This window comes from Henckelia pumila, chromosome 4 (genome assembly GCF_033568475.1).
Source record: "Henckelia pumila isolate YLH828 chromosome 4, ASM3356847v2, whole genome shotgun sequence".
NCBI lineage: Eukaryota > Viridiplantae > Streptophyta > Magnoliopsida > Lamiales > Gesneriaceae > Henckelia > Henckelia pumila.
In genome coordinates, this window is record NC_133123.1 from 144,200,855 (window position 1) to 144,272,707 (window position 71,853).

Here is a 71,853-nt window from a genome sequence, read left to right on the forward strand (position 1 = left end):
GGCGTACAACTGCTCATCTCAAAGAGTCTGCAGTACCAACCGCAAGTGAGAAACATGCTCTTCCGTATTACGCAAATACACCAAGATATCGTCAATGAAGACCACGACAAACTTGTCCAAATACTACCTAAAGACACGGTTCATCAGATCCATAAATAAAGCCGGCACATTAGTCAAGCCAAATGGCATCACTAGAAACTCGTAATGCCCATATCGAGTACGGAATGCAGTCTTGGCTATGTCCTGATCTCGGACTCTCAACTGATGATACCCAGATCTCAAGTCAATCTTGGAGTAAACTGAAGTGCCCTGCAGCTGATCAAACAAGTCATCAATACGAGGCAAAGGATACTTGTTCTTCACAGTGACTCGATTCAGCTGCCGATAGTCAATGCAAAGCCGCATCGACCCATCTTTCTTCTTTACAAAAAGAATAGGAGCTCTCCAAGGAGATACACTAGGACGAATGTACCCCTTGTCCAAAAGGTCCTGTAGCTGATTCTTCAACTCACACATCTCTGACGGAGCCAGATGATACGGTGCTCGAGAAATAGGTGAAGTACCCGGTATCAACTCTATGCCAAACTCGACTTCCCTAACAAGAGAAAAACCCGGAATCTCATCAGAAAATACATCTTGAAATTCATCCACAACAGGAATACTCTCTATCCCAATACTTTCAGCGGACAAATCAACTGCATAGATAAGGTAGCCTTCCCCGCCAGACTCTAGAGCTCGACAGGCTCTCAAAGCTGATACCAAAGGCATCGGGGGTCGCGCTCCCTCTCCATAGAAAAACCAGCTCTCACTCCCCTCCGGATGAAAGCGTACTAATCTCTGATAACAGTCCACTGAAGCTCGATAGGTAGTCAACATATCTATTCCCAGAATGCAATCAAAGTCGTCCATCGCAAGGACCATGAGATTCGCAATCAAAATGTTACCCTCGAACTCTAAAGGGCAACCCATCACTAGACGCTTAGCCAAAGCAGATTGGCCCGTCGGAGTAGAAACAAACATCACTACGTCTAGTGAAATGCATGGTAACTTATGCCTCTTAACAAAACGTGAAGAAATGAAGGAATGAGATGCACCAGTGTCAATAAGTACAAGAGCAGGTATACCATAAAGCAGAAATGTACCTGCAATGACTTTCTCATTCTCCTCCACTGCCTGATCATGTCTCAAGGCAAACACCTGGCCAGAAGCTCGTGGCCTCAAATGAGAACTCCCAGCAGGCTGTCCCTGCGACCTCTGCTGAATGGTGGCCTGAGAACCAGATCCTGAACCAGAACCAGAACCGCCTCCCCCAGATAGTGGACAATCCCTTCGGATATGACCAGTCTCTCCGCAACGGAAACAAGCTCCAGAAGCTCTATGGCACTTGTCGGATGGATGGTTCTTCCCACAGTGATCACACTTGTCCTTCTTTCCGAAATGGACAACACCAGCAGAGCCAGAGGAAGAAAAAATAGATCCAGACTTCTTGAAATATTGGGCACTGGGACCCAAAGAACTAGCAGGTCTCGACTGAGAGAAAGACCTATTCCATCGGATGCTGTCCTCCTCCTGGTGACAACGGCTCACCAAACCCTCGTAGGACATGTCGTTACCAACCGCCACACGGTCATGGATCTCAGGATTAAAGCCCTGAAGGAACAAATTATACTTTATCTCGGAGCTTTCGGCAATCTCGAGGCAATAGGATAGCAGATCAAAGAACTTCTGCTGATACTCATCAATAGACATGGCTCCCTGTCGCAGACTCAGTAGCTCGCCCGCCTTCGACTGACGGAGTGCAGGAGGAAAATACAGCTTCTGAAAAGCTGTGTGGAACTCGGCCCAGGTGGCCACTCCTCTCGCCGCAACAAAAGGTGCAGAATTAAACCTCCACCACCTGCGCGCACGTCCATCCAGAAGATAACCAAGGGTCTCCATCTTCTGCTCCTCGGTGCATTGGAAAGTCTTAAAAGTCGTCTCCATGCGGTCTAACTAGTTCTCCGCATCCTCCGGAGACTCACCTCCAACCAAGGGCTTAGGCCCTATCTGCAAGAATCGACGTACACTGAAACGGTCCTTATCTCGATGACGATGGCGGCGTTCCCGACGAGGCTCCCGGTCGGAATCACTCCAACGCCCACCAATACTGCCATGAGAACTCTGGTCGTCACGATCTGCCATCTACAAAATTAACCTAACGGTTATCTTATGTAGAATCTAAATCCCAAGAATATTTTGCATGCTCTGATACCATAAATGTAGTGACCCTTACCCGGATCACCTACTAAATAGAACTTAGGCATGCAATTAACTTAATTAAACGGATATCAGAATTCAACTACGGAAACCATAAACATTATAAAAACCCAAGGCAAGGAATCTGTAAATACCCAAATATAATACAACCAAATCGAATAGTTGTATCAATCCCATAACAACAGAATAAAACCTAGGCGAAGCTCCAGCTGGCCAACCACTGCCTAGCCCCTCTTGGATCCACCCGCCTCATCCAATCGCAAACCTGCCCCATGGAATAGGGTGTCCAGAAACACAGAGTACGAGACGCGAGCATAAAACGCTCAGTACGAGAGTATGACTATACATGCATGCAAAGTGAACTCCCTATAAACTCGAGGTCAAAGATCAAATAACAGAGACAGACCGGACCCTGGTATGTAGCACGTTGTGCCGTTGCTTCAGGAGGTGGCTCCCATACCATAATACCAGTGGATTTACCGGACCCAAAGCCATGGAAGTCCATCCACTAACAGGATAGGGTACAACCCTACTAATATACATCTCGAAGGAGATGGCTCAATATGCAAATGAATGCAGCGTAAATCATGACATATAAATCATGCAGTCACATAATACATGCATACTCAGTCAGGATATCTCGAACAGTACTTTCGTACCTCAAATCAGTGCAAGCTCTACCAACTCTAGGTCTACGCCTATAGTCTGCTCTACACTGCCAAATGATACTACTATCATTAAAGTTCTCTAAAAGCCTTAACTAAGCTATTGCATACTCCTAAATATTTATAGGAAGCAAAAGCTATACATTCGTCCGTCGTTAGCCCTTTGATGTCGAGTGCCTCAAAACTAGGACACAGCTCCGCTACGACGCCTGGATCGCTATGCCACTTCCGGATTCCCCACGGGACGCCTAGAATTCCCTAGATCTGAGTTAGAAGGCTAAGGAATTGAGAGAGAAGAGAGGAATTGGTGCACTCAAATGTGAGCTCGGCACCCCTTATTTATAGACGACGATCGGAACCTCCGTTCCTCGATTGGAACGTCCGATCACGATCAAAACGTCCGATCCCGACATCGGAGCTTCCAATCTCACTTATCTGCCATGTGTCAAAATCTCACTGGTTGACTTCGGATAGAGGTGATCGGAACTTCAGATCCTGATCGGAGCTTCCGATCCTGCCACACGTCATGCCTGACGTAATTCAATCGGAGCTTCCGATCGCTCCTTTGGAGCTTTCGATCCTGTTCGGAGCTTCCGAACTCACCTTCGGAGCTTCCGATCTTGTCCTGAGCTTCCGATCCTGCCTTCGGAGCTTCCGAACCCTTCCCAAGTAATTTTATGATTAATTCCTTAATCATTGATTTTGGTTACGGGCTACTACAAATATTCCCAGTAAAAGAGACTAGCATACAATATCACTTAATATATCAAAACATGATATATAATCAAATTCCACATATACCTCAAGTAATTCATTCGATTGCGGAATTAAAATGATATGCATGACTTTAAAACTTCTGGATTATCAGACTCAGATAATTAAAAGGAATTCTTCTTTCTTTCTTTGGTCTGGGATCCCGAGGTTAAAATATCCAACAATCACACCGAACTCCCCTTTCGAGGTGGACGAGGTATATTTTAATCCTCTAGACTCTAGGGCATTATAGTGAGTTAATCGACACTTGTAGTAAATCGCCTACCAAGGCCACTCAACTATAATCTCCAGATCGTCTAATTCAAAATGAATAATCAATTGGCTCAAAATGAATGCATATGAAATCTCATGCATTCAATTATCAATTCAATCATAAGTTCAAATAAGCATAAAAACATGCAATATGTGATTTTTTCTAGGACACTCGAATCAATCCGGATTCAAGTTAATCGTCCTATTTCATTCCAAAGTCATCTTATACCTCTTCTCGTCGTTTCACACTCTTCAATCTGTAAAGCAATAAATCCTCATTTCAATATCAACTCAAGTTCATCAATCGATTTAGAAAGACATCGAAACTATACCGGCTCAACTCTTCCAAACTGACAAAAGCTGCAACTCTAGCAACTCCAAGGACTCCCAATCAATCTATCAGAAGAAGTCACAGATCAATATCTACATCAATACTCAATCAAACTCGATACGATCAAAACATCGAAACGATATCCAAAACTCAAACTGACGGCATAACGACTGTAAACTGATCAAATCGGAAACACAGGCAGCAGGATATCAATTCAATATAATAATTCCGATCCTCAAACATCATATCCAACACAATACCAACACATCTAAAAAATCAGATCTTCGAAAATAATAAGAAAATTCATATCAAATCTGATCGTCGTTAGATCTTCGAACCGTCTTAGATATACTGTCACCGCTATCTAATAATCATCCTCTCCGAATATAAATTAATTCTAACAACATTCAAAAATTCAAACCTCTCAGAATTGAGATAAACTTACATCCAAACGGAGCACTCGAAGCTGTGATCGTAGATATCAAGTCAGAATTCAATTCTATCGGACGGATTGAGCTAGAATCAAAATCACAAAAGCTTGGAAGCTTTTTGATCGCCTAAAATGGTGAAGGAACGTTGTGGAGAGGATGATGGAGTGATACAAGGACTTAGTCAAAGTTCAAGTATATAACAAAACTCAATTTTGCGTTTTAGTCCCTGAAATTTCTGAAAATTGCAAAAAGGTCCCTGATTAATAAAAATCGGCTCTCGAATTCTAAAATCACTTAATATCTCAAATAACATCAAATAAGATAAAAACGGGGCGTTACAGGATTCATGTATATCTTTTTCTTCCTAAAAATATTTAGAAGTATGCAATAACTTAGTTAAAGCTTTTAGAGCATAAATATTGATGCATGAGTATTTTCATTGTAGAGTTGGTGATAGGCGTGAAACCTAGAGTGGGACTCCTAGGACTGCCTTTAGAAAGGTACGTAAGTACTGACTGGGATTTCCAGCGGGTATGCATGTTATATGTTGCATTTATGTGTCATAATTGCATGTTTATGTTATGCTACACGTGCATACATCTTGATTAGCCGGTATTATTGGCTTACCCAGTATAGGGGTTGTTCAGCCCCATTGCATGTGTGGATGGATACCATGGTTAATTTTGGTTCCGAATATGTCCACGGGTTATATGACATGGGAGCCACCTCGTGATGCGATGCCCTAGCGTGTTACATTCCATGACGCCTAGACTGAGCAGGATATTTTCCCAGTATGACACCTTGATTTACATATGCATGCATCATGTTTGTATGTTACCCGTACTAGCGTATTAAGCTTAAAGCTCACATCCAGTGTTTTGTTGTTGTTTGGATACCCCATTCGACGGGGCAGTTACAGGTGCAGGTAGTGCGCCTAGAGACTCGGAGTAGTCGGTGACCAGGAAGAGGCAGCATGTGAGACCTCGTTTCTAATCCACTAAAATCAGAGAAGCGAGCGATATGTAAACAAGAAACCAATAATTTATATTTTTTTTAAAAGGAGGCTCGCGCGCCCGCGCCTAAGCCCCGCAATTACAAGCGCGCCCGCGCCTAAAGCCGTGCGCCCGCGCTTATGCTGCGCAAAGACTAGCGCGCCCGCGCTCTAAATAAGAGCGCCCGCGCCCAAACCTCGCAAGGAGGCCGCGCCAACAAACGCGCGCCCGCGCCGTTTCCTCGCCCAGAAAAGTGAAAGCACTGAAATTTACCCAATCAAAACCTAAACACTTGCATTAAGAGTATTTGACATGCCAAAACAATACAAGAAAGGTTTAGGAAAGAGAAACATTCAATATGGTAGTACCTACATCGATTCTTGTTTACAAAACAATTACGAGAAGTTCGAATAACTAAACATGTTCGCAAAACATAACTAGGTTGACATGCTGATTCGACTTCTAAACGAGTCTCACTTCTATCTCTTGCTCTGGACGTTAACCAGGTCTATGCTGACTTGATCCTGCCCTTCCTGTTGCCAAGTACACATAAAAAAACAAAGCAACAGCCGGATAACTGGTGAGAATGATAATCCTAGAAAAAGCAACATATCAAGTAATACAACAATAACCATGCTTTCAAGACAACAACACAATCAATAACAACGTAATGAAATGCATGTCTTTAAACCGGGATATCAAGTCTGATAAACAAAGGATTGCTGCTGTGCTTTTGGGATCCCGAGGATGAGATCATGTGACGACTCACCGACTCTCCCAATCGAGGTGGTGCCACATATCTCGCTCCTCTAGACTTTGAGCAACCATAATGAGTATGCTAGCACTAGGCGATACGACTACGACCTAGGCCACTCAATCATAGTTCCCAAACGTCCACACAAAAAGGGCGGTTCTGCCCGCTGAATCAACGTAGGCTCAAGATGAATGCAGAACAGAAACATAAACATAAGCCACATAAACAACTCAAATAACAACCCAAAATACATGTTCCACATGCTAGAACAAGTATTGATGCAATATGTGATTTGAAAGGGAAACTCGAGAACCAACTGTCCCGAGTATGCTATCCCGCTACGATGACTGCTTTTACCTTTCAATGTCGTAGATCCAACTCCGGAAAAGCTACAACAAAAGATTGTATCAACAACTATACAACCTAAACAACAACAACGGTTCAAGGTAAAACTCTTTACCGATATTCGTCCAACTCTTGACGATCAAAATGTTGTTAACTCTGGCTTGACAAACTCCAAACGAATCTGTCCAGATGAAATACAAGATCAATAACCAAGATCAACTTACAATACAAGTTCAACAACTTCAAAAACGGTTCAAATCTCCAAAACTCAAACCGATGGCATAACGGCTATAACTGAACAACCCGACAATGCAGACAGCAGTTCAATAGCGATATAACCTCAAACAATGCTAAGACAACCAAACAAAGCAAACCCATCAATCTCAAAATCCACATTTTCGAAAATGGCTTCCAAAAATCATAACAAATCCGAACGTCGCTCTAATTCAAAACCGACAGATAATAAACGATCAGAACTCTGTAGAGAACAACATACTCGAATCTCAAATGATTCTAACAACATCCAAAAACTATAATGTATCCGATCAAAGAAGAACTTACAATATAACGGAGCTCTCGCTGTAGTGATCGATAATCTGCCTTCAGAAATAATTTCCAACGGCCGGATCGAGCCCGGACTGAAATCTGGGAGCTTGGAGAAACGTTTAAAGCATTTCAATGGAGGGGAGGCGGCTAAAGGAAGGTGATGAATGAATAATACAAGTCATTTCCCTTATAAATATCTAATAAAACCGATATTTGCGTTTTAGTCCCTGAAAAATCCAAAATTTGCAAAATAGACCCTGATCAAAATCGAGTCGGCTCGTGAACTCTGTAATCTTCGATTAACTCAAATAAACTTATTTAAGATAAAAATGGGGCGTTACAATTCTCCCCCACTAAGAAGAGATTTCGTCCTCGAAATCAACAAGAACCACAACTCATAAGATAGAATAAAGAACTAAAGACAGTAAGAAGAACTCACGTCATCCGAATAACTCCGAAAATCGTTGTCTCATGTTAGATTCTGTCTCCCAAGTCGCTTCCTCGATGCCGTGACGGCTCCACTACACTTTCACTAACGGGATCGACTTGGTTCTGAGTTGTTTCTCCTTCCGATCAAGGATCTGAATCGGTCGCTTAAAGTAGCTCAGAGTCTCGTCTAACTCGGCTTCGTCAGGCTGAAGGATATGAGAAATATCTGGTTGATACTTTCGCAGCATAGAGACGTGAAAAACTTCGTGAATACCAGATAAAGACGGAAGAAGTGCAAGTCTGTAGGCAAGATCGCCTATCTTCTCGAGAATCTCGTACGGCCCGATGAATCTCGAAGATAACTTCCCTCTCTTACCGAATCTGACAGTGCCTCTGAAAGGTGAAATCTTCAGAAAGACTCGGTCTCCCTGATCAAAACTCAGAGGTCTACGCCTGACATTCGCATACTTCGCCCGTCTATCTTGAGCTGACTTCATTCTGGTCTGAATGATCTTAACCTGCTCTGCCATATCTCTAAGAATCTCCGGTCCCAAATCTGGTGACTCGGACAATTCATCCCAAAACAACGGAGATCGGCACTTTCTACCATACAAAGCCTCAAAAGGCGCCATACCGATACTCGCTTGGAAGCTGTTGTTGTAAGAAAACTCGACAAGAGGCAAAGAATCCTGCCAACTAGTGCCAAAGTTTAGCACTACCGCTCGCAGCATATCCTCTAACGTCTGGATAGTCCGCTCTGACTGTCCATCGGTCTGAGGATGATAAGCTGTACTCAGATGCAATCGAGTACCAAGTGCCCCCTGAAGACTGTGCCAGAAGTGAGAAGTGAATCTAGGATCTCTGTCTGAAACGATCGACTTCGGCACACCATGCAGTCTCACAACATTGCTAACATACAACTCAGCCATCTGATCATGACTATACGTCATCCTGTACGGAATAAAACACGCAGACTTCGTCAATCGGTCGATCACTACCCAAATGGCATCGCATCCTCGAATGGATCGTGGTAGCTTCGTGACGAAATCCATGGAAATGTGATCCCACTTCCATTCAGGAACAGATAGACTGTGCAACAGACCTCCTGGTCGCTTCCGTTCTGCTTTCACCTGCTGACAATTCAAACACCGAGATACAAACCTCGCTATGTCGCTCTTCATTCTCTTCCAACTGAATCTTCAAATCGTTGTACATCTTACGACCCCCAGGATGAATACTAAACCGACTGCAATGAGCCTCTCGAAGAATACGCTGCCTCAACTCCGAAATATCAGGCACAACAATACGATTATTCACATACAGTACATCATCTCTAACCTGGAATTCAGACTGATGCCCAGATCTGACTTTCTCTACTAAAACCAGAATGCTCGGCTCAGACTTCTGTGCTTCTCTGATTGCAACAAACAACTCCGGTTCGGCTTGAATAGCAAACACTCTGATAGTCTCCATATCTGTTTCAAACTCTAAACCAGAAGTGCAACAATCATCGATCAACTGAGAAACACCAATAGTAGAAAGAGATAAGGAACAAAGCTTTCGGCTCAAGGCATCTGCAACTGCATTCGACTTCCCCGGATAATACTTGATTTCACAGTCGAAATCCTTCAACAGGTCTAACCATCTTATCTGTCTCATATTCAGCTCTGCCTATGAAAACAAGTACTTAAGGCTCTTATGGTCAGAAAAGATCTCGAAAGACTCACCATAAAGATAGTGACGCCAGATCTTCAGAGCAAAGACGATCGCAGCTAGTTCAAGATCATGAACCGGATAACGAGTCTCGTGCGGTTTCAGCTGTCTCGATGCATACGCTATCACATGCTTATGCTGCATAAGAACACAACCCAAGCCTCGGTTAGAAGCATCACAATAGACTGTGAAACCTCCAGTACCCTTCGGAATAGAAATAATTGGAGCACTGGTCAGTCTCCTCTTCAGATCAACAAAGCTAGCCTCACAATCTGCAGTCCAGACAAAAGGCGCATTCTTCTGAGTCAGCTGGGTAATAGGCTTGGCAATAGACGAGAAACCCTCGATGAAACGATGGTAATAACCAGCTAAACCCATGAAGCTTCGGATCTCCGGCACTGAAGTAGGTCTAGGCCAATTCATAACCGATTCAATCTTGCTGGGATCGACAGAAATCCAATCTTCAGAAATAATATGACCGAGAAAGACAACTCGATCTAACCAGAATTCACACTTAGACAGCTTGGCAAACAACTGCTCAGCTCGTAAAATCTGGAGTACGGTCCTCAAGTGCTATGCATGGTCAGTACGATTCTTCGATTAGATAAGAATATCATCGATAAAGATAATGACGAACTCATCTAAAAAACGCTGAAAGATACGGTTCATCAAACCCATAAAAACCGCTGGAGCGTTAGTCAAACCGAACGGCATGACTATAAACTCAAAATGACCATACCTCGTTCTGAATGCGGTCTTAGGAACGTCTTCCTCTCGCACTCTCAACTGGTGATAACCTGACCTCAGATCAATATTAGAGTAGACAGAAGAACCCTGCAGTTGATCAAAAAGGTCATCTATTCGGGGTAAAGGATACCTGTTCTTAACTGTAGCCTGATTCAATTGGCGGTAGTCGATACAAAGCCGCATAGAACCATCCTTCTTCCGAACAAAAAGCACAGGAGCACCCCAAGGCGATACACTAGGCCTGATGTATCCCTTGGCAATCAAATCCTCAAGCTGCTCCTTCAACTCTCTCAATTCAATAAGTGACATACGATAAGGATCTTTTGAAATAGGTTGAGTACCTGGCACTAAGTCAATGCTGAATTCAACCTCTCGAATGGGTGGCAATCCAGGAACATCTTCCGGAAACACATCAGCAAAATCTCTAACCACTGATAAGTCAACCAAAGCTGGGCTAGATTTCAGTACATCAACCGCATAAACCAAAAATCCTTCTGCACCTCTCTGTAACAAACGAGTCATAGATAACACTGAAATCAAAGGAATTCTAGATCGAGAATCCTTACCAAAGAATTTCCACTCGTCTGCCATTTCAGGTCTGAACCTGACAACCTTCAGAAAACAATCAAATGTTGCCCTGTACTTGGTCAAAGCATCTATACCGACAATACAATAAAAATCTGACAACCCAAGCACAATACAGTCGAATTCTAACAAATTTCCCTCAAAACAAAGTTCACAGTTCCTGACTAGTCTGACAGAAACAATTCCTCCACCCAAAGGTGAAGTAACAGCTACTACTGTAGGAAACAATTCAGTTGTCAAAGCATGCAATAACACAAATTTCTCAGAGATAAAGGAATGGGAAGCACCTGTATCTATCAAGACATAAGTAGAATAACTGAAAATCGAACAGTTACCTGCTATAACATCATCAGGTGCTGCTTGAGCCTGATCCTCTGTCAGAGCAAAGACTCGTGCTTGCTGTCTCGGAGGCTGGTTCGCACTAGTGCTACCTCCCTATCTGTTATGCTGTTGCTGAGGTTGGAAAGAGTGCACTGCAGACGACTGCCTCTCCGGCTGAGCTGCAGGTCTAGAAGAACTCCCACTCTGAGCTCTATCTCTATTACGTTGAGGGCACACTTTAGAGAAGTGTCCCGGTTGCTGACATGTGTTACAATTACCGAAGACTCCCACACACTGATCCGGTGAGTGTCTTCCCCCACACTTGCTGCAGTACAAGGCTGAAGATCCAGAACTCTGTCCGGAACCGAATTGCTTCGAACCACTGGAACTCGAAGAACTGTTCGCCTGCCTCTTGAACTGTTTACCTCTTGCTTTGAACTGATCTTTTCTGTTTCCCCCACTGTTTCCACCTTCATACCTTTGCTGCTGGTTTTGATGCTGCGGTGGCTGATTCTGATACTGAGATGGTGGGTTCAGATACTGTATCTGTTGCTGAGGTGCTACCTGGTTACCTCTTTGCCTCCACAAGCCTGCTTCCGCTCCCTTTGCGTAATTCATAGCATCCGCAAAGTTGTTAGGCCTGTTGGTGTTTACCAACGTGAAGACGTCGGGGTTCAAACCATTGATGAACTGATCTGCCTTAGCTTCTTCATCTTCAGCAATTAGCGGTGCAAAACGCAACAGACTATCGAACTTAGCCACGTACTCTTCAATGTTCAGATTCCCTTGCCTCAGATTGGCAAACTTTGCTCCCTTATCTTTGCGATACGAGATAGGGAAAAACCGCTTATAAAACTCAGATTTAAAAAGAGTCCAAGTAACTTCCGTACCTCTACTCTCCATTGCTTACTTTGTCATGATCCATCAGCTCTTAGCAACCCCACGTAGCTGATGAATGACTAACCTGATTCTGCGGTCATCTGTGTAATCAATGGAATCGAACAGCTGATCAATATCATCCAACCAACTCTCGCAGTCAACTGGATTTTCTGAACCCATCAATAACGGCGGATTGAACGACTGAAACCTCTTCAGCAAGGTTTCCATAGGCGTTGCTGAAGCATCCAACTGATCAAATTCAGTCCTAGCCTGCTCAGTCGCAGGGATAACTGGCGGTGTGTTTCTGTTTATCACTCGACGAGGACCCATCTGATAATCAAAGGTTAGGACACGAGATATCTCAATCGCTACAATCAGTGCCCTTACAACCGCTTGGAATACCGGATACCAGTCGGTAACAGAAACAGTTATATCTCAAGTAGATCATGCTTTATAAATTAAATCACATAACCATGTAATTCAATAATTCTCAATAATAAAGCATGCTCGCATGGAATTAAGTATAATTCAAACACATGCGAGGAGTCAATACACGCAGACTCGATCTACCCGCTCACTCTAGTTCGACCAAGAATCTTAACGCTCTGATACCACTTATTGTGAGACCTCGTTTCTAATCCACTAAAATCAGAGAAGCAAGCGATATGTAAACAAGAAACCAATAATTTATATTTTTTTTTAAAAGGAGGCTCGCGCGCCCGCGCCTAAGCCCCGCAATTACCAGCGCGCCCGCGCTTATGCTGCGCAAAGACTAGCGCGCCCGCGCTCTAAATAAGAGCGCCCGCGCCCAAACCTCACAAGGAGGCCGCGCGCCCGCGCCGTCCCCTCGCCCAGAAAAGTGAAAGCACTGAAATTTACCCAATCAAAACCTAAACACTTGCATTAAGAGTATTTGACATGCCAAAACAATACAAGAAAGGTTTAGGGAAGAGAAACATTCAATACGGTAGTACCTACATCGATTCTTGTTTACAAAACAATTACGAGAAGTTCGAATAACTAAACATGTTCGCAAAACATAACTAGGTTGACATGCTGATTTGACTTTTAAACGAGTCTCACTTCTATCTCTTGCTCTGGACGCTAACCAGGTCTATGCTGACTTGATCCTGCCCTTCCTGTTGCCAAGTACACATAAAAAAACAAAGCAATAGCCGGATAACCGGTGAGAATGATAATCCCAGAAAAAGCAACATATCAAGTAATACAACAATAACCATGCTTTCAAGACAACAACACAATCAATAACAATGTAATGAAATGCATGTCTTTAAACCGGGATATCAAGTCTGATAAACAAAGGATTGTTGTTGTGCTTTTGGGATCCCGAGGATGAGATCATGTGACGACTCACCGACTCTCCCAATCGAGGTGGTGCCACATATCTCGCTTCTCTAGACTTTGAGCAACCATAATGAGTATGCTAGCACTAGGCGATACGACTACGACCTAGGCCACTCAATCATAGTTCCCAAACGTCCACACAAAAAGGGAGGTTCTGCCCGCTGAATCAACGTAGGCTCAAGATGAATGCAGAATAGAAATATAAACATAAGCCACATAAACAACTCAAATAACAACCCAAAATACATGTTCCACATGCTAGAACAAGTATTGATGCAATATGTGATTTGAAAGGGAAACTCGAGAACCAACTGTCCCGAGTATGCTATCCCGCTACGATGACTGCTTTTACCTTTCAATGTCGTAGATCCAACTCCGGAAAAGCTACAACAAAAGATTGTATCAACAACTGTACAACCTAAACAACAACAACGGTTCAAGGTAAAACTCTTTACCGATATTCGTCCAACTCTTGACGATCAAAATGTTGTTAACTCTGGCTTGACAAACTCCAAACGAATCTGTCCAGATGAAATACAAGATCAATAACCAAGATCAACTTACAATACAAGTTCAACAACTTCAAAAACGGTTCAAATCTCCAAAACTCAAACCGACGGCATAACGGCTATAACTGAACAACCCGACAATGCAGACAGCAGTTCAATAGCGATATAACCTCAAATAATTCTAAGACAACCAAACAAAGCAAACCCATCAATCTCAAAATCCACATTTTCGAAAATGGCTTCCAAAAATCATAACAAATCCGAACGTCGCTCTAATTCAAAATCGACATATAATAAACGATCAGAACTCTGTAGAGAACAACATACTCGAATCTCAAACGATTCTAACAACATCCAAAAACTAGAATGTATCCGATCAAAGAAGAACTTACAATATAACGGAGCTCTCGCTGTAGTGATCGATAATCTGCCTTCAAAAATAATTTTCAACGGCCGGATCGAGCTCGGACTGAAATCTGGGAGCTTGGAGAAACGTTTAAAGCGTTTCAATGGAGGGGAGGCGGCTAAGGGAAGGTGATGAATGAATAATACAAGTCATTTCCCTTATAAATATCTAATAAAACCGATATTTGCGTTTTAGTCCCTGAAAAATCCAAAATTTGCAAAATAGACCCTGATCAAAATCGAGTCGGCTCGTGAACTCTGTAATCTCCGATTAACTCAAATAAACTCATTTAAGATAAAAAACGGGGCGTTACACAGCATGACTTAGCTTTAGGATTTTGTTAAGATTTAATTCGATTGGGTTGTATATCGAATTGTTTTATTAGTCGGTTGTATTCTGCCGACCAGCATTTATTTAAGCTTCTGCGTATATTTTTTGATTAGCGTTAATTGCATTCTTAATTAAGTACTAATATCTAATTAGTAGTAGATTCGGGTTGGGTAACTATACTATCGGTTCAGTTTGTTCATAGACAAGCAAACGTAACAACTCCTTTTTTTTTTTTTTGCTCAAGTTGCTCGTTTATATAATACTCTTTCTATTTTATTTGAGATTTCACACTTTTTCCTTGAACATTTAGATGATATTTATAATTAATTACATGATTAATGAAATTTCCTTAGAAAAAGAGAGAAAACATAACACAAATTAAGATGAAAATAAAATAATAATTAGTTTAAGGACAATGCTTTATGTATATAGACTCTTACATAGAGATGTACACACCTTATTAAATTAGGAAAGAATTTCAAATTTTTTTAAAATTTCTTTTTTTTTTCAACCTACAATTTTTGTCTTACTCAAATAAATTTTTAAGAAAATATTATTATTTTTTATTACTTGTACAATTAATTTTACTTAGTTCCACAAAAATAATTATTTTATAAAATTTTAACATATAATTATTAATTGAGTTAAAAAATAATAATTTTCTATTTTTTTATAGAAAATATATTTTAAAATTAAAATTTTAAATTTAAATTATATATAAGCGAGATTTATTATTATATATTTAAATTTATTATGAACAAAAAATATATATTTAAACTAAAATATATTTAATATTATTATGTGTAATAATTAATTATTTTGTTAAAAACAAAATAAAAATCAAATCATATAGGTTTATGTTGATCGTGTTAGTCGAGTTCGAGTCAATCACTATTGATTTATTCGGATTTGGTTTGAGAAATTTATAAAAAGTTTTTGTACTTATTTCTAGAATTAAGAAATAATTACTATATTTTTATATATTGTATGTTTGATAAAAAATATTGTATATTGTATAATAGATTTTAAACATGTAATAATTATTTTGTAAAACATTGATTTTTAAAAATAATTTTTATTGTGTGTAGTAAGTTTATTTTGAATTTTGTATACTTGGACTTTCAAATTTAAGTTATATAGAACTATATATATAAGTGAGATTTTGTTATTATGTATTTAAATCAAAATATATTAATTATTATTATGTGTATTTAATTATTTTGTTAAAAATTTTAAAAAATCAATATTTCGAGTCTAACATGAACCCCAAAAATCAACCTTAATCCGATAGTAACTGATCAACTTGGGTCGGGTTCAATTTTGAAACCCCTTAAAATTTCACAATAAATAATTAAATTAATAATAATAATATTTTCGGTTTGAGTTTTTTTGAAAAAGATAAACAATTGTAGGTTGAAAATAAAAATATTTTAAAAGAATTTGATATATTTTTTTGAGCAAGACAAAAAAATGTAAGTTGAAAAAAAAAAAATTTAAAAGAATTTGAAATTTTTTTCTAATTTAATAGGGCGTGTACACTTTTATGTAAAAGTCTATGTACATGCATTGTCCTTAGTTTAATTAACGAAAAATGATGCAACGCCCGCAAAAATTTGGAGAAATGGAAAGATACCGCAAAAGGTACGATGGAGGCCATAATTAACATTTTGTCCCCCCATACTTTTCTGAGGCCGTTGCATGTTCTCTTGTATTATTATTTTTGTTTTGTTTTGTTTTTTTATTTTCCCCAAAAATCATACTATATATCTCGTGTAATCTATATATGTCACGCATAAAACGCCAAAGAAATCCAGCGAAGCATTTATATAACATTAAAAGTTAGCCTCGCTCGAAGCACCGGTGTTATATTCTCTCTCATTCTCCGGCGACACTTTATTGCTTCTGCCCTTCTCTTCAACCCGCATTGCCGTAAATTATGGCGGATCTCAGCCTTTGGGCATCTGTTTTGGCTGCCCTTTTGGGCGTCCTCATTTTTTGTTATGGGTTGTCGAGCAAAAAGAAAGCAACCGAGGAGGAGCCTGGAGCTGCCACCACTACCACTACCACTACCGCCACCGTCGCGGATAATGGAGATCTCGGATTGAGGAATATCGGAGATGACGTCATCATCGTTGGTGCTGGTGTCGCCGGCGCTGCCCTCGCCCACACTCTCGGGAAGGTACATCGGTTTTCCTTCTTCGATTCGGTCGAGGTTTTGCTCTTTTTTATGGATGTGCGAACCGGGAATTGGTTTTTTCTGTCATGACCGTATGTCGATAAAAGTTTTTGCTTTTTTATTTTTTAAGCGATGTGCTGAAATTTTGAAGTTTGAATGTGCATATGAATCAATGCATGTTATGCATGTAAAAACAGGTTCTTTGAAATGAACTCCGATTCTTATTCTGCATATTTCCAAATCTTGATTTTCCATCTAACTTGTTAATGTCTGGGTGTTTCTTTTACTCTTATTAAATAATTATTGTTTGCAAAATTATTATTATTAATTTTTTTTACAGTTTCAGCAAATTATAATTCGGTGCTGTTTTATATTAAAATAATGATCATAATTCATAATAATAATAATAATGATGATCATAAAAGATATCTGAAAGAAAACAAGGAAACAAAATACTGATATTTGTTTCAAAATTTTCTATTCTTGAACCTACTCCAACAGAAAGATTAAACAGTAAAAGTTTCTGAACAACCTCCTTATAATTTGGTTGTAGGAAGGGCGTCAGGTGCGTGTGATTGAGAGAGATTTAACTGAGCCCGACCGAATCGTCGGAGAACTGCTGCAACCAGGTGGATACCTTAAATTGATCGAGTTGGGATTGGAAGGTAAATTCTGCATTTCTTTTGCTAACAAATTGTATATATATATGTACACACTGAGTGGTTTTCATAGTTATGTAATTGTTGAAAATGTGTTTTTGTTCTTAATAGACTGCGTGGAGAACATTGATGCTCAGAGAGTTTTTGGTTATGCTCTGCTCAAGGATGGAAAATCTACACGGCTTTCTTATCCTTTGGAAAAATTTCACTCCGATGTATCAGGAAGGAGCTTCCACAACGGACGCTTCATACAACGGATGCGTGAAAAAGCTGCATCTCTTCCTAAGTATGTCTTCTCCTCCCTGTTTTTTTCTGATGACTTTTCCGTCATTCTCTTTTTAATAAGGCCTAGGCCATGTGTTCTTTTCATAATTTCCTCTGCCCCACCAACTTCTGGGATTGATGGGGAATGAGACAGGAAAAAATGACTTTATTTAAAGTTTTAGTTTTTACTATCGTATTTGGAATTATTTATCATACATGAGGGAGTGAGGGATGTATCAAGGCTTACTATGGAGTCATTGTAAAGCATGTTATCATTGACGATGATTGAATGCCAGAAGTTTATTCTTCTTCAATATATGTATCAGCTGATGGAGGCAATTTTTGTCTCTTTTGTTTGCAGTGTTCGATTGGAGCAAGGAACTGTAGTGTCTCTCCTAGAAGAAAATGGGACTATTAAAGGGGTGGAGTACAAAACAAAATCTGGTGAAGAGTTGAAAGCTTATGCACCTCTGACCATCGTATGCGACGGATGCTTTTCTAACTTGCGTCGTTCTCTTTGTAGCCCAAAGGTAAATCTGCTGCAAGCTTTTGCTGTTTTGCTGATTCTCACCTCTAGTCCAATCATTTCTATTCCATTTTTGTTAGTTCAGTTAACACTCATTGTATCTGCATCAACAATTATATAACATTTAACTTGTTCGGGGTTTTCTGTCTCTGTTTTCTTTTGATCATTTACTTGTTATATTGTATATCATTCTGCTCGACAGGTTGATGTGCCGTCCTGTTTTGTTGGTTTGGTTTTGGAGAATTGCCAACTTCCATATGCAAATCACGGGCATGTTATCTTGGCCGATCCATCTCCTATCTTGTTCTACCCCATCAGCAGTACAGAGATTCGATGTCTGGTAGATGTTCCCGGTCAAAAAGTTCCCTCCATATCAAATGGTGAAATGGAGAAATATTTGAAGACTGTAGTTGCTCCTCAGGTATTATATACAATGCAAACACACACACGTATTATTCACTTATAATTATATGCCAAACATCTATTTATTTTCTTATTATTTTTGTAGGTCCCTCCTGAAATACACAATGCTTTCATCTCTGCGATCGAGAAAGGAAACATCAGGACAATGCCAAACAGGAGCATGCCGGCTGCTCCTCATCCCACTCCAGGAGCATTGCTTATGGGGGATGCATTTAACATGCGGCACCCTTTGACCGGTGGAGGAATGACTGTGGCTTTATCTGATATTGTTGTACTACGCAATCTACTGAGGCCACTGTGTGACCTTAATGATGCACCTGCTCTTTGCAAATATCTGGAATTGTTCTACACATTACGAAAGGTGAGTCAAATTACTATAATTTTTAGTCTATATCATTTGGCTATCTTACAGTATGATGCATTTACCTTTGGTCACGCGTTGTCCAATCTCCCCTAAAGAAATTTTTTAAATTTATTTGATTCCAAATGACTTTTTGAATGATGAATTCATTACCTCACCTGTATACAACCTGCAGCCAGTTGCCTCCACGATCAACACATTGGCAGGTGCACTTTACAAGGTCTTCAGTTCATCACCAGATCAAGCACGAAATGAGATGCGACAGGCGTGCTTCGACTATTTGAGCCTCGGGGGTGTTTTTTCAGATGGGCCAGTTTCTTTGCTTTCTGGTTTGAACCCTCGGCCACTGAGCTTGGTGTGCCACTTCTTTGCAGTGGCTATTTATGGGGTTGGTCGATTGTTACTCCCATTCCCTTCCCCCAAACGGATGTGGATCGGTGCTAGATTGATCTCGGTAAGTACATACTGACTCCATTATCATGTTCTTATCTTAATTGTCTCCAAAATTTCCATCTTTTTTATCTGTATTTGTGGAAACAGAGTGCTTCGGGAATAATCTATCCCATTATTAAGGCGGAAGGAGTTAGGCAAATGTTCTTTCCCGCGACTGTACCTGCTTATTACCGAGCTCCTCCTGCTATGTAAGTTTCGGATGTAAAAGCAGAGGGAACTGTGAGTTTCGGCGTTGGAGTGGTTTAAGATTAGTTGGTCAGATTTGTGCAACTTGTGGAATAGTTGCACTTGGGCTCCTCCTCGTCCTGTTTTCGGTTATGTGGTTGAATTGGTTTCGTTTCTTGAGTTCGGAAGTACATATGTTGTCCCTTTTGTAATGCCAGTATCTTTGTAGGAAACAGATTCCGGTTTTAGAATATGGAGCGAAGGGCCGGCAACTATTCCAATCATTGGCCCATGTTTGAATTCTGACGACTCCTACAAATTTTTAAATCTTTATTTTTTTCTAATTCTACCCAACTAATGTTTTTTTTATCCCATCGCTTGACGATATCGACAGTATAAAAGTAGAATGGCACGAGAGAAACAATCTTTTATTATAATAAAATAAGCTAGCTTACAAACTACAAAGTATTCTGACATTATAAACAACTTTAGCTTAGCTTAGTGTTTTTTTTTAATAAAAAATAAATAAATAAATTTTCATAATCGAAACGGACTATTTTCCAGCTCTTTGTGGGCTTTTAACAAGTTTGCAAACCTGTAAACTGCTCATCTCACACCTTCAGATCAATACATAAGCTTCCCTTTTAATTAAAAACAAAATATTTAATACTTCATAGCTATTAATATTTCTATATTTACACTTTTCCATTCATTTAAATTATATTACTTATATATGATTAAAAATAATAAAATATACATATATATATATATATATATTTCCAAGTACAGTGTGTTTTGTACACTAATATAAAAAAAGAATAATACTTTCAATATATCGTATATTGATATATATTTTAAATTATATAATGAGATTTTATTATTATATCATGATATATCATGTGATTCAATAAATATAATTTTTATATTAAAATTTTTTGTGAATATAAAAATTAACATCCAAATACATGACCGAAAAAAAAAAAAAAAAAGCTTGATCCGCAGTGGATTTCGTTCATTCTTGTTAGATTCGGTGGCATGAGATGTAATTGGTCGCAAGCCCACGCGCCAATCGCCTTGACGCCGTTCCAACGCGCCAATTTCGGTCTCAAAACACTCTCCCGTAGATTCCATTCCGAGCAAAGTTTTTTCTTCAAACAAAAATGGCGATGTCGATGGCGAGGAGGCCAATAAATCCATCTAGACGTACATCAGAAAGTGCCGCAGCTCCATTTGCATCTTCTCTTCGTTCAAGATCTCGTTCGCATCCTTACCTACCCACTGCTTTCATTATTCTGGTATCTGTGATCTGTCTTTCGGTTATCTACTGGATTTCGATTATAATGTGCTCTTGTGATTATAGATAATTAATCTTGGTGTATTTGACGGAGGCGACGTGTTTCAATTCTGATCAGAGATTCTAATTTCCGAATTTTCAGGGGGGGTTCCTTCTTATAGGCTATTTCTATCGCGGCAGAGGTTGTTAATTCCTTCTCTTTTTATATTTGAGCTAAAGCAATACTTGAGCAGAGCAAATAATTTTGCTGCTGATGTTCTTTGAATAATGGATGGCCGTGTAACATTTTAAGTTGATTTGCAAAACAAATGAGCTAGGTTCAATTTTAGGTTAGCTTAAGAATTGTAATTCTTGCAATAACATAGATAATTATGTGGAGTTTGTGCTGTGAAACGGCTGAAGGTTTATGAAAGTGATTTTCCAGTCACAAAATTAAGTTTAGATGATGTGCTTGTTATTACACTTGGATCACATTGAGTCCTGCAATTTTTTGTTCATGATACAATTTTAGGCTTGATTCATTTGTTGAATGGTTGTGTTTTGACTGACGGGCGATGGTTTGCCTGACAGGTACTGGAGCTAATAAATTTTTCAGTCGAGTGGAAGGTAATGACACTGGTTTGCTAGCCATATATATCCTCTGGATTTCTTGTCTCGGTGTCCTTCTAACTCCCTTTTGCAGTTTACAATTTAAAATGAACAATTGTCCACAATTCAAATACACTGCTCGATACAAAGTCCCATAGATGATACTCGATATTTTTCCTTCCACTGAAACCATGCACTCTTTTAAATTGGTGTCAACATTTGGTAAGAAGTTGTGGTTGTGCTGGCATCAACTTGAAGGTTATTTTATTCTGTTCTTTATCAGGTGATTTTTCATGTACCGTGGAAGTTCAACGTGCAATTCCAGTTCTAAAAATGGCATATGGCGATAGCATGCACAGGGTTTTGCATGTCGGTCCGGACACTTGTTCTGTAGTTTCTAGATTGTTAAAAGAGAAGGATACAGAAGCTTGGGGTGTGGAACCATACGATATAGAAGACGCTGATCGTAAATGTAAGAGTTTGGTGCACAGAGGCATTGCTCGAGTTGCTGATATCAAATTTCCTCTGCCCTACAGGGCAAAATCATTTTCTCATGTAATTGTCTCAGATGCATTGGATTACTTGTCTCCAAAATATCTCAACAGGACTCTTCCTGAATTAGCAAGGGTATCAGCAGATGGTGTTGTCATTTTCACAGGTACAAGAAATGATGCCACTTGTTCACAAGATTTTGGGCATTTCTAAATTAGCGCATGACTTGGTTAAGCTTCTTGCCTCAATAACCATGTCTTACAATTGTGCCTGTGGGAGAAAGTCCTTCAGTATTCTCCTGGTGTTGGAATTATATGCAATCTGGCTCGGAGATAGAAATGATGAATTAATTCAGGCCCTGCTCCTTTAGGCTTTCTTTTGCTCTCAAGTGAATGAAATGGTGAGAGTAAGAATATAGTGCTTTGTATGGTTAAAACTGGGATTACATGGGGCCATGATTTTCATCGGGTACAACATGAATTATAACTATAAGTGTATTGTTATCACAAATTATTTAAGGGAAAAAGAACAACTTAATTTATAATCTTATTATGTCCACAAAACTGAATCATTGAATGTTGAGAGAGGCAGGTTCCACTAAAAGATGAATAAAGAAGAGCAACAATGATAACCCATGCATCTTCATGGACTTCTATTCGTAAATTTAGATCCTGTAATTACGAATACTAGGACGAAAGAACAAAGAAGATACTACTGAAAATAGAAGAGAAAAAGCTGTGGCGATGGCATCACATGTTGCTAAGAATTCCCGCCAAGGTTCACAATTAAATTGAAACAGGAGGATTCCTCAAGATACCTGTCTTGTGCCGAAGCAACATCTATTGGTCACGGTGCTAAGTCGCTGTTTTGTGTCAGGGAGCTCTTTTGCTCCTTATTCTTCATAGTCCTCAACTTGATTCATATTTAAGCTATCCAAACATTAAAAATGACATTTCCGGCTAAAATTTGTTCTGTCAGGTTACAAGTGTTCCCAAAAAGGGTGATGTTCCTCCGAATTTTCTGCTTTATCCTAGGTCTTGTTCTCAAATTATCTACATAAAATTTCTTCTTTGATGCTAGATACTGTTTTTCTATGGCTAAATTGCTGTTTACGGTTTCTCTACAATTGATATTTGAAACATTGCTTAGTTGCTTATCTTCTTATTTAAATTTCTAGGGTATCCCCATCATCAAAAGGCCAAAGTTGTTGACAAAGCCAAGCATGGACGGTTGGTAAGTCATGTATCTAATATCATATGTACCTTGTTTTTACTGTTGTTCCTGGACTAATAGGATGTTGGAAAACGGTCTTAGGATGTTAATATTGTTGTGCAATGAATATTATGATGAGGAAACAACGGTACTTGCCTTTCAGTTTGAATCTGTATGTTTTTTGAGCACCTGCCATAGGTCATTACTGTCATAGATAATATAGCATAGCTTCTAATACGGTTCCAGTAGCTTTCACTGCACTCTGCTGGGATTTTGGAGTTAGAACAGGAAACTGCAGAAGAAATGCATTATTATCTGAAAGGAATATGAAATACTTTCATTATCTTCTCTAATAAATGCTTAATCTGGTCCAGAATTGAAGTAGAAGTGGAAATATCTGAAAATTTATATTCCCTCGTAATTTCAAACATTTTTACAAGCATTTTTTTCCAAGTGGCCTTTGAAACCAACGAGTTACTAAAGTGTCTAAGCATTTTTGTCTCAAAAATTTGAGGTCCAAATGCAATCCTTTCCCCCACCTCTGAAATCACATTATTCTGGGAAAAGAAAAAAACGAGTTGTGCCAATTTGGAATTATTTTTCTGATAGGCCAAGTTGCGGAGCTCAATTTGGTGGATCAGATATTTTGTTCAAATGAGCTTAGAGGAAAATGAAGCTGTGATCAAGAAGTTTGAGCAAGCTGCTGTGAAGAGATCTTATACTTCAAACTGCCAAATTTTCCATCTCAATTCGTACCGTTGATGTCTTAGCCGAGAAACATAAATCCTTAACTTTTCACACGTCAATCCACAAAGTAAATGGATTCTACTGGCATCAGGTAAATGATTCTTTGGGGAAGATGCTTCTTACATCTGTTGGAGAAGTATCATCTTAAAAAGTTATTGTCGATTTCACTAAATGTTCATATTCATATTCTTTTATTCAAAAAATCTATGGGGATCATTGCACAATAATTCTCCTGTGGGTTTGTGCTGAATAGATTAATTAGATTTGGCAGTTGGCAAGTAAATCAGATGACTCGAAATGCTGCCTATTATAAAATGTCGAGTTTCTCAACGGAGCTTCTGTTTTCTGCTCTACATTGTTGCTGCGGCCTGCGGGTCGTGCTGGTGCTGCATGTTAGACATTGTTAGTAAAATTCCATATTTTCGCAGTATTCTTTTGTTTATTTATGACACAAATTAAATTGGGACCTAAAATAAGCTGGTACAAGGGCATGTTAATCAAGTTTTTCCCACAAAAAAACGGAATTTATAATAAGACGTCTCAAAATCTAACACAGATCGAGATAAAAATGAAAAAAAGTTTTTGAATAATATCACTATTATATAAATAGATAATAGTTTGTTTAGCTTCAAAAAGTTTACAGAAATCTGTAGACATGCATCCTCAAAAATGTACTTGTCGTGTTATTGTATACATTATATTCATTCAATTTCTAAGAGACACGTTTAATACAATTTAATTATATGGCATCTATGCTGAGTTAAGACCATGAAAAGAACAAAAACCAAATATTAATCATCGATTAAAGTTTTGAGTCGCATTATTGGAATCATGAAATATTTTCAAAGACAAAATTATGAGAATTGTAGTTGAAGACCAAAAAACATTGAAAGTTTGTGATCACCACCGACTGCTCTTTAATTCGATAATGGATCAGTTCGACTTATTATTCCCACGTACATGAGGTGATAATATCATACATGCCCAATAATTGGTTCCATTTTAATTTATTAAAGGATATATTAATACTTATATATATATAAAGACAGAATTAAAGGACATATTAATACTTTTATATATATATATATATATATATATATATATATATACTGTATATAAAAGTTGAGTCCCTCAGAGGGAGAAGACTGCACCAACTTTTTTTTTTTCGAAATTGATCTTTCAATTCATACATGTAAATTTGAATTTATTTGTATATATTTTTCTCAACTAACAATTATAGATAGAATAAATAATTTTTTTAAATTTAATTATAAGTAAAGATTTTATTTTTGAATATTTTTATATTTTTCTCAATTAACCATTATAGATATGATATTGATAAATAAATTTTAAATAAAATTTTATATAATTTAAGAAATTAAAAAAAATTAAATATGATTAAAAAATAACATCTATATGTAGTACACAACATTAAATATTATATGGTTTTATACATATGCAACACGTGTGTGCGATTATGTTAGTATAAATTATATTATATATAAAGACAACCACATCAGTATTGTTCAGTTTTAGGTCTCAGCCACAACAGTACGATGCATAGTCTCTTCACATCACCTTCTCCATAATTAATTAATTTGCCAAAATACGAACAGTAATTATATATACTAGCAACTTTGGCACACGCGATGCGTGTACACAAAATATAATAGATGAACGATTTTTTTAATAAACAAATATGATTATATAATTATGGCGGAACAAATTCAAACATTATTTAACTAAAGAAAAAGAAAATAAAGTTTAAATAAATAAATTAAAAAAATAAATCAAATTTGAATTAATAAAACAAAATCCACAACAAATTAAGGGTATATTTGGAATATTAAAAAAAGTCTCACCAAAAGTAGTTATTATTAAGCTTTCTCCCTCTTTATATATATATATATATATATATATATATATATATATATATATATATATATATATATATATATATATAAAATTTTGATATTTATGTTCATTTTTTTAGTTTTTTTTTATTTAGTGGTTGCCACAAAAATCTTGCTCACTAGTGGAGCAACAATGACGTTATGCCTAACATGCACAACATGTTAGTATGTTACATGACATATTTGCATAATTTTAACCATTTGTCTCGTGCACTGCGTCAATGTAAAAAAATTCACTAGAAATTTTAGCAATGCATTAATTGATGCAATTTATTTTAATATTAATATATTGTATGTATTGTATAAGATTAAATAAAAAATATATTTACAAAGCTATATATATATATATATATATATATATATATATATATACACGTGTGTGTGATCAATATCATATTGCATGCTGTGCAACATCGATTTATAAATAAATTATGATATTTCAGATTTAAATTCTCAGGACTAATTAATGGGTACATATATATGTATATTTCAGTTCCCATTATATTTCCTGCCCGAAGCGACAACACAATTGAATATGCATCCAGTGCTAGTCTCGATTTTCATCTGCGTATGCAAGTACAAAAGTAAAATTAATGATCACTGCAATTGCAAACCCCAATAATTTATAATTTGTGTAAAAAATTTCAAAGTTTGCCAAAACTGTGGACACCGAGCAGTCGTCGTACCTGCAGCTCCGCACCTAAAACAAGCTCAAGGATCGCAAATTTTTCTACCCGCAGACTGTGTACGTTTAACAGTAATTTTCTACAATATTTCTCAAACTCAGAGCAGAATCATGTGTATATATATATATTATTATTATGTTGCCAAGTTTGAAAATGGGATCCATATTACCAAATATAAACGAGGGTATTTTTCTGAGAGCCATCGTGCATTTACTAATGCACCCGTTTTGGGAAAGAGTGGTGCTGGCAACGCAGGGAGAAAGATTGGAGGATATGATATATAAGTCCGGTTAACTTCATATTTAAAAAATATGTCTAATTCCTTCCCAAAAAAAATAAATTGGGTCTATGAAATTCTAGCTGACACGTGTGTAGTTGAACCAAAATAACTGAAAATTAAAAATTACTGTACCAAAACCAAATTTTAAAAAATTAATAGACCAAAACGAAAACTTGAACAAATTAATTGACCAAAAAGTATTTTCCAAAACAAAAGAAGAAATATGTCTAAAATTTGAAAAAATTATTTTACCTTTACTAAAAGGACGATATGAGATTTAAAAAAAAATAGAGATTATCAATTTTGATTCTTCTATGAGTTTTCTTTCATCATAAGTATTTTAAAACTCATCTTCTCAAATGAGTTTTCTAAACTTTCCATCTTTTGGATCTCCTCAACTTGCTTCATATTTTTCTCTTTCTCAATTTTCATTATTCTTCCGGTATTCATTCTTTGTCCGGAGTTCTTCAATTTAAATAATAGTGTTTGTAAGTTTTCAATTTCCAAACAATTTTTTTTTTTCAATTCTTGTAAACTTGTTATGTTTCTACCTATTTTATGTTCATGTCGACTGAGATTCAGTTCATGTACACTACCCTTGTCTACTTTTTCAGTTAGTAGATTGTCTACTGATTCAACAGAAATTTTAAAAATGTCTATTGAAGGTCGGTAGACATATGTACTGAAGTAGTCGACATGTCTATGGAAGGTCGTCTACTGCCTTCAGTAGACATGTCTACCCACCTTCAATAGATATTTTTTTAGGATTATTCTATGCTATATATACTTGAAGTATTTTTTCTCCTATGATATGATCAAATGTTAGCTTTTGGATTATCAACACGTCAACTTCCATAAAAATATGAGGAACCGACATGCTCTAATGATATTAAAATATATAGAGGGAGAAAAACTCTCGGCGTAGCATAGACTAATTTCATTTTTAAAATGTCACTCAGTCTGTGGACAATTTACTGATAATAAAAGTAGCTCCACATGAGTTTTCTTTTCTTAAAAATTGGTCTCAACTTTAAAAGTTTATATTATTTTTAAGAGAGTGTTTGACTGAGCTTATAAGCTCTTGAAAACAACTTATAAGATGTTTCAAAGCTTATAAGCACCTCCAATTTGTTTGACAATTTTTTTGTCAAACAACTTATAAGCTGTCAAAATAAGCTGTTTGAGAGCTTATAAGCTGTTTTTTAAAAAATAAGGTCACCCCTAATTTTTAGAAAATATATTATTTTGATATTTTACTTCTTCATATTATCCTTATATATTTTATTAAATTTTTTTCTAAATTAAGATAAAAAATAGTTTTATTTTTTTAAATATATGTTTAACACTTATGATAAATTTAAAACTATTTTTGTATGTATATTACTATTTATATTACTTTCATAGTATTATACATTTTTTGGTAATTTCGATAATAAAAATATCTTATAATACCAAACACATCAACATCTTTAAATTATTTAAAATAAATTTATCCAAACACTTTAATAAGCTTAACCAAATACCCTCTAAGTAGAAACTCTTAATTTGACATAAATAAAACAAAAGGCGAGTCTCTTTGACTTCATTAAAAATAAGATGTAGCCTATATATTAAATGTCCCCAACAATGCAGGGCTGCCTGGGCTGGTAAAAATTAAAATATATTCAGTTATGGTAATTATATTTTATATATATAGGTTGAATTGTTGATACACATAGATAGAGATATAGAAAAATTCTTGTTCCCTTGTGCCCAAAAGCTGATAAATATTGCATGTACTTGTGTTCCCTATCATGCTTCCAAATACACGCAATAACAAAAGAGAATGCTCACTTTTATTGACTCGCTTTTAATTAATTGTGCCGTTTGAAGTTTGAGTGATTGAATGCTGATGACTATATACGAGTAGACTTGTTCGTTTTACTACTGTTTTCTATTTCAACTTTAATTTCTCCACATTAATGCTATCTCAAATCTATAACTTCACACCCAATTTATTTGGAATTTTCTGCTATTAATTTCTTGAAACTAGGCAAGTTGTTAGTTTCATATATACATTAATATATATGCCTGTGATTAATTTTAGGCTTTATTTTATTTTGCCTTCTCCAGAACTCTCGTTTAAGATTCAGTTTTTGGCTTAGATGCGCAGAAAGTTTTATTTTATACAATAATCGGACTTAAAATCCAATAAAAAGAATTATTATACTGTTTTGGATATGTATACATATAACAAGAATTATTATAATGTTTTGGATATGCATGTATACATATAACACGCAGTACATAGACTTCAACTATATATATATCTCAAGGTGTGACATGTAGAAACCAAGGTCCCTTTCATAAAATGAATGAAATTAACATTCTTACAAAATCTCATCTTCAAAAAATTTTTTGGTCAGGTTGTTAGTTGTTAATTTGTTGTTGACCATTAAAATTATCATGTATCCCACTTGATCATCTTGTATATGCTAACTAGCTAGCTAGGTCGCACCACTAACACAGTAACTTTGGAGCTAACATGATCAGAATTAAAAAGAATCTGTGGCCTACAAGTTGTATTCGCAAGTACTATTAGTTTTTTGAATGTACTAATAATGGTTAGTGCTGCATTATTGGTTTCGTTCAAAGCATAGACATATTTCAATAAAAGACACCGTTAATGAAGGAGATGAGGTTTGAGTTCTGCTTGAAATCATCATGTGTCTCTAATTATTTTAGCACCCGATTTGGAAATGTAAAGACTAGCTTTATGAACATAGCAATATCTAAGGATATATGAAGACGTATGATTCTTGCAGATATACACAAAGTGAAACAAGGGGAATGTTGAAATTCAAATAATGAATCGATGGAGTGCACGTACGTATATTCATTCGATGTCGCTTACTGTTGATGGGGTGGGGATATTTTGGATAGCGATGAATTGGTATCATGTTCTATAAATCCAAGTATGTATATATCTATATATATCACTATATTTACTATTTTATAATAGTTGAAAGTATTAGAAAAAACTGTTTTTGGTATAGCTTGGACACTGAGCCGGCTCTAGGGGGAGGCCACTTAGGCGACTGCCTAGGGCCTTCCCTATTGGTGGGGCCTTAATTTTTTTTTAAAAAATATATATATTATATTATATTATATATATATATATATATATATATATAATATCTTCTATTAAACCCTAGATAGGTCATGGGTTTTTAATTATTTGTTTAAAAAATATTAAACATTGTCAATTTTTGTGTTGTTGCTCCTCCCCTTTCTTTGCGTATGAAAGAAAAAAAATTTGGATTTGGATGTTGTTGTAGTGGGTACTGATCCAATCTTTATTGAGAGTGTCAATTATCAAAATTTGAATCCTGAAAATATAGTTGCAGATCAAATTTTAATTGAGAATATAGTTATGAATGATGAGATTCAAGTAAATTATAGTCGTGAAAGGACTAAATTGAAAAAAATAATAATAATGGAATGGGAGATGTAGATGATACTAGAAATTTGAATGAAAATATAGATATGAGTGGTGAAGGATTATATGATTTGTTCGATTGGGAAATTCATAGAATAATATGCCTCAAAGAAAAATAGATTTGTTAATAGAGAAATGCCCAAAATGAGTTATGAATATCGTGTATTTGGTTAATGACCAAGGTAGAAGCTTCAATGATAAAATTTGTATATTAAATTAGATGTTGGTAATCATTATGTTCATTTTATTATTAGTTCGTACGTATTAATATTTGTATATTTTACAAAAAAAATAAATTATATTAACGTTAACTTAGCCTAGGATCTCCAATTTTCTGGAGACGGCCTTGCTTGGACACCAAAATTTATATATATATATATATATATATATATATATATATATATATATATCTACACAGCATAAAAATTTATTGACATTTTTTTAATAAATAATAATAATTTATTATACCCGAATCACTCATATATATAATACGTATGTAAAATGAAAATAACACATATAAGGAACACATAATAATATGTATAATTACCAGAAAGATTATATTATAAATGTGAACGATTTTTTTATGCGTGAATTGGTCCATAATAATAATAATAATAATAATAATAATAATAATAGGGTAACAAACATAATCACCGTCCCATGGTACCATGCAATACACATTGTCGGGTAACATGCATGTCTAAACGAATGCGATCCTTGTATAAATACGCATGCATGCATTTCGAGCCTTAGTATCTACCATTTGAAGTTGTGATATATCGAAATTATTATTATTATGTTGTCTAAGAAAGCAACATGCAAGTCACATGGCCAAGACTCTTCTTACTTCTTAGGATGGCAAGAGTACGACAAGAATCCTTTTGATCCCGTTGCAAACCCGTCTGGAATTATCCAGATGGGCTTGGCCGAAAATCAGGTATCTACGTACATTTCATTTCAAATAAATTAAAAAAGCCCAATTAATTAATGACCCAGGTTAATTTTCGATCGTCGTCACATGTATATATATATGTATGATCAATATATAGGTTCTTACGATGGCAATTAGAATCCCTTTTATTTTTTTTTTATTTTTTTTATGCAGCTTTCTTTTGATCTTCTGGAATCCTGGATTGCTAGAAACCAGGAAATAAGTGGATTCAAGAAAATATTTAGGGAGTTGGCTCTTTTCCAAGATTATCACGGGTTACCAGTATTTAAGAAAGTACGTTATAAAAATAATTAATTAGCTGGTTAATTAATTAATTTTGATATATATATGCAATTATGCATGCGCCTAAGTATATATATATATATAATTATAAATTGCGCGCAGGAGCTAGCAGCATACATGTCTGAGATCAGACAAAACAAAGTAAAATTTGATCCCAACAAAGTAGTACTCACAGCCGGGGCAACCTCTGCCAATGAAACTCTCATGTTTTGCTTGGCCGAACCCGGTGAAGCTTTTTTAATCCCCACACCATATTATCCAGGGTAATTAAACACATACAACTAATATAAATTTCTATTTAATTTTTATTTATTGATACCCAAGAAAATAATTAATTAATATATATATATATATTAATGAGTACGTGCGTCTTAATTATTCCTGCAGGTTTGATAGAGATTTGAAATGGAGAACTGGAGTTGAAATCATACCTGTTCACTGCCACAGTTCAAACAACTTCAGAATCACTGATTCTTCTCTGGAAGAAGCCTATAAACAAGCCCAAAACCTTCAACTAAAAGTTAAAGGAATATTTATAACAAATCCTTCCAATCCCTTGGGTACCACATTAACTATAAATGAACTCAATCTCATTATCAACTTCGCCATTAACCAAGACATCCACATAGTAAGCGACGAAATCTACACAGGCACCGTTTTCGACTCACCCAGATTCATAAGCATCATAGAATTAATTAGCTCTAAAGAAGAGTCCAAAAATATATGGAGTCGGGTTCACGTGGTTTCCAGTCTTTCCAAGGATCTTGGAGTTCCAGGGTTCAGAATTGGCATGATCTACTCAAACAATGATACCTTATTAGCCGCAGCCACTAAAATGTCGAGTTTCGGGCTTATTTCTTCACAAACCCAGTATTTAATGTCCAAGATTCTGGGTGATAAGAAATTCATACGGAATTATGTGAAGGAGAATCGGAGGAGATTGAGAAACAGGCAGAAAATTCTGGTTTGTGGGCTGAAAAAAGTGGGTATCCGGTGCTTAAAGGGCAATTCAGGATTATTTTGCTGGGTGGATATGAGATTAGTGTTGAAGTCGGATACATTTGAAGCAGAAATGGAAGTGTGGAGGGAAATAATTGGTGAATATTTGATAAATGTTTGTCCAGGATCTTCGTGTCATTGTGTGGAACCTGGTTGGTTCCGTGTTTGCTTTGCAAATATGGCGAAACAAACACTTGAACTTGCGGTGGCACGGATCCAGGCTTTGGTGATCAATTTTAATGCTACCTAATAATTAATTAGTGCGTGTTTTGTATCGTGGCTTAAGCCAAATAATATATATATATATATATATGAGACTAGGGGTGGTTTTTTTTTTTTTTTTTTGTGCTATATATCAAAATTATAGCAAGTTAATCAATTTTAAGCAAACGTGACGTGGTTGAATAGTATATGCATCTGATTGGTGGCGGTTAGTGACGGTTATTTGTTTGTATTCCACGTGGCGCATCCAATGGTGGATGATTTAATTAAGTAATGTTTGGCATGTAAAGTTTGCATATCATATCCCGCGCACCCCTTTTTCCATTTCATGCAACCCTTTTCTCCCTCTTTTCTTCGCCACGATCTTAAATCCTAAAAATAAACTCATTTTTAGGGTTTTCAATTTCAATTTTAATCTAATCGCAATCTTTCCTTACACTCGTTGCCTCTTTCCAAGTGCAAGAAAAGTTTGCTTGCGTACCGTCAAATTAATTGTTACGGTTTTTTTTTTTTTTTTATGGCAGAATCAGGTGCAAATTTCTTGTGATTTTTGGAGATACGGCATTTTTATTTTCTGTTATTTGTATGAATTTATTTTGTAATCATTCATTATCAGTGGGTTGAGCCTTGAGGTGTACGTGTGACATATGTCTGTTGTAATATTGTGCGTTTCGTCAAATTGAAGTGCTGTGAGTGCAAGTTTTTGGAATCTCAGATTTTCTGGTGACTTCTTTCGACGTGTAGGCTTCATCTCATGAACTGGACCACTTAAATTTTGGGTCTTTTCGTGTTCCTTTTCATTCTCATATATGGACAATTTCTATTGGGTGATCCTATTTTATTTGTGGCTCAGATATGCTAAAGTTTGAAAGAGAGAGATTATCATACCCGCGAATTTTTTATTATTGGTTATCAAAATGTTTTTAGTACAGATTTTGTCTCCATGGAAATCGTTTACTTTAAGATAAATTGTTGTGATGGAAGAAACACACTTTCCAATTAATGTTCACTATATGCGCTCATAAAATTGAAATTCTCACACTGTGGTGGTTTAGGCTCGTTTCATGACCATATGTTGATTATTTCTTCTTGCTAATCACATAGCTAGAAACTAGGAATTCATTGATTTAATTTCTTGCAACCACAGGATGTATTTTTGGAGTTGTTCATGTAAGAAGGTCCTGCGTCTCACTTCTGAGTGATGGCATGCCATAGGTTTCCCAGTGTAGCGAGACAGAGATGGACGTCTCTTCTCTTTTGACTTCTGCTGCTATCAACACAGCTGTATGTGTGGCGCTTTTCTCCTTGTACTCTGTTTTAAGAAAACAACCTAGTCTTTTGAGCGTGTATTTTGGGCAAAGGCTTTCTCAGGTGAGATCAAAACGCCATGATCCTTTTTGCTTCGAGCGACTCGTTCCTTCTGCTAGTTGGATAGTGAAGGCCTGGGAAGCCTCAGAGGACGAGTTATTCGCCATTGGTGGTGTGGATGCTGTTGTCTTTCTCCGTGCTGTTGTCTTCAGGTCATGACATGATATTTTCAACTGCAAATTTTCAGTCTTTAACATACAGATTAATTGTATTCAGAATCTTGTTTGGAAAAAAAACTAAATATTCAGAATCTTATACACAGCTTTTTGGCTAATGAAATGTTAATATTGCTAATCTTCAGGCACTTTTGGTCATGCTGTAAACATGAATATACACATAATATTAAAATCCATGCCTGCTTTTCTTTGTGCAGTGTCAGAATATTAACCGTTGCTGGTATTATATGCTTGTTTCTTGTTCTTCCACTTAATTATAATTTTGGAATTGAGATGGAGCACAAACAATTCCCTGATGAGCCATTGAACGTGTTCACCATTGGGAATGTGAAGGAAGGGTCAAGATGGTATGTAATATGTGTTTCTCTATTATTGTGGTTACATCAGGAATCACAGTTAGTGGCTAAGTTCTATTGAGCTTTAAGCTTGGTTAATATATTCAAATTTATTTATTTTATTTGTCAGGCTTTGGGCTCATTGTCTTGCTCTTTACATCATAACATGCTGCGCTTGTACTCTTCTCTACTTTGTAAGGACAACAACTTTGATTCACAATTTGTTTCCGTTCGATCAAGTCACCCAAAGATTCGATCTGATGTCATTTATTTCCATGATATTGTTGTTTCTTGTCCACAGGAATATAAAAACATCACAAAAATGAGATTGGCGCACATCGCTTCTTCTGTTTCCTATCCAAGCCACTTCACAGTGCTTGTTCGTGCGATTCCATGGTCTCGGGAAGAAGCATATAGCGATACATTGACAAAATTCTTTACAAATTATTATTCGTCGAGCTATTTATTGCACCAAATGATCTATCAATCTGGAGCAGTCCAGAAAATGATGGTGTGCATCTAAAATATTTTTTTCTTGGTTGATAATTGATTGAAAACCATGTTTTTTTCTCTAATTTAAGTCAGATTTTTTCATATATCACTGGTGATACTCAGATGCTGTTATTTTGTTTGCAGAGTGATGCTGAGAAAATATACAAGATTCTGAAGACCACTGGCATGGAGCAAGGCTGTGGATCAAAATTTATGAGATGTGGCTTTTGTGGGGGAACTAGTGCAGCATCTTTCAAAATCCTTTCAATTGAGCCCGAAAGTTCCAAGGGAAGAAGCAGCTTTGATGGCTCAGATACAAGGAAGAAGGTTAAAAATTGTGCACAACTAATTATAAAAACTTTATTCATCTACTCATAAAAAGTCAAGGCAAAGATATCGAAAATAGTTTGAAATATAATTAGAACTGTAAGCGTGGTTGGCACTCTTGTTCTGATGCCCCTATATCAAATTTGGACTTGATTTAATTCATGGAGAATTTATTGTCAAAATATCTCAAAAATTTTCTGCATGCAAATCTTTCCTGCAGGAATGTGGAGCGGCTCTGGTTTTTTTCAGGACTCGTTATGCTGCATTGGTTGCTTCAGAGGTTCTTCAAGCACCAAATCCCATGTCTTGGGTGACTGACTCTGCTCCCGAACCTCGTGACGTTTACTGGTCAAACTTGTGTGTACCATATCGGCTCCTGTGGATCCGTAAAATTGCTGTCCTTGTGGCGTCAATCCTTTTTGTGATTTTCTTCCTTGTGCCTGTGGTGTTTACACAAAGCCTTGTTCATTTAGAAAAGCTAAAGAAGATTTTTCCATTCTTGAGGGATATTGGACAGAGGTAATAAATATATATGTTTGAAGTGATTCGATTACTTCAGTACAGGGTATTCTCTGAATGCTTTTGCTTATGTTGAGGAACAACAAATGTTGTCCCACAGTGGTTTTAGTACAGAAGCAAGTATTTGGTCCTAGAACCACCCCATTTTATCAACAGTTCTTAGGGCTCACAACTCTCTGTTTAACTTTTGCAGGAAGCTTGTGGAACAAGTGATAACTGGATATCTACCAAGTGTTATATTCATGATATTTCTATACTTTGTTCCCCCACTTATGATGGTCTTCTCAACATTGGAGGGCTCAATTTCTCGTAGCGGCAGGAAGCGAAGTACATGCATTAAAGTTACTTACTTTGTCATATGGAATGTATTCTTTGCCAATATTCTTACAGAGACTGCCATAGACCACTATCAAATTTCGATCATGAAATTGGGGGATCCTAAAAACATACCAAACTTGCTTGCTAAGGCAGTGCCTTCAACGGTGACTTTCTTCCCCTTTCTTCCCGGTTAGTCATTGGCATTTGTTATCATAAAAATTAATCCAGACGTGGATGTTATGCAGGCAACATTCTTTATGACTTATGTCCTAACATCAGGCTGGGCAAGCTTGTCCGTTGAACTCATTCAGCCATTTCCTTTAGTCTGCAACTTGTTTTACAGGTTCATTCTCCAAAACAAGGACGAGACAACCTATGGAACATATACCTTTCCGTACCATACGGAAGTACCAAGAGTCCTTCTTTTCGGACTCCTAGGTTTCACCTGTTCCACATTGGCACCTCTTATTTTGCCTTTCTTGCTGGTATACTTTGTCCTAGCTTATTTCGTGTACCGAAATCAGGTTAATATGAGTCTTTGTTTCGTTTTCTTGCTCCCTTCATATATGCATGTATCTACTGTTCACGTTTTCTAATATGGTCTCTTGATATGGAAATGTTGTTTCAGATACTGAACGTATATGTAACGAAATATCAGACTGGGGGACTGTACTGGCCTGTGGTGCACAACACAACAATATTCTCATTGGTGCTGACCCAAATAATAGCATTGGGAGTTTTTGGGATCAAAGAATCGTCAATTGCTTTAAGCTTTACCATTCCACTAATTGTTTGCACGCTACTCTTCAACGAGTTTTGCAGGCAGAGATTTCACCCAGTTTTCAAAAAAACACCAGCAAAGGTGGGGGAGAGAACTCCTGCAATGGTTACTCTTTTACTTCAAAACAGTATAATCCCTTTTGATCATGTATCTTGTTTGATGTTGCTCATAGATTATTATTGAAATGGATCGGCAAGATGAGCATTGCGGACGGATGGAGGAGATTCATCAGAAGCTGCAATCCGCATATTGTCAGTTTACTCCAGTATCCCATGGTTTGCAAAAAACCGTAGAACAAGACAGCCATCCATGCGATTTAGATAGTGCGGAGATAGGCAACATTTGCATGCACGAAGATATAGAGGACGTCACACCTGGTTAGCTCCCTTTTTATAATTTGATGTTTTGATAACCGATCGTTGTATAACATGAACTTGTATAGATACACCACATATAATACTTATGCTGATGTTATGTTTTTTCAGGGAAGAGAACCATCCGATTGCCTGGGTCCTTAGTTGGACGACCTCATCTAGAACTAGGAGAACTGCATAATAAATAGGATTTGAATCATTGCCGGTAGTTACACATATATACTAAGAATCCATTTTATTAGGATAGCCAGCTTATATAGAACTTCTGATAACAGCACTATTTCAGTGAGAACGAAGCTTTTAGACTGCCACATATATGGAGATTGTCGATCGAGGGATACATGGAACTAAATGTATTAATCCTTTACAGAGAACTTCCCAAGTGTTTTGTAGAGAAATGAGAAATCGTTCCCTTCTTAATGAGAAAATAGTGCTAACATTTGAGTTTACGCTGCATATGCGGCGCCATTTCAGGGAGCAGACTGAACATCTGCTCCAATCCATTAATTTATTTACTTTTCAATAAAAGTGGTAGTTGGTGCCTATGACTTTAAGCAAATGAAGATGAGTATTATCTGCGTCAGTTTGGCCTAAATGTATTAAATTATATACGCAAATTCTGGGTAAAACATATACACTACGACCCCATAATCCTTCAGTAATGGCTTTGATCATGTCTCCTGGAGGTTTAGCGTAGATAGCTATCATGTGATCCATAAAATATTATTTGTGGTGTTAATAAATCAATAAATTTTATGTGACAAAGAACTCCTTGATGGTTCAATGATTGAGGAATAGAGAATCGAACTTTTGCAGGCCTCAATTGTTGTGCTTCACATGCAATTGCTTGGAAGATTTGTTCGAGTGCGTGGTTTTAAAAGCATATAAAAAAAAGTCATTTAACATGCATATTAAAAGATTATATTCTACACTAAAACAGACACGGCGTGAGCATGAGCATGAGCATGATCAAATGGCTCTTTTTTCTTTTCTTGTATGCAGCAAGCCTCGAGTACATTAACTACATATTTCATACACATCCTTGGGAAAGCTCCAAGAAACCCATAAAACATTTGAACCCCAAAAGCGCATTGATTTACTCGCTCGCTCAAGTAACAAGTGCAGAATGTTGTATCATTTATACACAACAGTAGCTCTTAAACATACAAACTCATGAAAAGAACCAAATATATAGCAAAGCTCAACTAATTGCCAAAAGAACAATCGATTCTTATATTTGAAAACACACTAACCAGGCTTGGTTTCTTCAATGATTCACGGCCCCAATCTGTAAGGACCTTCACCCATATAATGACCATCCATGTAGATGGCAGCATTTTGAGGATGCAAGCCATCCATCACCATAAACGGCATGTCTTCTGATGGTTTCCAGTGTCGTTTTCTTTGGTTAATGAACCAATTATTAATCTGTTTCTGGTCTAAACCAGTTGATTCAGCCAGCGCCACCTTCTCCGACTCCTGTTTCAATGAATTTACACACCTTCACCTTCAGGTCACATCCATACATAATAATAAAAATAAATGGACAATACGTACCGATGGATATGGCCATTTGTAATGTAATTCCCACCAGCTGAGTAGCTTCTGCCTAGCATCTTTTGGAAGTTTGCCTTTCTTCTTCTTCTTGGAAAGCTCTTGCTTTAGACTGCTTAAATATCCACTATACTTCCTCAAGAGGTGGTTTTTCAATTCCCTGTCTTCTGCTCGTGGATCAATCTCTGCAAGTTCGGTTTCTCCACCGCTGTTTTCTTGGTCTTCTTCAGACGAAACAACACCTTCACACTTCTCCTCTGTCGTTTACAAGACGTTCAAAGCAAAAAATATTGTACATAAAAAGATATAAAACAATGCAAACACTAATCTCCTGTCGAATAATTCGTGACAGTACTTTAAAGTTTACTCTTCAATCGAATGGTGCGACAAGTATGATGGTAGCATACGTGATTTCAGTTCATTGCCAATGACTTTTATCATATGAGCCGTGGTTTTAAAGGAAATTCACACTCCTATTCAGTAGTTATATATAACGTTAATGTAATATATTTGTACTCATTGTTGATTGTTGCTGTTAGCAAATTAATTATATTGTATCCTAATTATTTGATCAAATTAGATCATGCTTTCAATAATTTTCCTTTTTATTTTTTATTTGTCACAATAAACATTTTTGCCTCTTTCAATTCTATAACAATTTGTATTTAATAAATGGATAAAAATCCATTGAGAGAGTATAAAATTTAGAATAAGAAGAACAATTAAAGAAAAGAAAAAGAAGAATAAAAAGAAAGACATACATGAAAGAAAGAAACATAAACAGAAGCCTGACAAATTTGCACAGGCTAGCTATATATGTCATGGGGTAGCAGTGAACACTGATAGGAACAGCATCCTATGTTTCCCATATTTTTCAAAGACTAAATGCAATCTGTAAACTAAGAAATGACAACATATATAAATGGTTGGTTGGTTTTCATCTGTGTCTAGGTCTGCAGCACGCATGCACGTAACACACGACCCATCAGATTCAAATATATAATATTCATTAGTTTTACAATTATTATTAGATTGGTCAGTGCGTGGGAACCCAACCCATAAGAGAAGGTAAAGTATTGATTAAAAAGATGAATATATTAACTCATATAATTTCTTAATTATGCCATAAGATTGGATTATTGGTCAGTCTATCATTGTTTTTTCTCATTTAATTTATTTTATATATAACACATAGCAATATAATATATGTTATTCCTGTTTAGGGTTTTGTTGTCATTTGCAGTGGTAAAAATGCATTGGAAAACGATGGAGTTTTACGGGAAAGATCAAATTAATTAGGGACAGCATTGAATGCATGTTTAAATCTTGGCAGAGTGGAGAGTAAAATTCACATAATAAACCCACTACTACTCTTTGCCAGTTTCAACTCTCAGTAATGCATTGCACCAGGAAATAGACAGAGGCTAGCTAAGGCCACATTCATCACTGAACATCAACACTTGGGAATCAAAACTGCCTCTGCCATTTTTATTCTTGGTGTTCTTTCCATCATAAAAGAAACAACCATGAGAGATATTTATCTATCGCTCTCACTCACTCCCATTTTCTCTCTATCTCTCTCTCCATACACCTATACACACACACACACACATATCAAATAGAATATTGTATATATATGTGTGTGTTTAATTCTTTTCAAAAAAAGGAAATTAAAATGAATATGTGTGTGTGTAGTGAAGAAAAATTTACCAGAATTTAAGATCCGGACAGGGCCGCAATTAGTTATCATGTTAAGTTGTGATTCAATCCGTCTCATGAACTCCATGGCTTCTTGTAAAGGTCTGGTTAGCTCCTCCCGATACTTCACCAGCATATCATAGTAAGCCTCCTATATATAAACAGAATTTCAATTTCGAGACCATAATGTCAGATCCCATGAATTAAACAATATGTATGAAAATAAAATAATGACCCATTAATTAAACCTAGGTAAAATTCCAAAAAATATTTTAGCTACAAGAAAGAGATTTAGCTAGCTAGAAAAACTAATTAAGTTCCCACGCGCTATATTATAAAAAAAAAAAAAAGATGAATATATATATACCATAAACTGATCGAGTTCTGGATCCTTGGAAACATCTCGAGCAGCTGCCCCAGCCCGCTGCCTCGCCTCAAACTCTTGGCGGATCGCCGTCAGACGCGCCACCACCTCAGGCGGAGCTCCCACCTGTACATATATATATATATATATATATGGTGATAGAGGGAGAGAGAATTAATGGGGTGGAAATATATATATATATATATATATATATATATAATGGATCGGAGTAGTAGTACCTTTTGACAATCCATGTAGGCTTCCAAAAGATTAGAATAGTGAGGATGAGCAATAATCTTGGCTTTAATGGCATCAACTTCAGAAGTAGTAGTTTGTTGATGAAGAGGTGTATTGATGATGGAGGGATAGTTAAATATTGTTAGAGGATGAATTATTTGTGAAGCAGCTTCAGTTTTGACAGTGGAAATATTGTGTTGGGATTCATGATCGTATGATTGAAGATGAAAGCTACTGCTACTACTCATCATCATCTGGGACTGGGAGGCACTAGTGTTGTTGTTTGTTCTTCCATAAACCGGAGCCATATAAATAAAATTCCCTCTAGAATTAATATTGGAGTTGTCGCTCAGATGCAGATTGTATTCATGATCCATTGCTAGCTGCAGGTATCAATCAATAAATTAAGTAATTCGGAATTAAAACGAAGAACAAGCTGGAGATGGAAAAATTGAAGTGAAACCCTAGCTAGCTTTAGCCAAAAATCTAATCACTGTTTTATTTTTACCTAGCCTCGCTCGCTCATCCATATATTTTTAATTTTCTTGTTTGTTCGTTGTAGCAACCAAACCATGGAAATAAATATATATATATATATATTAACAAGGGCATAATTGGAATCCACAACACTATCACTATGTGTACATACTTTGCCTGGCTGACAAGACGTCCATCGTTCATCCATTTATAATAATTTTCAAACAAATCATAATAATATTTAATTTTAATTTTTTGAGAAGTGAAGCACACCTCTAGCATCATATATATCAATAACAATGAACTATGAAGGCAGTGAGTGCCTATACAAATAGGATGAAATCTTTCGAGGTAAACATATAATATATATATATATATATATATTTGTATTCATTGTTGAATTACTTTGTCGGATTTGTTTTAGGGGTTATGACTACGTATATGTTGGAATTCAATCACATTTTGGATTCAACAATTCAAAGTTCAATCATGGTGGCTACCAAACTTGATGTCATTCACACCATGGTTTCACACTTCAACAACCCCCAAAATTTGCCTATAAATAGATCACAATCCTTTGCTTCAAAAATCATCCCAAGAAATCCCAAAAACACAAGAAATAAAAGAGTGTTTTTTGTAGCCTAATCATTTAGATAAATTTTAGTATGCTCTGTGGTTGCGGCGATGTTCGATCTTCCACATCAGAAAGAATTTTCTACGTGATTAGATTTGTGTGAGTTTCACTTGTAAAGTGAGAACGAATGTGTCATCCAAGAATCGTTGTTCTTGAAGTTCTTGGTATCCCCTAAGTTGTTCTAAGGAGCGTTGTTGTTATCTCCTATTATTCTAGGAATGTGTTGTACCCATTATTGATATAGTGGAGATTTTCTTGGTGGACTTAGGTCCCGTGGTTTTTCCCTAATTTGGGTTTTCCACGTAAAAATCCTTGTGTCGTTTTCTTCGTGCTTATTATCTTGATTGATATTGATATCATGGAAACACTTTGATCCGATAGTATCACTGAAGGGGAAAAAAATCAAAAGCTTCCGCTACATAAAAGTCAATTAATTTTGGCTATCTTTCCCAACAAGTGGTATCAGAGCCACGTCCAATGGAGGAGCCCCTTGGAGGGATGTTCAAACTGAACGGGTCAAACTATTCTATATGGAAGGCAAGCATGTTGGATCTGCTATATTGCAAAGATATATACTTGCCATTGAGTGGTGATGAAGCCAAGCCAGAAAATCAATCAAATGAAGAATGGATTATACTACATCGAAAAACTGTCGGTTACATACGACGTTTTATCGAACATAGTATATTCCATCACTTTGCAAACGAAGATAAAGCCGATGTTTTGTGGAGAAAAATTGAAGCTATGTTTGAGAGAAAGAATGCCTTGAACAAAGCCTCAATTATCAGAAGTATCGCACGACTCAGATACAAAGAAGGTGCAAATATGACGGAGCACCTAAATACTTATCAGGGTTTAATCAACTAATCTACCCCCATGAAGATTGCCCTAGATGATGAAGTTACAGCCTTTTTATTACTGAGCTCTTTGCCAGACAGTTGGGATACTCTTGTGGTATCGCTCAGTAATTATGCTCTTGATGGAAAGATGACATTACAAACAGTCAAAGATTGCCTTCTTACTGAAAAGTCTAGAAGAAAAGAGCAAGAATATAACTCTAAAACCAAGACATTGGTTACAGAAACGGCTGATAATCGAGGACGAAGTTACACCAGAGGTCCTCAGAAAGGAAGAGACAAATCCAGGGGGAAGTCTAAGACCAGAAAAGAATTCAAGTGTCATTATTGTGGAGGTCCAAACCATTACGAAAGAGAATGCAGGAAAAAAAAAGAGAGATCAAAGGAATGGTACAAAGTCAGAAGAGAAAGACACAGCTGCAGTTACATCTGATGGAGATATTATCATTTTTTTGGCGATGAAGCATGTTTCAACGTATCATGCCAACAAACTGATTGGATTATTGATTCTAGAGCTTCATATCATATCACCCTACACAGAGATATGTTTGCGTCCTACTCAAGTGGAAACTTTGAAAAAGTTAGAATGACCAATCAAGGTATGACAGAAGTCATTGGTATGGGGAGCATTGTCTTGAAGACAGATACAGGATCTCGTCTCACTCTCAAAGAAGTTCGCCATGTTCCAGATATTCGACTTAATATCATTTCTGCTGGAAAGCTTGATGATGAAGGTTGTGTCAGTCACTTTGGAGAAGGAAAATGGAAACTCATCAAAGGTTCTCTCATTATCGCTAAAGGTGTGAAGCAAAACTCTCTCTATCTGATGCAGGCCAAGGTATCCAGTGGAGAGGTTAATGTGTCTACAAAAAATTCCACCATTGAATTATGGCACATGAGACTTGGCCATATAAGCCAAAAAGGAATGGAAACTTTGGCTAGAAAGAAACTCCTACCTGAAGTATCTGGTATGCACTTGGAAACTTGTGTTGATTGTTTAGCTGGAAAATAACACAGAGTTGCATTTCAAAGTTTTTCTCCATCTAGAAAAACTCAACGCTTGGATTTAGTTCACACAGACTTGTGCTATATGAAAGATAGAACTCTCGGCGGTGCTCTATATTTCGTGACCTTTATCGATGATTTCTCCCGAAAGGTCTGGTGCTTTGCGTTAAAATCTAAAGATCATGTTCTTGAGATCTTTAAGAATTTTCACGCAAAAGTTGAAAGAGAAACTGGATTGAAACTGAAATGTGTTCGCGCAGATAATGGTGGCGAATACAGGGGTCCATTTGAGCAATATTGCTCAACTCATGGTATCAGGATTGAGAAAAGTGTTCCAAAAACACCTCAGCACAACGGTGTGGCTGAAAGAATGAACAAAACAATTTGTGAGAGGATAAAGTGCATGTTATCTCAGTCCAAATTGCCCAATTCCTTTTGGGGTAAATCTATGAGAACTGCAATTGATTTGATCAACCTTTGTAGTAACCCGCATTTCTAATTAGTAATTAATGAGTAATTAATCACGTGATCATGTTTAGATTAAGTAAAACATGATTAAGTAAGTTCCTGTTGGGATAACGGACTTCAGAAACAGATCCAGGATACTCGAACATGGTGGGCATGGCTCGGGAGGTTCGAACGCTCCGAACTGGAGTTCGGAGGATCCGAAGAGGATCGGAGGCTCCGTCGGTGGGATCGGAGGACCCGAACAGGGTTTAGGCTTACGTCATCAACTACGTCAGCAAGGTGACGTCATGGATGACATCACTGATGTGACTTCGGAAGACCCGAAGTAAGGATCGGACGGTCCGATCGTGTTCGGACGATCCGAAGTCATGATCGGAGGATCCGAACCAGTTCGGAGGGCCCGAAGCCGAGTTCGGACGGCCCGAACGTTGTCTATAAATAGAGGAGCCGAGGTTCATTTGTGACTCGCTCATCTCATCTCTTCTCTCTCGATTCCTAAGCCTTCTAACTCAGATCTAGGGAGATCTAGGCATCCTACGGGGAATCCGGAAGTGGCTTAGTGATCTAGACGTCGTCGCGGAGCTACGGCCTAGTTTTGAGGATATCTTCAGCAAAAGGCTAACGACGGACGCAGGTATAGCTTTGGCATCCTAAAAATATTTAGGAATTTGCAATAGTTTAGTTAAGACTTTTAGAGCTTAATTGTTGATGCATGGATATTTGCATTGTAGTAGCTAGTAGACTGGACTAGTAGGCTTGGAGTCTAGACCAGCAGAGCTAGGTTTGACCAGCAGTGTTAGAGGTACGTAAGTACTGACCGAGATAGCCGGCATGATATATTTTCTTATATGTTGCATGAGTATGTGCTATATGTTTTATCATGTTTTAGCATGTTTTACCGCCTTAGCACATACATGATTTTACGTGTGACTGCATCCGGAGAGATGTGAGTCATTGACAGTCTCCATAGGGAACGATGATCTCATTTTGAACTCGAGTCAGGTATGACAGTTTTCATATGGGACTTGTATCCAATTTTGGATTCGGGTCAGGATGGGGTTGGCTCAGCCCTGATATGTAATATACGAGTACCCCGCGGAGTAGCTCTCTAGCCGGTGCTGTATATTCCCGGCGCCATGAGCAAGTGTTTTCACTTGAGTTTTAAATCATTTGTGTGCGCATATTTGTATTTATATCATTGCTTCGTATTGAGCGTTCTAGCTCACGCCCCTGTGTTTGGGTATTGTGTACCTTGTGGCGGGGCAGGTTTGAGGCTGGACGGTCCAGGCGGCTCTCAGCAGGATTGAGCTTGGGGAGTGCGAGATTGTAGAGGGTAGAGATTTATTTACCCTGAACCTTCGATTTGGTTGTATAAAAGTATCTATACACTTGTGATAGCGTCGGTTGTATTCTGCCGATTGGATTTGTTGTATTTTATTATCCGCTCTTTACGCTTTAAGCTTTTATTGCGTGCGCTTTTACTATAACTCTGATTAGGTAGTGGATCCGGGTTGGGTCACTATATTTTTGGTATCAGAGCGACGCATTGCACTAGGAATATCGTAAAGCGGATTAAGTAATTATCTGTTTTTATGTAACAGATGGCAGATTACGACGAGAGTCATGGTAGCGTAGATGGCGGTCGTTGGATCCAGATGATCGTAGACGTCGGGGACAGCCCAAGGAGCGCAGGCGAGTCAGCATGCGTAGGTTTAAAAAAGTTAGCCCGAAGCCTTTGACGGGTGGTGAGACAGCCGAAGAGGCGGAGGATTGGATGGAGAGGATGGAGCAGTGCTTTCAGGAGTTCCGTTGCACGGCTGAGGATAGGATGGAGATTCTTGCCTTTATGCTTGAGGGCAGGGCGAGGAAGTGGTGGAGATCTACTTCCGCACCGTTCATAGCAGCTAGAGGTGCAGCTACTTGGGTTGAGTTCCGTACTGCCTCTCAGAGATTTTATTTTCCTCCAGCTCTTCGTCAGGCGAAAGCCAGTGAGTTGTTGAGTTTACGATAGGGAACGATGACGATCGAGGAGTACCAGCAGAAGTTCTTTGATCTGCTACCCTTTTGTCCTCATATTGCTGATAGTTCTATGGCAAAGTTTGATCATTTCCTTCAGGGTTTGAATCCTGACATTCATCGTATGGTTGTTGTGGGCGGCGATGGGACTTACGAGGATTTGGTGGACCGTTGTCGCCAGGCCGAGGACAGTATTCGGAGGAACAGGGGACTTTTCTCTTCTTCTTCCAGGCCAGCGAGCTCTAGTGCTTTGGGTCCGAGAGAACAGTCCTTCAAGAAGCCAGGAGGTACTTCTTGTTCTTCCTCTGGATCTGGTGGAGTGCATCATTTTAGTGGACAGAGACCGAACCGGTGTACTCAGTGTCAACGCAGGCATCCGCCAGGACAGTGTGGTCGATCGACCACTGCATGTTTCCAGTGTGGCCAGGAGGGTCACATGAAGAGAGATTGTCCTATGTTGGTTGGGGCAGCGAGTGGTTCCGGAGGTTCTCAGGCATCTGTTCAGCCACCTCAGTACCAGCAGCCACCTTTCCAGCAGCAGTATTCGCAGCAACGCCAGCATCCGCAGCAGTCTCAGAGACAGCCTACTCAGAATCCTTCTAGGGGTCATTCTTCATTGAGGCCACGTGCCCAGGGTCAGGTCTTTGCGCTTAACCAGGAGCAGGCAGAGGCTGACAGCGATCGGATGATTGCAGGTATCTGTAGTTTATGTGGTTTTCCTGCATATGTTTTAATTGATACCGGTGCATCGCATTCTTTTGTCTCAGCACGTTTTGCTAAGAAGTATAGATTGCCATTTATTCCTCTAAACGTGTTATTAGTGGTTTCTACTCCTATGGGGAGCGAGGTTTTAACCAAGCGTCTAGTTGGGGGTTGCGTTTTGGATTTCGAGGGACATCAGCTTAGTGCTAACCTAATGATTCTAGCGATGGAGGATTTCGATTGCATCATTGGGATAGATCTATTGACTACCTACCGAGCGATAGTGGATTGCTATCAGAGGTTTGTCCAGTTTCGTCCAAAGGATGACGAGTCATGGTATTTCTATGGTGAGGGAGCGCGACCCTCGATGCCAGTGGTTTCAGCTCTGAAGGCCCGGCGTGCTTTAGAGTCTGGCGGGGAAGGCTATCTTATCTACGCCATTGACGCATCCTTAGGAGAGCCAGATATCCAAGAGATACCAGTGGTTCGTGATTTTCCAGATGTGTTTCCGGAGGAGATTCCAGGTTTTCCACCAGTAAGGAAAATTGAGTTTGGCATTGAGTTAGTGCCAGGGACTGCACCGATTTCCAGAACTCCTTACCGATTGGCACCGTCAGAAATGAAAGAGCTGCAGAAGCAATTGCAAGATCTTCTTGATAAGGGTTATATTCGACCTAGTGTTTCGCTATGGGGAGCCCCAGTACTGTTTGTCAAGAAGAAGGATGGTTCGATGCGGTTGTTTATTGATTACCGTCAGTTGAATCAAGCGACAGTGAAGAATAAGTATCCTCTTCCGCGGATAGATGATCTTTCAGTTGCAGGGTACTTCTGTCTATTCGAAGAATGATCTTCGGTCTGGGTATCATCAGTTGCGAGTTCGACAAGAGGATGTTCCTAAGACAGCATTTCGTACGCGGTATGGTCAATATAAGTTTCTAGTGATGCCGTTTGGTTTAACGAATGCTCCAGCTGTTTTTATGGATCTGATGAACAGAGTTTTCCGCGACTTTCTGGATAAGTTCGTGGTGGTGTTCATCGATGACATTTTGGTGTACTCTCGCAACATGGATGAGCATGCCTACCATCTTTATACTGTACTGCAGGTCTTGAGGGAGAGACAGCTGTACGCGAAGCTGAGTAAGTGTGACTTCTGGATTGACCGAGTTGTGTTCCTTGGTCATGTCATTTCTCAAGATGGCGTATCTGTTGATCCTAGCAAGACAGAAGCTATTTTGAATTGGTCCCGACCGACTACAGCTTCTGAGATTCGTAGTTTTCTTGATTTAGCAGGATACTATCGTCGTTTTGTGGAGAATTTCTCTCAGATAGCTAAGCCTTTGACTCAATTGACGAAGAAAGATGTTTCTTTCGTTTGGTCTGATGCTTGTGAAGACAGTTTTTGTGAGTTGAGACGTCGTCTGACGACAGCTCCAGTTCTTGCTTTACCGTTGGATCAGGTGGTTTTGTAGTCTTCACTGATGCTTCTCTCCAGGGTTTGGGGTGTGTGTTGACTCAGAATGGCCATGTGATTGCATACGCCTCCAGACAGCTGAAGACTCACGAGGAGAACTATCCCGTACATGATTTAGAGCTTGCAGCCATTGTTTTTGCTCTTAAGATATGGCGTCACTATTTGTACGAAGAACGATTTGAGATCTTCACCGATCATAAGAGTTTGAAGTATCTGTTCACTCAGGCTGAGTTGAACATGCGGCAGCATCGTTGGATGGATCTGTTGAAGGATTACGATTGTGAGATCAAGTACCATCCAGGTTCTTCTAATCCCGTTGCTGATGCGCTTAGTCGCAAAGTTTATGTGAGTTCCCTTCGTACCAGTTCGGTTTCGAAGGCAGTGGAGGAGTGTTGTTCTTTGGGATTTACGTTCCGTCATAAGAAAGAACAACAAGGGATTCGTGTCTCTTCTGTGCTTGCAGAGCCAGCGCTATGCAGATGAATCCGGGAAGCTCAGAATTCTGGTCTGAAGACTCAGAAGTTGGCCCGGCTGGCTGAAGGTGATAACACTTCTGGTTTCCATCTGCAAGGGGACGGTCTGTTGTGCCTTTCTGGTCGAGTTGTGGTACCCGAGGACTCTATCTTGAGGGATGAAATCTTATCGCAAGCTCACCGCAGTCGATTCTCTGTACATCCAGGCAGCATTAAGATGTATAAGGATCTTCGCACTCGATTTTGGTGGAAAGGGATGAAGCGCAGTGTCTATCAGTTCGTATCCAGATGCCTTGTGTGTCAACAAGTCAAGGTAGAGTTTAGACGACCCGGAGGGTTACTTCACAGCCTAGAGATTCCTGAATGGAAGTGGGAGCATGTGACGATGGACTTTGTCACCCACTTGCCTATGTCTTCCAGGAATTGTGATGCTATTTGGGTTGTCGTGGATCGGTTGTCGAAATCAGCGCATTTTCTTCCTAATAACCGCGATTACACCTTTGTTAGGATGACGCAATTGTATGTGCGGGAGATTGTTCGATTGCATGGGATTCCGTTGAGCATTGTCAGCGATAGAGATCCGAGGTTCACCTCGATATTTTGGGGTAGTTTCCAGCGAGCCCTTGGTACTACTTTGAGCTTGAGTACGGCTTATCATCCAGAGACGGACGGACAGTCGGAGCGTACTATTCGCACTCTAGAGGATATGCTTCGCGCGGCGGTGATTGATTTTGGTCCAGCGTGGCATGATCATTTACCCTTGGTGGAGTTCGCCTACAACAATAGTTTTCATCGCAGCATTGGCATGGCACCATTTGAGGCTCTTTATGGACGTCGTTGTCGTACACCTTTGTTTTGGGACGAGGTTGGCGAGCGTCGGGTTGAAGGTCCTCAGATGATTCAGCAGATGATTGATGCAGTAGAGTTGATCCGACGCAGGGTTAAGACAGCCCAGGATCGATAGGCTAGCTATGCGAACACTCACCGCAGGCCACTTCATTTTGAGGTAGGAGAGTATGTTTTCTTGCGTGTGTCACCTTTCCGAAAGGTGGTGAGGTTTGGTCGCAAGGGTAAGCTGACACCTAGATTTATTGGTTCTTTCGAGATTTTCGAGAAGGTTGGGGATGTTGCTTATCGTCTGGCCTTGCCACCCGATCTTTCGGAGATCCACAATGTGTTCCACGTGTCCTTGTTGAGGCAGTATGTGGCGGACGAGTCGCATATTTTGCATCCAACCGAGGTAAAGGTAGACCGGGATCTATCATATGTGGAGAAACCCCTACGGATTCTTGACAGGAAGGACAAGGTACTTCGTAACAAGCGCATACCATTGGTTATGGTACAGTGGCAACGCAGAGGGACAGAGGAAGCTACGTGGGAATTGGAGAGCCGGATGTTAGCCGAGCACCCCGAGTTATTTTGAGATTTTGTACTTCTTTGTATCGAATTTGTACTTGTTCAGTTGTAATAAAGAACGTTTGATTGGCTATTTATGTTTTCCTCTAATACTTAAATTTCGAGGATGAAATTTCTTAAGTGGGGGAGAATGTAGTAACCCGCATTTCTAATTAGTGATTAATGAGTAATTAATCACGTGATCATGTTTAGATTAAGCAAAACATGATTAAGTAAGTTCCTGTTGGGATAACGGACTTCAGAAACTGATCCAGGATACTCGAACATGGTGGGCATGGCTCGGGAGGTTCGAACGCTCCGAACTGGAGTTCGGAGGATCCGAAGAGGATCGGAGGCTCCGTCGGTGGGATCGGAGGACCCGAACAGGGTTTAGGCTTACGTCATCAACTACGTCAGCAAGGTGACGTCATGGATGACATCACTTGTAAGGCCCGAAAATATTCAAGTATTAATTATGGAATTTGAGAATTAAATTCCATAGTATGGGCTAATATTGATTTGAGAAGTTATGAAAATGATAGATTTAATTTTCGAGCTAAAAATATTTAATTTGAGAATATGCGGATTTGAGAATTAAATTCCGAGAATTCTTAAATTAAAAGAATAAATATTCGATTTGAATATTTATGGAATTGAAGATTAAATTCCATGTTTCGGAAATTAAAGAAGATGAAGTTGGAAGATATAACTCGATCAGGGACTGATTTGCAAATATTGACATTTGAAGGGCTGAAGTGCAAATGGTCAGGATTATTTATTAATCCGAATTTATTTAATTTTAATCCAAGTATATTTAATTTGGGAATGTTTAGAGTTTTGATTTAAATTCTAATATTCTTAAATTATTTTGGATTGAAATTGAATTAAAACGACGGCCGAGGACTGAATTGCAATTAATGAAAACTTCAGGGACTAAATTGCAATTTATGCAATAGCTATCTGATTTTAAGCATAATTATCAGAATGAAACGTGTTATGTTCAGAATAGAATCAGGAATTTGAGAACAGAGGTCGAAACCTCTTCCTTTTTCTTTTGATTTTGATTTCTTCAAATCGCCGTAACTTTTGATCCGTTCGTCCGATTTCGATTCCGAAAGATGTTCTGGAATCCTTGCGACGAGTACTTCGATTTGATGTAAGTTTCTGATTACTTCGGTATGGTTTGAAGATCGAAATATTGCAGAGATCAGATGTTGAGCATGAATATGGCTTTCTATTGAATTATGTAGTTCCGTATCGATGTCGAATCAGTTATTTGATGCCGTATGAATTCCAATGAGTTTTTACAGCATGTATTTCGAATGTATTCTTCTGATATGCTGAGTAGATGATGTTATGTTGCTGATATGTTGATGAGAAACCATAATTGAAATTGAAAATGGTTTCGATATTTCATCGGTTACCGATTTTTAATCGCTACGCCGTCAATTCGTGTTTTGAGACAAGTTTGATAGATGAGTTTTGAGATAAGATATTCTTTGATATGTTTATGATAATAGCTGTTGGTTTGAAGAGTTGAATGACAATGAACGGATATGAAAAGCCGTATGAATGGAATTGAAATTAGAAATGAATTCGATATCGTAACGATTCCCGATTGTCAATCGCTACGATGCTTGGTTATGTTTTGAAAACATACTGATAGTCTATGATTGAGCTAATGATCTTGGGGATTGTATACTGATTTTGTTAGATGCAATCTTTATATTTCAGACGTGCTACGAGCTCAATCAACTCAAGAGGTCGAATTGTGAACCGAGGAAGTTCGCTTGAGGTTGAAATGAATTTCATTGAAGATGTGTTGATGATTTTGACTCGATTCTGAAAGGAATGAATTGAACAAAGATTGATGTGCATGTTTTGAGGTTGAAGAATTCAGAACAGACGAAATACGAAGGTAAAAGTAGACTACTATTTGATTGGAAATACAACTCGAGATGGTTTGTATCGAGTTCCCCTAAATCACATACTTGCTTGTTTATTTGCTCTTATGTGCTTTCATTTGAGTTGTTGAATAAGTTCTTGATATAATGAATGCCTTGATGATGATATATATTGCATTCATCTTGAAAGACTTATTCCTTGATTTTGAAATGAACGGAAACGTTCAAATAGACGATTTGAGAAATTGTATATGTATGGCCTGGGTGGTTGTTTTAGCCTAGCGTCTGATTTACATATATAATGGCTTCAAAGTCTAGAGAAGTGAGATAAGTAGCCTTACCTCGATCGGGAGAGTCGATGGATTAGTTATGATATCTACTTCTCGGGATCCCAACCGATGAAACGATAGAATTCGATAAGAGATGAACCTTGTTTTTAAACATGCATTGTATTACTTTTATATCATGATCTTGATGTATGTTTGATATGCATGTTTAGTTGCTTTTACTGGGAAATATATTTCTCACCGGAGTTATCCGGCTATTTTTATGTTGTATGTGTCATGGAAATAGGAGGGAATGGAGCAAATCAAAGGCAATCTTGAAGAACAAGGGTTGAAGAGATATAGCGTGATGATCCGAGTTAGATGGTTGAGTGAGCTGTCATGACGTAGAGTTGAGCTTTAAACATGATCTTGTTATAGCTACTTGTTTCACAACGTGTAGATGATCTAGTTGTTATCTTGTTGTTGTATTTAGGATTTGATAGATGTTTAAATCCTTTGAAACAAGATGGTGTAGCTTGATCTTGAATGAATAACATTGCTTCTTGCATGATTATGAACCCTTATGGTTATGTTTTAAGGCTTTGTTATGATCCATTTCTAGTAATGAGATCATGTTAGAGTGCATGATAGCTTATGATATTGAAGAAGGCTTTGCATGAACTTATATTAGATGATAATTGCATGATAGAACCTATTTGACAGCAGTTGAACCCCTTCATTTTGTTTCTGGTGCAGTGGCCTGCGCACGGGCGAGCTACTGCTCGCGCGCGCGCAAGCCAGCCCATGGAGCCTCGGGCTCGTTGAACTGCGCCCGCGCGAGGGGTGATGCCCGCGCGTGCGCAGGGCAATCCATTTAAAAAAAAAAAAAAATTTTTTTTTACTCTTTTGTTTAGACATTGTTTCTTGTCTACGAACGTTGTCTATAAATAGAGAAGCCGAGGTTCATTTGTGACTCGCTCATCTCCTCTCTTCTCTCTCGATTCCTAAGCTTTCTAACTCAGATCTAGGGAGATCTAGGCATCCTACGGGGAATCCGGAAGTGTCTTAGTGATCTAGACGTCGTCGCGGAGCTACGGCCTAGTTTTGAGGCTATCTTCAGCAAAGGGCTAACGACGGACGCAGGTATAGCTTTGGCATCCTAAAAATATTTAGGAGTATGCAATAGTTTAGTTAAGGCTTTTAGAGCTTAATTGTTGATGCATTGATATTTGCATTGTAGTAGCTAGTAGACTGGACTAGTAGGCTTGGAGTCTAGACCAGCAGAGCTAGGTTTGACCAGCAATGTTAGAGGTACGTAAGTACTGACCGAGATAGCCGACATGATATATTTGCTTATATGTTGCATGAGTATGTGCTATATGTTTTATCATGTTTTAGCATGTTTTACCGCCTTAGCACATACATGATTTTACGTGTGACTGCATCCGGAGAGATGTGAGTCATTGACAGTCTCCATAGGGAACGATGATCTCATTTTGGACTCGAGTCAGGTATGACAGTTTCCATATGGGACTTGTATCCTGTTTTGGATTCGGGTCAGGATGGGGTTGGCTCAGCCCTGATATGGAATATACGAGTACCCCGCGGAGTAGCTCTCTAGCCGGTGCTGTATATTCCCGGCTCCATGAGCAAGTGTTTTCACTTGAGTTTTAAATCATTTGTGTGCGCATATTTGTATTTATATCATTGATTCGTATTGAGCGTTCTAGCTCACGCCCCTGTGTTTGGGTATTGTGTACCTTGTGGCGGGGCAGGTTTGAGGCTGGACGATCCAGGTGGCTCTCAGCAGGATTGAGCTTGGGGAGTGCGAGGTTGTAGAGGGTAGGGATTTATTTACCCTGAACCTTTGATTTGGTTGTATAACAGTATCTATACACTTGTGATAGCGTCGGTTGTATTCTGCCGATTGGATTTGTTGTATTTTATTATCCGCTCTTTACGCTTTAAGCTTTTATTGCGTGCGCTTTTACTATAACTTTGATTAGGTAGTGGATCCGGGTTGGGTCACTACAACCTTTCTCCATCAGCTCCGTTAGATGGTGATGTTCCTGACAGAGTTTGGTTTGGAAAAGACGTCTCCTACAAACACTTAAGAGTGTTTGGATGCAGAGTGATAAGTGCATTTTGTGTGCATTATTTCGTGATAGGTTTATGTCTATTTTGTGTGCTTTCATATTGTTTTTATGTGTTTTTATGTGTTTTAGTGCATGTGTGTGTATTTCACTCCTCGGGTTAATTTTGTAGGAAAATGAATTGTTGAAGAGTGAATTATAGAGCATCTTTGTTCAAAAAAATCAAATTTAATTTTAGAGAGATTCAAATCCGATCTCCACTGTTCAGAATGAATTATAAGATGTTTTGAAGCTGCTGTCCAAATTTCAGCTCGATCCGACGGCTAGAATTGAATATATGAATTTTTCAAGAAAACTGCGCGCAGACAAGGATGTATGCACGGACCCCGTGCATGGGTCCGGATAAGGGTCCGTGCATCTTCGTAAAAAAATCGGCGTTTTCAGTTTAATGCACGGACCTGAACACGGACCCTTATCCCGGGTCCGTGCATGTCGCAGAATCAGAAAAAATAGAATTTTTGGGAATTAAAACTTTCAACTTTTCGGGCTTTATTTCTTGGGCTTTCAAAGACATATAAATAGGAGATTGTCAGACGTGAAAAGGGTTGGAATCGCATAAGAGAGACGCCGGCTAGGAGGCTTGGAGATTGAAGAACGCTCCATTCAAATTTTTCTTCTTTTCTTCTTTAGATTATTAAACTTTTGTTTGAACTATATTTTCGTTTATTGATTAGTTTTTCTTCAACCAAGACCGCGAGATTGGGCCAAACAATTTTATGTTGAATATTTGGATGTTTATTTAGGATTTTTGGATTTTTGTTAATATTATTGATTGTTGGATTTAAATTCTGTCTTGTGAATAACCTGATCAATTATTTGCTTGCTTGTTAATTGATTCCAAGTCGACAGAGGAGGAATTCATTTCGATCACTCCAATAATTAACATATGGTTAAACCGACTAGAAATAGTATTCGGTTTCAGTATGCGGCTTTAGGTGAAAACTGAATTATCACAAATATTGAATGCATTCATGTTTGATTAGAATTATGAAAATTAATCTATTATAACTTGAATAGGTTTAACATGTTCTAAAAATAGACTGTTAAACAAGATAGGATAATTCGCCGTGATTTAAGATTAAATCTGGATCCTGGATTTGCCACTTGTTTGCATGATTTGTTTGGTACCTTCGTGTGTCTTGGTTGTCTCTATTTAATTGAATTTATTCTTCTTCTAGTTTAATTCTTATTTTATTTTAGTAATTAAATTTTAGTTAATTCTTAGCATTCGTTTTATTATTCTGTCTAGATTAAGCTAAATAATTAATTCTTGAGAATTGACAACAGTCCCTGTGGGATCGATACTTGGACTCTCTGTCCACTTTACTATTACTTGACCTAGTGCTCTTGCCAGTAGATTTATATCACACCGATTTAGCCGGTCAAGTTTTTGGCGCCATTGCCGGGGACTGTTTAGTTAATATTAGGATAGATTATTTGCTTGAGACTAGACTTATTATTATTCTTATTATTTTTCTTTTATTTATTTAATTATTTATTTTACCTTGTGAGGTACTTGGAGATGGTTTTTAGATGGATTTTCACAAGGTTTACCCAACAGCTCGCATGCAATGATGAGCCAAAAGTGAATTTTGATGATAAAGATGAATATCAGTTCATGTCCAGTGTTGTTGGACCGACGAGCTTTCCATGTCAATATCACGCCAAGTTTGAGGGCGTAGGAAATCAAGACCCATACGTAGAGTCGTATGATTCTTACTATGGGCGGCAACCGCTCTTTGATGGTTGCTTCTTCATAGTCGGGCTGTAGACTATAAACTTAGCGCTGACTGGAAGGCAACCCAGTGTTCTCTTTTCATTATTATTATTTTTTTTGTTTTTGTTTTTGTTTTCTTTTTATTATCTTTTGCTAATCCTATGCCATACCTGTCGCTTTTATATGTGCAGTATATTGCCCCGCCACCAGAAGTTGATGTTGGACTTTTACAAAGAAATATGAAGAGGACGAATACGAAACCAGGGGAGTGTTATTTTTGTTTTCATTGTGTGTTTGTTTCGCATTCTGTTCATGGTTCTGAAGCATTGAGGGCAATACTTTGGATAAGTATGGGGGGGTCGACTAGTTTATTTTTTTGTTTGTTGTGTTTGTGTTGCATTAGTAATGTTTTGTGTTTGTTTGAATCTCGTTCATTTTTGTTGTTTTTTTTTTTTTTGTGTTTGTGTTGTGTGAATGAGTAAGATGAGTCATAATAGCCGATGATGATATAGTTGAAAAAAAAAATTAAAGAAATGTTGCTTTTGATTGAACATGAGAAACTGTTGGTTGAATCGTGAATCTTATTAAGCACGCATGTTCGACTAGTGTAGTGTAGTGATGTAATTGATGAAGTTCGTGTTTGCTTGACCATTGCACGGCAATAGATGTTTGTTAATCATGATAGTGTTTTTGGATTCCCGATGATTGTTAGACATTGGATGTATGATCTTGGGCGTACCTATAAAATTTTTTGAAAAAATTTTGTGGAAAAAAAAAAAGTTAATTCCATCCGGGCTTGGAAAATGATTGAAATCCTAATCATTCTTCCATAGCTAAGTTTGCGGGCTAAATGGGATTGTAGCTCCATCCGGGCTATAGACTAGGGGATTGAAATTCGAATCCTATCTTAGTTATAGCTAATTTTGCGGGTAATTATTGGGGCTTGAGAAAAACCGGGTGCAAAATCCGGCGGTGCGTAATTAATCTCAAGAAAGTGCATGTTTTTGTTTGGGATTGTTGGGATGAAGGAGTGCTGGATTGTGATACTTGCATTGAATTGTCATAGGTCGCTAAGCATTCTTAGGACAGAGTCTTTTGAAGTGGCATGAAGCTGGAATGACATGGCACGCACACACACGTTTACGTTAAACTGATAGTGTATTGTGGACAATCAGAAGTTGTTGTGGTTTTTAGTTGATTGAAATTGGAACTTATCGGAGGCTATGTTGTTCATGATTCATTCTTACTTATGTCGTTGTTTGCATATTGTGTTTTTGCATGTCTTGCTCGAGGGCAAGCAAGGTTTAAGTATAGGGGTGTTGATAAGTGCATTTTGTGTGCATTATTTCGTGATAGGTTTATGTCTATTTTGTGTGCTTTCATATTGTTTTTATGTGTTTTTATGTGTTTTAGTGCATGTGTGTGTATTTCACTCCTCGGGTTAATTTTGTAGGAAAATGAATTGTTGAAGAGTGAATTATGGAGCAGCTTTGTTCAAAAAAATCAAATTTAATTTTAGAGAGATCCAAATCCGATCTCCACTGTTCAAAATGAATTTCAAGATGTTTTGAAGCTGCTGTCCAAATTTCAGCTCGATCCGACGGCTAGAATTGAATATATGAATTTTTCAAGAAAACTGCACGCAGGCAAGGATGTATGCACGGACCCCGTGCATGGGTCCAGATAAGGGTCCGTGCATCTTCGTAAAAAAATTGGCGTTTTCAGTTTAATGCACGGACCTGAACAAGGACCCTTATCCAGGGTCCGTGCATGTCGCAGAATCAGAAAAAATAGAATTTTCGGGAATTAAAACTTTCAAATTTTCGGGCTTTATTTCTTGGGCTTTCAAAGACATATAAATAGGAGATTGTCAGACGTGAAAAGGGTTGGAATCGCATAAGAGAGACGCCGGCTAGGAGGCTTGGAGATTGAAGAACGCTCCATTCGAGTTTTTCTTCTTTTCTTCTTTAGATTATTAAACTTTTGTTTGAACTATATTTTCGTTTATTGATTAGTTTTTCTTCAACCAAGACCGCGAGATTGGGCCAAACAATTTTATGTTGAATATTTGGATGTTTATTTAGGATTTTTGGATTTTTGTTAATATTATTGATTGTTGGATTTAAATTCTGTCTTGTGAATAACCTGATCAACTATTTACTTGCTTGTTAATTGATTCCAAGTCGACAGATGAGGAATTCATTTCGATCACTCCAATGATTGACATATGGTTAAACCGACTAGAAATAGTATTCGGTTTCAGTATGCGGCTTTAGGTGAAAACTGAATTATCACAAATATTGAATGCATTCATGTTTGATTAGAATTATGAAAATTAATCTGTTATAACTTGAATAGGTTTAACATGTTCTAGAAATAGACTGTTAAACAAGATAGGATAATTCGCCATGATTTAAGATTAAATCTGGATCCTGGATTTGCCATTTGTTTGCATGATTTGTTTGGTATCTTCGTGTGTCTTGGTTGTCTCTATTTAATTGAATTTATTTTTCTTCTAGTTCAATTCTTATTTTATTTTAGTAATTAAATTTTAGTTAATTCTTAGCACTCGTTTTATTATTCTGTCTAGATTAAGCTAAATAATTAATTCTTGAGAATTGACAACAGTCCCTGTGGGATCGATACTTGGACTCTCTGTCCACTTTACTATTACTTGACCTAGTGCACTTGCTAGTTGATACCGAATTAAGCGGTCACAGAGCCTTTGTTCATATTCCAAAAGATGAAAGATTCAAGCTTGATGATAAATCCAAAAGGTGCATATTTTTGGGTTATGGCCATGAAGAGTTCGGATATCGACTATGGGATCCAGTAAATCAAAAGATTGTTAGAAGCCGAGATGTTGTATTTCTTGAAGATGAGATTGGTTGTGATGTTGAACACAATAAAGAATCACAACCATCCAGTTCAGAAATCCCAGTTAATCTAGATCCTGTTCGTTCACCCATAGTTCGTGATCATGGGGGAGATATACAGAGTGATCATGAAGAGTTAGTTGAACCAGATGATGCTCAAGACAACACTTCAGATTCACCTTCCGAGACAGAGATTAGAAGGTCAACCAGACAAAGAATACCTTCTACAAGATACAGTCCACATGAATATGTGATGCTCACTGATGGCGGAGAACCAGAAAGTTTTAAAGAAGCTGTATCAAGTGCCCAAAAAGATAAGTGGATCGAAGCGATGAAAGATGAGATGCAGTCGCTTCATGACAATCATACCTATGGATTGGTAAATCTACCAAAAGGTAAGAGATCACTTAAAAATAAATGGGTTTACAGGTTGAAGACTGAAGAAAATGGATCACGACTGAGGTACAAAGCAAGGCTGGTCGTAAAAGATTTCAACCAAAAGAAAGGTGTTGATTTTGATGAAATTTTCTCACCAGTGGTGAAGATGTCCTCTATCAGAGTTGTTCTTGGACTTGCTGCTAGCATGGATTTGGAGATAGAACAACTTGATGTCAAGACCGCATTTCTTCATGGTGATCTAGATGAAGAAATATATATGGATCATCCAGAATGATTCAAAGTCAAAGGCAAAGATAAAGTGGTGTGTAGGTTGAACAAAAGCTTGTATGGATTGAAGCAAGCCTCAAGGCAGTGGTACAAAAAGTTCGATTCATTCATGATGAGTCATGGGTACAGGAGAACCAGTTCTGATCACTGCGTATTTCTTAAGAAATATGATAACAGTGATATCATCATACTATTGTTGTATGTTGATGATATGCTGATCATTGGTCACGATTCAACCAAGATAGACAAGCTTAAGGGGGAGCTTGACAAGTCATTTGCAATGAAAGACTTAGGACTAGCGAAACAGATTCTTGGAATGAAGATCTCCAGGGACAGAACAAATAAAAAGTTGTGGTTATCTCAAGAACAATACATTGAGAAAGTTTTTGAAAGATTCAAAATGGATAAGGCAAAGACCGTTGGCACTCCACTTGCAGGGCATTTCAAACTAAGTTCAGGCCAATGTCCTACAAGTGATGAAGAAAAGAAACAAATGGAAAATGTTCCTTATGCTTCAGCAGTCGGCAGTCTGATGTATGCAATGGTGTGTACGAGACCTGACCTCGCTCACGCAGTTGGCGTGGTAAGTCGATTTCTCTCAAATCCGGGCAAAGATCACTGGTCAGCAGTGAAATGGATATTTCGATATCTGAGAGGTACTTCTAGATTTTGTTTGAGATTTGGAACTAACCTACCTGTGTTAGAAGGCTACACTGATGCAGATATGGCTAGTGATGTTGATTCTAGAAAGTCCACATCCGGATACTTGATGACATTTGCAGGGGGAGCAGTCTCATGGCAATCAAAACTTCAAAAATGTGTGGCATTATCCACAACAGAAGCCGAGTACATAGCCACGACCGAAGCATGCAAAGAACTTCTATGGTTGAAGAAGTTTCTACAAGAGTTAGGCCTAAGACAAGACAAGTTTACGCTCTACAGTGACAGTCAGAGCGCAATCCATCTGAGTAAAAACTCCAGTTTACACTCAAGATCGAAGCATATTGATGTGAGGTATCATTGGATCCGAGATGCGTTAAACGACAAGTTGTTAGATCTTGAAAAGATACATACTGATGAAAATGGTTCCGATATGTTCACAAAGTCATTGCCAAAAGAAAAGCTGGAAAGTTGTAGAAGTGCAGCGGGTCTGATTGAATCTACAAAATAAGTTTGAGGGGGAGAATTGTTGGAATTCAATCACATTTTGGATTCAACAATTCAAAGTTCAACCATGGTGGCTACTAAACTTGATGTCATTCACACCATGATTTCACACTTCAACAACCCCCAAAATTTGCCTATAAATAGATCACAATCCTTTGCTTCAAAAATCATCCCAAGAAATCCCAAAAACACAAGAAATAAAAGAGTATTTTTTGTAGCCTAATCATTTAGATAAATTTTAGTATGCTCTGTGGTTGCGGCGATGTCCGATCTTCCACATCAGAAAGAATTTTCTACGTGATTAGATTTGTGTGAGTTCCACTTGTAAAGTGAGATCGAGTGTGTCATCCAAGAATCGTTGTTCTTGAAGTTCTTGGTATCCCCTAAGTTGTTCTAGGGAGCGTTGTTGTTATCTCCTATTATTCTAGAAATGTGTTGTACCCATTATTGATATAGTGAAGATTTTTTTGGTGGACTTAGGTCCCGTGGTTTTTCCCTAATTTGGGTTTTCCACGTAAAAATCCTTGTGTCGTTTTCTTCGTGCTTATTATTTTGATTGATATTGATATAATGGAAACACTTTGATCCGATAGTATCACTGAAGGAGAAAAGAATCAAAAGCTTCCGCTACATAAAAGTCAATTAATTTTGGTTATCTTTCCCAACAGTATATTATATTGAATCAAACAATTATATAACATAACCGTTGATGTATGAATCACTCAATTAGTTACGTTTGTATTAAATAAAGTTCATATGGCACTTAGCTAGCCATACTTTATGATAATACAAAGATTAATTTGTTGTATTGTTGGAAGTATTCATTGATTTACTGCATGTATATGTATAATATTGTGTGCAAACAATACATAACCATTAATTAATGCATTATCCATTTGTTACATGAGTATTATATTACATAAAAGTTTTGTGACATTTAAGTCATACAATATAATAGGAAAATTGTTATATATGTTTGTCTTCATGTGATTTTAGACATCTACTTCATTAAATTTAATTTTAATTAGTCTCTTGTGTTTTAATATTTTCCGCTGTTCTAGTCAGTTCTCTATGTGACGTCGACATAGAGTTGATGTGACACCAACACATCATTTACTTATAAAGCGCTAAGATTGTGTTTTTCCCAATATAATATCGATATGATGAGTTAAAAATGCACAAAAACAATACTATATATATGTTATCTTATTAATTTCATTTTACCAAAAACACATAAATTTTTAGAAGAAAAAAAAAAAGATTTTGAACTTGATATATTCAAATCAAGTAGCAGGTTGGCATGTTTAAAAGTTTGCAAGGTCTGAAATCCATTCCAGCTAGTTTCAAACTCCGGTCGAAGAAACTGAGAACCAAATCATAAATCCATAAAGAATCATTGGGCAGTACAAGACATGTATAGCTGTAATTACCAATTTCCACTTCCAGCTTGCGGATTAATTAATTATATGCATACAATGGTGGGTAGACATAATTTTCATTCAAGGTGAGCTGAATTTATGTTTGTAAACGGATGAATTCAATTGAAGGCCCGGGGTACTAATAAGGTTGTGGTATGTAAAAACACATTAATCAGGTAAATCGCTCTAGACAAAACTTTGTACTACAACCTATGATAAGTAAATGTTCACTTGCTTCACCCAATCAAGATATCCTGTTGAGAAATCTGTGGGTCTTCTTATTGTTTACAGAAGAACGGAAGCTAGGCTAGCTAGATGCCATGGAACAATATTTCAACGGTAAACAGTCGAAAGCTGACTGACCAAAATGATGTATTTATTGTTTGTGTGTGATAAAACCAAAATGCATGCCGCTGAATACATATTATATTCAGTAACATATATCACTCCATGTATCATATAATATAATATATATATATATATATATATATATATATATATATATATATATATATATATATATATGTATATACCAAACTTATAACTTTAAACTGCTCCCCGCCCCATTGCACTCAAAAAAAATTTAGGATAGCCATATGGGGCGAATATATAATACTAATCCGAATTTACATGTTTATTTATTTTTCCAAATTTTTTAAAAAATTATTAGAAAAATAAAATTTATGAACTAATCTTTATTTAATTCATTCAAACAATAATTACACGTTGTTTAAAATTAATTGTTGATGCCCCTAAAAAATATACGAGTCTAATTCAACCCGAGCCCAATAATTCATATTTTTGGAAATATACTTTGAGGCACATCTAGTCTTATTTTATGAAAAGCCCAGTCTGGGATGTCCCTGTTAGGGAATGGGCTCATGATTATAAATTCATGGGCTTGAGCCCTAACTGGTATGGTTGGAGCCCGACCCGAGCCCAGGAAGGGTCCAATATCTAGAACCTTCCAGTACTCTCGAACACATAAAGATCTGCAACAGATAAAGACAATATCTTATGAATCCAAGATTTGATATGATTTCAGACTCATCAATTAGAGTCCTACTCTAACACATGTTCTACCTTGACAAGGTAACCTACCCCTCTAAGCCCCTATAAATACAGGTATGGTTCATGATTTATTCATTCATCTATTTGATTCACTTCTTGTTCACACATTCACGCACGCATATTCTCTTGTTCTTACTTTTTGTCAAGCTCTTTCACTTTCGAGCACTGACTTAGGTATCGGATGGGTCACACTGAAATACCTTCGGCGCCCCTAATTTAGCTTCTGTCTGTGCAGAGCTCCGTCGTGCCCGACCCGACCCGGTTTATTGAAGATTTGGAGATCCGCTCTACCAGACTGAACCCGGAGGAAAAAATTGACATCATCAATTGGCGCCGTCTGTGGGAATTTGAAAACAAAGAGTTAAGATGGTGAGTACAAGAGAAGTAACAAATTTTGGATTCTCGCATGACTTGCACATCAGAAACTTGCGAAAATCATTGAAATAAATTGAACGGTCAGATCGGGTTCAAATTTTGTATGCATATTCAATAATATGTTTTCTAGGATCTGAACGGTGGAGATCGTGATTGGTGTCTTGTAGAATCAGATCTCGACCGCCGAATAGACGCTGCTCACTTGCACAGCTTCTATGTGTTTTTCGCATGGATTGCGCATCAGAAACTTGAAAAAATCATAAGAATTAATTGAACCGTCGGATCGGATTCAAATTTTTCAGAAATATTTATTAATATGTTTTCTAGAATCTTAATGGTAGAGATCGTGAATGAAGTCTAGTACAATGGGATTTTGACATCCGAACAGCAGCTGCTCACTCGCACAGTTTCTGTATATTTTCGCATGGCTTGCACATCAAAACCTTGAGAAAATTATTGTAATTATTTAAACCGTCGGATCGAGTTCAAATTTGGTATGAGTATTTATAATTATGTTATCTAGTATTTGGACGGTGAAGATCATGATCGGAATTTTGGGACTTGGGGAAAGGTGGCTCAGACCGCCGAGCTGCAACACAATCTGCTTGCATAGTTTCAGAGCAGTGTTCTTGAAAAAATTCATTCCAAAAAATATAACCGTTGAAATTATTTGAAATTTTTATCATGAGTTTAAAACATCTTGACACACATTCCGGACGGTGGAGATCAATTTTTGATCCCTACATCAAGTCGGTTCTTTGATCAAAGAATAGAAGATGTTATCTTATTATACATCCAAAATCATGCCATCGACAACGCATGAACGAGATAAGTATTTCAATTATCTTTATGTTTGAATTAAATTATTAAGTTTTTATTTATTATCATTATTAATAATATTCTGAGACATCTTCTACTATCAAAATTACATGTTTGTTTTCTTGTGATCAAATTTGTTGGACTTCTCTTCCCATGTATTTTTGTTTGGGTTATTTTACGTCATTGGGCATGCAATCTTGCAGTAAGGCCCAATTATATCACATCGGGCATGCAATCTTGCAGTAAGGCCCAATTATATCACATAGGGCATGCAATCTAGAACTAAGGCCTACTCTACGACTTGACACTTTATAAGCTCAACACAACTTGGCAAACTACAAAAGCCCGATCAGTTCGGCACTCACCACGCCATACGTGGTCAAAATCAAAGCCCGACCAGCTCGGCAATATGTAAACGCACGCCACTCGTGGTTATCTCAAAAGCCTGACCAGTCCGGTAATATGTAAACCCACACCACTCTTGGTTATCTCAAAAGCCCGATTAGCTCGGCAATATGTAAACCCACGCCACTCGTGGTTATCTTAAAAGTCCGACCAGCTCGGCAATATGTAAACCCACACCACTCGTGGTTATCTCAAAAGACCGACCAGCTCGGCAATATGTAAACCCACGCCACTCGTGGTTATCTCAAAAGACCGACCAGCTCGGCAATATGTAAACACATGCCACTCGTGGTTATCTCAAAAGCCCGACTAGCTCGGCAATATGTAAACTCACGCCACTCGTGATTATCTGAAAATCTCGACAAAGCTCGATACCTACCACGCACTTCGTGGTCAAATTCAAAGCCCAACCAGCTCGGCACCTACCACGCCACTCGTGGCCTCCATCAAAAGCCCATCCGGTTGGGAAATGTTACTTGTACTTGGTTAATACAAGAGTTTTTACATGGGCTCGGGATCCGACCAGACCACATGGTCTAAACTTCATACTTCTTTTAGACTAGTAGGGGGAGGTACTATTGATGCCCCTAAAAAATATACGAGTCTAATCAGACCCGAGTCCAATAATCCATATTTTTGGAAATATACTTTGAGGCACATCTAGTCTTATTTTATGAGAAGCCCAGTCTGGGATGTCCCTGTTAGGGAATGAGCTCATGATTATAAATTCATGGGTTTGAGCCCTAACTGGTATGGTTGGAGCCCGACCCAAGCCCAGGAAGAACCCAATATCTAGAACCTTCCAGTACTCTCGGATACATGAAGATCTGCAACAAATAAGGACAATATCTTATGAATCCAAGATTTGATATGATTTCAGACTCATCAATTAGAGTCCTACTCTAACTCATGTTCTACCTTGACAAGGTAACCTACCCCTCTAAGCCCCTATAAATACAGGTATGGTTCATGGTTTATTCATTTATCTATTTGATTCACTTCTTGTTCACACATTCACGCACACATATTATCTTGTTCTTACTTTTTGTCAAGCTTTTTCACTTTCGAGCACTGACTTAGGCATCGGAGGGGTCACACTGAAACACCTTCGGCGCCCCCTAATTTAGCTTTTGTCTGTGCAGGGCTCCGTCGTGCCCGATCCGACCCAGTTTATTGAAGATTTGGAGATCCGCTCTACCAAACCGAACCCGAAAGAAAAAATCGACATCATCAATTGCTAATAAAAAAAGAGGAAGACAAAATGTAGAAATAAAACTGAATACAACTTGGGGCATTGGATCGGAAAGAGTAATTTTACAAGTTAGAGAATCAAGTTGATTACGTGTGTGTAATATATTCGATGATTCAATAAATTAAATGAATAAATAAAAAATGTAAGAAAGTTTGGAATGGACAGCAGTAGAGAGTAGTTAAGGGGTCAGTGGATTTAATAATAATAATACGCCCGGGAGTTTCGCGCTACAAACAGAGTCAGTGAATTGAATGAACACGGGTTGATTTGGACCCATTTTCCAAAGTACAAAAGTTGTGTGTGTTTTTTAAAAAAAAAAAAAAAAAAAAAACCTTAAAGATATTTGTACGTATTAAAAATAATTTAGTTTTTTTATGCTATGGTTTTCCATGGATTTGAAATACACACGTCATTTCAAGTAAAATATTTTCATCCTAAAAAGAAAAAAAAATTAAAGACAACGTATATATGTAATTTAATGAAAACTAGAATAAACAAAAGGTATTTGAAAGGGAATTGGTTTGTTAAGAGGTGAGATTATATAAGAAAAAGAAGGAAACAAGAGGTGACAATTTGCTATCATATCAAAAGCCTTTTGATCAGTGGTTTAGTTCAGTCACAGGATTGGACGTTTGCGAAACCTCTATTGTAATTGTAAGTAAAGTGGGTGTGAGAGTCGCAGCTACCCACGTTCACTTGTCACCTCTTGTCTTTCTTTTTCTTTTTTTTTTTTAAAATTTTTTCCCAACCCTGCAGTCTCTCTCATATCATAATTATTATTTTAAAAAAAAAAAAAACTTTTTCTCATTCACAATATATACCATTAATTAAATCAAGTAAATATATATAGAATAAACCGTTTAACCATCGATCCTACAAAAAATTGAATTAATAAATCATTATAAAGTCCAATCATAATTTCTTCGCCTCCACCAACGAGTCTAGCTATGTACGTTTAAAATTAAAGTTTATAATCATTTTTTAAAAACATTTACAAATTTTATTAGTATAATAATCCACAATCCAATTTGTGTGTGTGTGTGTGTGTGTGGTTTTAACGAAATTGAAGTCTGGTATAGTAAGCTCAAATTGAATAAATATTAACATAATAATGAAAGAAAGGGTGAGTGGGGCCGGGGCACAGAACAAGTACTGGAACAGTGGATGGACCCTTTGGGCGCGCGAAAACCGCGCGGGGGTTGTTTCCCCCCCCAAATCATTATTATTATTATTATTATTATTATTATTATTATTATTATATATATTTATTTATAACTCTCCTCTCCTCTCCTCTCCACTCCTCTCCTCTCTTCTTTTTGTCAGTCTCTTCTCCCATCACTCCCCACTCTGCATACAATTAAAATACAATACAAATTCACTTGCTACGACTAATGTGTTGGCCCCCATCCCACCTCCATATTTCCTTTGTCTTCTCAAATTATATTCTTATTTTCCAGCTTCCCTGCCTAGCTACCAGCTGCATCATACATTTCTTCAATAATGCTTGCTTCTTTCAAGTTAATCTCAAATTAACCCTGTCCCCCCCATTCCTATCTACACAATTTACAAGTATTAAATTAAATTATATATAATATGCACTTGCAATATTTAATCATTCATTTTGACCAACAAATCCTTGAATTCATTAAAGGTGGTGATCTATCCTTTTCAAAAAAAAACCAATATTAATTACTTTTATAATTATATATATATACTCAAGTCCACTCATTAGTAGCTAATTTAACAAATAAAAAAAAACTGAAAACAGTAATAAATAATTAGCATTGAGGATTAATAATGACTTGAGAAATAAAAATAATAATTAGGTAAATAAATGGGAGAATTTGTAAGTAGGGCGGCAGAAATAGGAAGTAGGCACGTGAGAAAAAGGAATCAGGCATCGTGAGACAGAAAATAGAGTGTTTGTTCGAATAGGTCCACCCAAAATAATAATACAAACCAAGGGGTCTAATCATGCTATAGTTGATGTATTTATTTATAATTATAATATTAATAATAACAACAACAACAAGGATGATGATGGTGGTCGTGCTGGTGGTGGTGAGAGTCTATCAACCGATGTGACCGCCGGGCCATGCAGCTTTAGTGGCGGCGGGACCCGCCGCTGATTTCTTAATTCTTCACAACAATATTGCGGGTAAGTCTATGCTACCTAAGAGCACTGTCCTTGGAATAACATGGCAGAGCGCGCGATTAAAAAACGAATCAATCCTCCATACATAAATTATTATACGACGGTTTATTAAGTTAGATGGAGCTAGGGATTCTACTACTTCTTTTATATATATATATATATATATATATATATATATATGTTTGCTGTTACCATATCTATCTGCAAATTATTAGAATTGAAGTTTTTATTTTATTTTGGATGAATGATTGATTGGTTCTATAAAAAATAACATGGAGTTTGGGTTTATCAGCCACTCATGTCTACATCCGCCCATCTCACACTTTGGGTGATAGAGATCGAATGAAATAAGTTTTGATATTTCATGTTTCTCTTTATTATACCCATATCCATTCATCCAACACCAACTTGCATGTCCTATACGGTAATATTGAGAATTCATGCATATACTAAACACGAATAAATAAATCAAATGTTAACATATATAAATATATGTATAATAAATGAAATCACCCCCCCCCCCCCCCCACCCCCCGACCCCACCCAAAAAAAAAGAAAAAAAAAAGACACCAACGAACTCACGTGGCATGATTTTGTTGGCCACGACGAATGGTTTAGTTAAGAACTTAAGATATAAGTATATACTAGGCATGTTAGCATGTATAAGTCTAAAATAGTGATTTGATTGGTAAAGAAATTTCAGCCCAATAGCTTTAGAGCCCAAACAATCTATTAGCATCGGCCCAATCCTTAAATTGTTACCAGGCCATATTGTAAGGTACCCAATATACACAATGGTAGAGCCTGGTTATCCTTCCTCGTCGATATATTGCGTTGGATCTCTCGAGTTCAAAATCCATGACATGAACCTCGAGAAAAAATTCAAAAACTAATAACATTATTACAATAATAAAAATAAAAATAATAATAATAATAATAATATTTTATACTTATTGGAAATTATATATTAAAATTAGATTGAAAATTATTGTGATGGTGATGTGATGATATTTTAATTTTTAATTATGTAATGAGTGACATATTTATTTTTGGACATTTCTCAATTGAGGATCTATAAATAGACCTCAACATTTGTGAAGAAATAACACAAGTTTAGAGAGAAGATTTTATAAGTGTTTGGTTTGATATATATTTTGAGTTTTAGAGTTTTTAGTTTTTACCATAAATTTTTACTTTTCTCAACACGTTATCAGCACGATCGCTCGAAGGTTCTCTATAATTTTCGACGCTCCAAAACACAAAGAGAAGACAAAAATATTTAACAAATAAGTATATTTATTTTATTGTTTATTTATTTGTTGTGTATATATTTAATATATAATATCATGTTATTATCAGACATGATAAAAAAATAAGTTTTTTTTTAAAAAAAAAAAACTTGTTATAAATCCTGGGAGGATGTTAAGACGACATCCCACACTCCCAGTAAGGGATACGACAAGTATAAAAGCTTCTAAGATTTTTAAATAATAATGTGATATGATTATACATTACTGCTTATATAATTTTATTGTGTAATTATATTTGTATAATTTCATGTTATTATATAAGAGGCTGTCTATGACACCGACCTTATAATAACGTGATATGATTATACATTACTGCTTAAATAATTTTATTGTCTAATTATATTTGTATAATTTCATGTTATTATACAAGAGGCTGTCTATGATACTGACCTTATAATAACGTGATATGATATATTTTATTGCGTATATTTAATTATGATTATCATTATATGCATCAAATGATTATCATAAAATTTTATTCAACACATACTCGATTTTTTTCTTACCCCCAACGGTAACAAACGACTAGTTTTTGCCCTATAAATAAGTTCACTCAAACTCATTTTTAATCACACCAAATTCACTCGTTCTCTCAAAATAATTTCTCCTCGATTTTTCGAAGATGAAGATGATGACATTTATAAGGCTATTTTTCATAACGACTATGATCATCATGCTCACGAGTCTTGTAATCACAAGCGATTTTCTACCACATACTTTTTCTCTATTTGTACACGCACTTGTAATCTTCGTTATTCCATTATTTTGTATTGTCGTACTAATAGAAATTAACTAATAAAATGCATTGTTATTTTTCTAGTACCACCATGTCAAATTTGGCTAAGATTGAATTTGTTGCGCTCGATATCACTGAAAAGAATTATATGCCATGAACTCTCGATGTAGAGATGCATCTTGAGTCATTGGGTCTAAATGATACCATCAAAAAAAATAATATATCATCCTCACAAGAAAAGGCAAATTCTATGATTTTCTTACGTAGACATCTTGATGAAGGATTGAAATGTGAGTATCTCACAGAAAAATACCCAATAATTTTATGAAAAGGGCTGAAAGAAAGATTTGAGCATATAAGGGAACTTATACTCCCGACCGCCCGTGATGAATGGAATACTTTGAGATTTCAAAACTTTAAAAAAGTCAGTGATTACAATTCTGCGATTTATCGAATAGTCTCGCAATTGAAATTGTGTGGGCATGTTGTTACTGAGATGGAAATGCTTGAAAAAACATTTTCCACATTTCACGCATAAAATATAACTCTACAACAAGAGTATAGAGTGCGTGGATTTTTGAGATATTCTGAACTCATCGCATGTCTTCTTGTGGTGAAAAAGAACAACGAATTGTTAGTAAAAAATCATCAATCCCGACCCACTGGTTCAACGGAATTTCCAGAAGCAAATGTCGTAACTAAAAATGAAAACCAAAATCA

At 37.4% G+C, this 71,853-nt stretch overlaps 5 protein-coding genes across 9 annotated transcripts; 4 read left to right on the forward strand and 1 right to left on the reverse strand.

Annotated features, from left to right (window-relative positions):
* Positions 1-16,439: 16,439 nt before the first annotated feature.
* On the forward strand, positions 16,440-20,001 carry LOC140864408 (squalene monooxygenase SE1-like). Its single transcript, XM_073268580.1, has 8 exons — positions 16,440-16,809; positions 17,360-17,471; positions 17,577-17,751; positions 18,091-18,259; positions 18,458-18,676; positions 18,764-19,039; positions 19,215-19,493; positions 19,580-20,001. The coding sequence occupies exons 1-8, from the start codon at positions 16,567-16,569 to the stop codon at positions 19,682-19,684; spliced, it is 1,578 nt and encodes a 525-aa protein (XP_073124681.1). The 5' UTR covers positions 16,440-16,566; the 3' UTR covers positions 19,685-20,001.
* Positions 20,002-20,664: 663 nt separating this feature from the next.
* On the forward strand, positions 20,665-24,320 carry LOC140862965 (probable pectin methylesterase CGR2). Its single transcript, XM_073266006.1, has 6 exons — positions 20,665-20,952; positions 21,094-21,133; positions 21,522-21,557; positions 21,823-22,197; positions 23,209-23,264; positions 23,853-24,320. Exons 1-6 carry the CDS (start codon positions 20,818-20,820, stop codon positions 24,003-24,005), a joined length of 795 nt encoding a protein of 264 aa, XP_073122107.1. The 5' UTR covers positions 20,665-20,817; the 3' UTR covers positions 24,006-24,320.
* Positions 24,321-31,140: 6,820 nt separating this feature from the next.
* LOC140861961 (1-aminocyclopropane-1-carboxylate synthase CMA101-like) lies at positions 31,141-32,830 on the forward strand. The gene is made up of 4 exons (XM_073264962.1): positions 31,141-31,284; positions 31,453-31,572; positions 31,684-31,844; positions 31,969-32,830. The coding sequence occupies exons 1-4, from the start codon at positions 31,144-31,146 to the stop codon at positions 32,828-32,830; spliced, it is 1,284 nt and encodes a 427-aa protein (XP_073121063.1). The 5' UTR covers positions 31,141-31,143.
* Positions 32,831-33,168: 338 nt separating this feature from the next.
* Positions 33,169-37,938, forward strand: LOC140864375 (CSC1-like protein RXW8). Of its 4 annotated transcripts, none has more exons than XM_073268528.1 (12): positions 33,169-33,302; positions 33,950-34,322; positions 34,544-34,693; positions 34,812-34,875; positions 34,983-35,192; positions 35,318-35,500; positions 35,721-36,019; positions 36,213-36,501; positions 36,583-36,861; positions 36,966-37,199; positions 37,291-37,495; positions 37,604-37,938. In XM_073268528.1, exons 2-12 carry the CDS (start codon positions 34,042-34,044, stop codon positions 37,678-37,680), a joined length of 2,271 nt encoding a protein of 756 aa, XP_073124629.1. In that variant the 5' UTR covers positions 33,169-33,302; positions 33,950-34,041; the 3' UTR covers positions 37,681-37,938. The 4 variants fall into 4 exon arrangements, with proteins under 4 accessions (XP_073124629.1, XP_073124628.1, XP_073124627.1 ...); XM_073268527.1 differs by having other exon boundaries at positions 33,201-33,332; XM_073268526.1 differs by lacking the exon at positions 33,169-33,302 and adding an exon at positions 33,672-33,857.
* A 520-nt stretch (positions 37,939-38,458) lies between these two features.
* Positions 38,459-41,891, reverse strand: LOC140859942 (homeobox protein knotted-1-like 2). Of its 2 annotated transcripts, XM_073262582.1 has the most exons (6): positions 41,854-41,891; positions 41,348-41,728; positions 41,112-41,234; positions 40,757-40,895; positions 39,050-39,303; positions 38,459-38,971 (listed from the first exon to the last, which is right to left on the reverse strand). In XM_073262582.1, the coding sequence occupies exons 2-6, from the start codon at positions 41,720-41,722 to the stop codon at positions 38,768-38,770; spliced, it is 1,095 nt and encodes a 364-aa protein (XP_073118683.1). In that variant the 5' UTR covers positions 41,723-41,728; positions 41,854-41,891; the 3' UTR covers positions 38,459-38,767. The 2 variants fall into 2 exon arrangements, with proteins under 2 accessions (XP_073118683.1, XP_073118684.1); XM_073262583.1 differs by lacking the exon at positions 41,854-41,891 and having other exon boundaries at positions 41,348-41,847.
* Positions 41,892-71,853: the final 29,962 nt, after the last annotated feature.

Excerpts from the sequence above, each read along its gene's own strand:
- LOC140862965 (XM_073266006.1), top strand. The coding sequence starts at position 20,818 with ATGGCGATGTCGATGGCGAGGAGGCCAATAAATCCATCTAGACGTACA. Across the intron at positions 21,134-21,521 it reads CTATTTCTATCGCGGCAGAG|GTACTGGAGCTAATAAATTT; the intron begins GTTGTTAATTCC and ends TTTGCCTGACAG. Across the intron at positions 23,265-23,852 it reads AAGCCAAGCATGGACGGTTG|GCCAAGTTGCGGAGCTCAAT; the intron begins GTAAGTCATGTA and ends TTTTTCTGATAG.
- LOC140864375 (XM_073268528.1), top strand. The coding sequence starts at position 34,042 with ATGGACGTCTCTTCTCTTTTGACTTCTGCTGCTATCAACACAGCTGTA. Across the intron at positions 35,501-35,720 it reads GCTCAGATACAAGGAAGAAG|GAATGTGGAGCGGCTCTGGT; the intron begins GTTAAAAATTGT and ends TCTTTCCTGCAG. Across the intron at positions 36,502-36,582 it reads CTAAGGCAGTGCCTTCAACG|GCAACATTCTTTATGACTTA; the intron begins GTGACTTTCTTC and ends GATGTTATGCAG.
- LOC140859942 (XM_073262582.1), bottom strand. The coding sequence starts at position 41,722 with ATGGATCATGAATACAATCTGCATCTGAGCGACAACTCCAATATTAAT. Across the intron at positions 41,235-41,347 it reads CCTACATGGATTGTCAAAAG|GTGGGAGCTCCGCCTGAGGT; the intron begins GTACTACTACTC and ends ATATATGTACAG. Across the intron at positions 40,896-41,111 it reads CAGAACTCGATCAGTTTATG|GAGGCTTACTATGATATGCT; the intron begins GTATATATATAT and ends GTTTATATATAG.
- LOC140864408 (XM_073268580.1), top strand. The coding sequence starts at position 16,567 with ATGGCGGATCTCAGCCTTTGGGCATCTGTTTTGGCTGCCCTTTTGGGC. Across the intron at positions 16,810-17,359 it reads TCGCCCACACTCTCGGGAAG|GAAGGGCGTCAGGTGCGTGT; the intron begins GTACATCGGTTT and ends ATTTGGTTGTAG. Across the intron at positions 17,472-17,576 it reads GATCGAGTTGGGATTGGAAG|ACTGCGTGGAGAACATTGAT; the intron begins GTAAATTCTGCA and ends TGTTCTTAATAG.
- LOC140861961 (XM_073264962.1), top strand. The coding sequence starts at position 31,144 with ATGTTGTCTAAGAAAGCAACATGCAAGTCACATGGCCAAGACTCTTCT. Across the intron at positions 31,285-31,452 it reads TGGGCTTGGCCGAAAATCAG|CTTTCTTTTGATCTTCTGGA; the intron begins GTATCTACGTAC and ends TTTTTTATGCAG. Across the intron at positions 31,573-31,683 it reads GGTTACCAGTATTTAAGAAA|GAGCTAGCAGCATACATGTC; the intron begins GTACGTTATAAA and ends AATTGCGCGCAG.